Source organism: Leptonychotes weddellii, chromosome 6, assembly GCF_054177405.1.
Source record: "Leptonychotes weddellii isolate Sample4059 chromosome 6, ASM5417740v2, whole genome shotgun sequence".
NCBI classification, from domain to species: domain Eukaryota; kingdom Metazoa; phylum Chordata; class Mammalia; order Carnivora; family Phocidae; genus Leptonychotes; species Leptonychotes weddellii.
Genome location: NC_138374.1, coordinates 132,252,848 through 132,324,936, shown reverse-complemented (window position 1 = coordinate 132,324,936; position 72,089 = coordinate 132,252,848). Strand labels below are relative to the sequence as shown.

The following is a 72,089-nucleotide window of genomic DNA, read 5'->3' as shown; positions in this document are numbered from 1 at the left end:
CGTTAATCAAAGTAGAATGGAGGGGGGCGCCTGGGTGGCTCAGTCGTTAAATTTGCCTTATGCTCAGGTCATGATCCCAGGGTCCTGGGATCGAGCCCCTCATCGGGCTCCCTGCTTGGCGGGAAGCCTGCTTCTCCCTCTCTCACTCCCCCTGCTTGTGTTCCCTCTCTCGCTGTCTCTCTGTCAAATAAATAAAAATCTTAAAAAAAAAAAAAAGTAGAATGGATTATTAGCCTAGCGACATATACAATTGGTAAAATTAGAATCCAGAAATATATACATGCATCTATGGTTAATAATTTTTGACAAAGACATCAAAGAAATTTAGTGGGGAAAAGAAAGAATTTTCAACAAATGTTGCTTGAAAAATTGGGTATCTTTATGGGTAACATAATGAACCATGACTCCCTACTTTAAACTGTACCTGGACAATCTAAAATTATAAAATTTCTACTATTAAGAAAAAAGCATTTTGCTAATGAGCTTCTTTGGATTTTCAAGGCAATGTATACTATATTTGGGCATGTTATCTAAATCCTTTCGTTGAGTAACCCCAAACCTACCAGATTTGAATGGGGCCTAAAATAAGAGAAAGCTCTGCAATAGGTCTAGGCTACCATGAATTCCAGGAATGAAGGCTCAGAGTCATCCCCTCTGGTTAAGAACCACAACCAACTGAAGTGCTTGTTGAAGGCAGTGGAAATGTGGAGTGGGTAGTGGAAGAATGTAGTTATAAATGCCAGCTCTAACCATGTGACTATCTTAGCTATCTTGGGCTCCTCTTGGACCATATGACCCAGCAGATTTGATGGTACTTGAAATGTCAGCAGTAGGTAGAGATAGTCTTGGGAGCCTTTGTTGGGCCCTTTAAGTTAACCACAGAGAAGACCCTTTGGGTTTTGATGCAGTCATGCCATCCTCTGTAAATTACATTAGAGTTTGCTCCTAGGCCTTAGGAGACGCTGAATGCTTGGCCATGTGAACCAAGTTTTCCATCATGACCTGGGAGTTATCTGACCTATCAACCCATACAGTCAGACATGCTTAGCAGCACTTTATCATCAGATGGAAGTGATACATGAGATCGGACTCCAGCAGACCGCAAAGGCACAAAAAACAACATAAGGAAGTAGCCCCTCTCAAGCCCCTGAATGCTCAAGGCCCCTCTCCTACTACATTGTCTTCTCTCTCTGCCCACATCTCTTATCTCTTGGGGCTCTACCCATGACCAGTGGACTGAGGAAGGAAAACCTTGAGCCTGGCTTACAGATGGTTCTGCATCATATAAAAGTTAATACCCCCAACTGAGCAGAGGAACCCCTACAGCCCCATCTGGGACAACTGTGAAGGGCAATGGTGAAAGGCAATTTGGCTAGTGAGCAGAATTCCAAGAAATGCAATTTTTAAATTTTCTCCCCCTCTCTCATGGTCTCATCATATAGCATAAGATGTGCTAATGGTTATTAACTTGTGTCTCCATATTTAAGTTATGGGATATTAAAGGGGATACATGAATCTGCTGGGATAGGAATGAATATCACTCAAAGACAGAAAGAATTTTGTATCCTCTTCTGCAGAAAGGGTATCCATTTGGGGATGGTCCTGTAATTTTAGGCAGAAGCATGACTTTGTTACTGTCTTTGTATGGAGAGTAAATATGGTTTCAGGAAATGTGTATGGGTGTCAAGCTGACAAGGGGGTAAAATGTAGAGGTTTTGTGATGGGTCACCTTGGTTCAGGTGACCTATGTTTCCCAGAATTCCCTTCCCTGTGTGCTTGTGGTTAGAGCAGGCTACAGGAGAGATGCTGTGTGAAGGGCCGAGGTGGAGCCCTAGCCCCTGTAGCTCGTCCACACTGTCATTTATCTGCCCGCTGCTTTCTTTGGCTGAAGCAACAGCTGGGCCCGCAATTGCTATGCCAAACCCTTGTGACAGGTGAAATAAAATGGAGTCACTTATGTCAAAGTGTTTTAACATGGAGCTGAGAGGCCATTAAGGAGGTGCATGTCCTCACCAGATGGAACCATGAACTTCTGAAATGGGCCAAAAGGCAAATATTCCAAGGACGCTGTCTGAACATCTGCAAGTTGCTACGTAGCCGACTTTTGCTTAAGGAGAGCCCTAGCGATCAATGATGTTTAGCCAGGATTGGTTTTCTGCTACCAACATCAATCAAAATTCTTTGTAAACAACATATACAAGTGTTCCCCTTTGTCTTAAAAAAAACCAAAAAACAAAACAAAAAAAACCCTGGCTTTTATTCCCTAGGGGGACACAGTTTGGGTTGCTACCTGAATCTGTGTTCCCCAAATTATAATTCTTTTTTTTTTAAAGATTTTATTTATTTATTTGAGAGATAGAATGAGAGACAGAGAGCATGAGAGGGAAGAGGGTCAGAGGGAGAAGCAGACCCCCAGCTGAGCAGGGAGCCCAATGTGGGACTCGACCCCGGGACTCCAGGATCATGACCTGAGCCGAAGGCATTCGCTTAACCAACTGAGCCACCCAGGCGCCCCCCCAAATTATAATTCTGAGATCCCAAATAAATGCTTTTATTTCAATTCTCCCTCTTTGCTCGGTGGACCCTGGATCCTCCTTCTGCTAAGTCAGGTCCTGGCTTCTGCAGGACACCCACACCACCAGGATCAGAAGCACGGTTTTGGTCTCTCTCTGTGGATTTCTGCTCAAGCACGTGGGAGCAGCTTGATTTCACTCTCCTCCACCTTACACCCACATCTAATTCCCAATACAACAACAACAAAATCCACACCTCTGTTCTGCACCATATATCTAATCTCATTATAATTAAAAACAAACAAACAAAAAACCTAACAGAATCTGCCATCTGAGGTGCTAATTCCAGGAAACGACTCATATAAACTTATTCCTGAATTACAGGAGCATTTTATCTTATTTATTTATTTTTAAAGATTTTATTTATTTATTTGAGAGAGGAAGAGCAGCAGAAGCAGAGGGAGAAGCAGACTCCCCACTAAGCAGGGAGCTTGATGTGGGACTTGATCCCAGAACCCCGGGTTCATGACCTGAGCCGAAGGCAGATGCTTAACCTCCTGAGCCACCCAGATGCCCTTACAGGAGCTTTTTAATTCTCTATAGGAATTTTTGTATAATAAGATTCACCATACCCAATGAAATTTCTTTGAATTTCAAGTGCAACTGAGGGAAAATTTTGCCATAAAATTAGTAAACAGTGATAAGAAACCCTGGAGCCAGTTGTCTGGGAGTAGCAAGTTGCTGATTGTTACCTTTTCAAAGCACATAAAAAGTAGTAAAAATGTTTCTAAGCTTTCCTTTAGTTGTGACCTCTTACCTCCAACTGGGAGGCCCCACAAGTGTTTTGATCAGATGCCAGTTGGTCTGTACCAGGGAAATCCTTTTTAGCCAGGGCTGTTTCTTGACAACCCATAATTGAGAGCAGTGTGTGGCTGCTGAATGTTTGTGATTAATGGACACAAAATTCAATGTTCTAGAGGGAGGAGATCACAAATAATGAAATCCTGGAACTCAGCTTGATTTTTAGCTTTGGCATGACTAAGCATAATTCCACTCTGCATCTGGACACGTGGGAGGGTCAGGAAGGCATCTGAGGAGGTGCTGTTGTGGGGAGGGGGCATGAAAGTGTATGCGTCTTGGACTGGGAATTGTGACATGTGCATCTCTTCCTTTCTGCTTGTGAGACCCTGTGAGATGGGGATCATTGTATCTGCTTTTCCTGCCTCACAAAGTTGCAAGGAAGATCAAGTGAGCTTCACTTTTGTAACTCATTCATTCATTCGTTTATTTCACAAATATTTTTTAAGACTGTAATTGATCACAGGCGCTGTCCTGTCCTATTTCCTTGGGTTACACAACTAAATAAGACACGGGTTCATAGTCTAGATGTATGCAACACACCTTGCAACACTGAGCAAGTAACTAAGCCTCTTTTCTCATTTTCCAAAGAGGAGTGGTAACAAGCACCTCGTGTTTATTTCTTGGGGTTCTTGTGGACAGAACGTATGTGGCAAAATATATAGCATCTAGTACAAATAAGTATTTTATTATTTTTATGTTATTATTATTTTAGAGAGAAAGTACTAAGCAAAAGAATCTATCTTACTTTGGAGGGAGTATGGTTAGAACATCTCCATGAATAAATGACCCTCCAGCTAAGTCTTAAAGAAAGGTTCGCTTGAGTAAGAATGAAGCAGGTTCTGCAGGTAAGGAGAGGGGGGAGCACTTGGCAGTGAGGAGGACGGGTGTGTTGGTCTGCAGTGCAGCTTCTGCTTGATGAGCTCTTTCAGGTAGAAGATAAAGGTTAGTGTGGTTTGAGTACCCGATCGGACTCTCCCACTGTGCCATGCCACACAGAGCCGGGGATCCTTCGAAGATTCCACATTCATGATCTCTAGCATGCCACTTACCACTTTCTTTTGGAACCCTGTTTATGCAATATATCCCCCCAACTAGATCCCAAACCTTTTGGAGAACAGGGACTCGGTTTAATTCATGTTCACATTGCTAACCAGCCATAGGCACAGAGAAAACACAGTGAATATAAGTACCTTGAACAGCTGTGATGAGTGCTATAATCAAGTTCAGAACAAAGTGTTAATGTGCAGAGGAGCAGGGAGCCCCTGACTTCGCCAGAAGTGCAGCCAAAGGCTTCATAAGCAATAACGGTCATCAGGATCAGGTCAGGATCTTGGGGTTTATCCTATTAGACCACCATTTTCTAAGAGAAAACGTCTTAGGCACTATGTGACTTGTTCCAGTGATCCTCTGGGATCTAGAAAATTCAGCTGTTTGTCTTTTGACACTTAGGAATGAATGTTTCTACAGCTGCTGATTTATTAACATTACTAGGGTTATACAAAGCTGGCCTGCCTGGACTGAATTACAGCTTAGCTGGAGTACATATATTTTCCAAACCCCAAACCAGAACACGTGATATGACAAGCATACTTTTGGGAAAGACAAGATAGGGTATTTGGAATGGCAACTGTCTTAGAAAATCTCTGTAACCTCTGGTTGCTATTAGATAGCCTCTTACTTCTTGTGCTTAAACAAGTATGAATTATTCAGGCACCCTTAGGTGATTATCTGTGGTTGATAAGGGAGAATTGGGTTTGGGTAGGATTCAGTGGGATTCCACAGAGGTGTGGACTATCAGCGCAGACTGGATATGCTGGGGGAAAGGACATGGAAGATGCATTCTGTGCATGGGATTACATGCCTTTGAAGAAGTAAAAGAGAAAACCCAGGCCTTCTTTCGGGTAAAGCAACCTGGATTGAAGTTAAAACCAGAAGAATGAAAATTAGGGGAGGAAAGGAAAAGGAAAACACATAGTTCAGTATCCATAGCTACTTTATATCCTCACTTGGCCCCTTTCTAGCTGCGTGACCTTGAGCTCATCACTGACTCTCTTTGAGTGTTAGTTCCTCATAAGAACAGAATGCACTAAAAATTCTTGTATCATAAAATCATGGGTTTATCCACCAAGAGTGGGAGCAAATTAAATTTGGAGGAAGAAGGAAGCTGTATTATACAAATTAGAAAGAAGTAGAAGAGTCAAAGGAGAGAGAAAAGGAGTAATTAAAAAAAAAAGACAGGAAGGAATAAATCCAAGAATAAATGATATAACCTAATCCCAAAATAGGATAGTGCGACACCAGAGGCAGAGTAGTAGCTATAAAGATTCTGAGGGAAAAGAAACTGGAAGTGAGAAGCTAACGTAATCACATGCGTGGGAATGATTTGAAAGTTTAAAGGAAACTTGCAGATGTGAGAAGTCACTGAACACTAAAGCAATACAACCATGAGCAGAATGAGCCACTCTCAGGCTTTCAGAGTAGACATGAAAGTCTAACCTCAGACGTCAGCCAAGAATTCTAGGTTTGAGGAAAGGTACCAGATGGCCCAACTGGCTGTAATCTGAGATCAAACACATTTGAAACCAAGGAACAAGGCAGAGGCTTTGTAAATAAACCAGACCACCGACTAAAGGAAAATCTTCATGTATTCACTCCCACATCCTTCTCTTTTTCTTACCTACTTAGATAAACTGTGACTTTATTAGTATTAATGAAGAAAAAGATTTAAAAGGAAAGATCACATTTTTCTGCATATACATACACACTCATCCATGAATCTTCAATAAAGAGCACACAGACATTATTCACAGTCATTCACTCTTTTGCCAACCTTGAAAAGATGCTTCAGTGCTGAGTTAACAGCATACTGCAGTCTGGTATAAAAAAAGGAGCTCCAAAACCAGAGCCAGAAGACCCATAGTCTAGACTCAGCTCTGCTGATGTTAACTGTGTGACCTAGCAACGTCCTTTAGATTTCATGAGGCTCAGACTTAACATATGTGAAGTGAACATTTTATTTTATTTTATTTTAAATTTTATTTATTTATTTGAGAGAGAGAGTGGCAGAGAGAGAGTGACAGAAGGGAGGGAGAAGTAAGTTCCCTGCTGAGCAGGGAGCCCATTGTGGGGCTCAATCCCAGGATCCTGAGATCATGACCTGAGCCAAAGGCAGACACTTAACTGACTGAGCCACTCAGATGCCCCTGAAGTGAACATTTTAATCCTACCTACTGTAACCACCTCATGGAGTTATGATGATCTATTAAGTGAAATAAGGTAAGAAAAATCTATACAAACACTAGTTATTACTGGATCATCGAGAAGACCATGGTGCCGAAGAAACCAACATAGCTCAAGTAGATACCTGGTAGACCAGTTAATCAATCCTGATTCTGCCAGTTGGTTAAATTACATTCTAGACTCTCAGGACATAAGGACACCAAAGATTAAAAAATGGCCCCAGCTTTTCTCCATATCACAGTTGGGAATTGGCTGGGGGAAGGGGCAATAGGGTAGAATCAAGCACATATTGCTGTCTCTCCTGGTCATACCTAAAGAAGTGCTTACTTTCTCTGATTAGGCTCCTGATGACTCACATCAGCAAGATATAACATGAGGCAAATTGACCCAGAAGAGGATCTGAGATTTTACTTTATAGGTTGCACAATCATTTCATACATACTATTTCATTCACTCCTCATCACATTTCTGTGATGGAAAATCTAGGTAGCCCCATTTTTGCAGATGAGCAACCAGAGTCTCAGGGAATTACTTACACTGCTTAAGATGGAATAGAGGAAGAACCTAGCCTACAGCTCAAATTTTATGACTCTAAGCCACATATACTGAGCCAACTAGAGAGAAATGATGATTATAACTAGAAAAGACATTTTTTCCCAGCTCTAAAGCCTAATATTATCTACACACAATTTTCTGAAGTCTGCACTTACAGTTCAAAGAGACATTGATTTAGTTTTTACCAAAATATCTTAAAACCCTGTTGCCTATTGAGGAGCTAAGATCTGAATAAATGCTTTCATTGGGATTTCAAATGACTTTATCTTCATGATGCAGATACTTTATAGACAGCTGATAAATAAAATAGAAGTTGCCTCACACAGCTAAAAATATACCCTTTTTTTTCTTCTTTTATCTATTCTTAGTAATTCTGGAAGGACTTGGCTGGGAAGAATTTGTCAAGATGAGAGACATACAATACCCAAATGCCATTAAACATTTTTACAGGAATAAAGTGCAGTTTCAAAGGGATAAAATTAGACCCCAATACCTGCCCAGCTCCTAAAGTGAAGCAAAAATGGTATTAACATTAAATGGTATTAGGATGAAAAGTCACAAGAGCTACCTGCCATAAAATAATCAAGAAGAACTCATTTTTTTTTTCACTATTTTTTCATGTGCAGGGATAAAGGACTCATATGAGAGGTGTTTGACTTATCTGTACAGAAAAGGAGCAAAGCCGCAGAGCCAAGAAGTTCCGTTGATATTGTCTCCTGAGGACATAGTTACAAGCCACAAGAACTTAAACCTCCTTAAATCTGGGCCTATCCTAGGAACTTGGAAGGAAAGAGGTGTCTGGAAGTTCTCATGTCCAGACTTTTCCAGAAGTTAAAATACCAGAACTTTTTACTTTTCCAACACTCTTCAAAGAAGAGAATTCCCTGACGATTCCACACAATTACCCTAGCCAACTGGTAGGGACACGTCTTTAGTGGAAGCATTCCAGACTGGAGGAATGTCCCCCATTTTTGTTAGGTGGGATCTAATGGGTATGAAGAAAGTCTCCCCGGGGAAGATGGTATTTGTACTCTAATTCTTTAAAAATGCATCAGTGTTAGCTCAGTGAGATAGAGGGAAGATAGTAAAAAGAACTGCCTTACTGAGGCCTAGAGCATGAGACAACATGGTGCATTTGGAGTTCTGTGAGAAGTCATGGAAGGCTGGCTGGTTTAAGATTTTTCTGTATTAGGCTGAGCATCTAGGACGCTATTCTCTAGGATAATGGCATTCAAGATCTCAGAGTTAAAACAAACTTCTAAGATTAAGAGTAATTTTTGAGGGCATCCATATAAGAGTAGTGGTAATGTTATTATCTGTTAATTTAAAATATTTGAAATGACAAGCTAATAGAAAATCAGGAATCTTTTTAAGTAAAATTTATATTTTACTTTTAAAACTTGAGCATTGGAATTAATACATGGAAATTTGTGGTGTTAATCAAGGGATAGTGAAGGGAGCATATAGTCTTTACAAACTCTCCTCCTGGGTCCAGAGCCTCTGGGAGGCTGAAAAGCATGAAAAGCCATTGACAGGTTTTAAACAGAGGAATAACATGATCAGATGAATCGGAAGAGGAGTGACATGATCAGATAAGCTGTGTTGTCCCAGGTCATTTAAAGCTGTTAAAGATTTTCTGTGCTATTCTTCTTAGGAGAGTTTGCATTTAAGGGAGAACAAAGATTTTCTGTGTTATTCCTCTTAAGAGAGATTGCATTTAAGGGAGAACACTTAAATGTGGACAATGCTTACCAAAATGGGATAAATTGCAAATGGTAGTTGAGAAATTTAGCATGACTACTTTGCTTGTTCTTCAAATCCCAGTAAAGAGTAAAACAATGCACAGTAGTTGCTAGAATACCATATAGGATAAAAGACTGTTCTGTGTCCGTAAATCTTTACTTATAACCTGGTGCGTCAGGGAATGGGGTCATGTAGACCATAGAGGGATGACCAGATTTCAGAAAATAAGATTATAAAAGACCCACCTCTCTTCCTCAACCAAAACTGTCTTCCCCTCAATCAAAATACCCTTTCCCTCTGGCTGTCCTCAGGAAGATTTTGAGAAATAAGGGATATATATCATCTTATTGGATTTATTCACATTAGCGTCGAGTAACTGATAACTTTCTAACGGGATATTTTGCTTTTAAAGGAGTGCTTTGTTAACCCAAAAGGACATTTGATTGAGAAAATTCTTATAGAGATAGAGGAGAGGCATATATTTTTGAGAAGCACAGCTTTTCTGGGCTAGCCCTACCCTACCATTTCTCTGGTATCTTACAGTTCTTTAATATCAACTTTGAGAACACTCCTGGTTATAGATCTGTGAGTGCAGCATACCATGAATTTTGTTCCATAGGAAAAATACCCCAGACTGGGAATCAATTCATCTGTGAGAAGTATGCCATTTGTCCAGATGTGTAACTTTGGACAAATCATTTCACATCTATGGGTCTCAATTTCCTCATCTTTAAAATGAAGATTGGGAAGAATAATTTCTTAGGATGGCAGGGTGGTTTTTTGTGTGTGTGACAGCTGGACTGATCACCCAGGGCAATCCAGCTCATCTCCCCGGCTGGACAAAACGGTGCCCCATCTGCTCTCAAGGGTTGTCCCCCAGCTGCTGGCATCTCAACTGAAAAAAATCTTTGTGGAGAGAGGAAGACTGCACTCTCATCCTGCATGTAGGACATTTGTCATGTTTGTTCCAGGGCTGACATCCTTTATCACTTCTCTGCTCACTGTCAATAGAATTATTGGAGAAACTCAAGGAGATATAAAAGTTATGGCTTTAGTTGCTAAATGAAAAAGCAGTCAAGATAAATATTCAGTTAAAAGAAATAAAGGAACATCAATGTCCATTTACCCTTATTCACTAAGGCCTCTGGGCTCCAATTCCTCCTTAAGTCTTCTGTTTCCCAAGAACTCTGCTTGGAAGCACAGAGGCCTTGGGCATTTGGCAGGACACTCTGAGGTAGGTGTCTATGTATCGTATGTCCCAGCAGTTTCTTCCAGTGGCAGTCACAAGGTACCACTTCTTCAAGACATAACTAAGACTTCCAAATTCACCTGTAGGAAGGCATGCCCACCCTGGTCTCCTGCCTCAAGCTCAGCCTTCTCCCATGGTGAAACTCATTTGGAAATAGAACAAAGAGACCTGGCAGTCTGGCCATGAGTCATTGGCTACCAAAGATTGAGCAATGAGTACCTCCTCATAGGCTTTGCTTTCTAATAAAATTGTCATTCACTTTAATAAGTGAAAACATTGAGAGGGTAGGATTTGACCAAAAAGTAGAAAAGCATGGAAACAGGACCAAGAATTTTCCAGATGAGACTAATTTAAATGAAAAATGCACTGAGGCATTGGGAAGCCATCTGAAGAGTTAAGGTATGTGGAAAGTATTTTATGAGCAAAATGATTTTTCAAGATACTGCTGATCTAGAAAATGCAAAATTAGCAAAATGTGCGTTGGAGATCATATAGCTTGGAGAACTTGGCTTACGTCACTGATGGTTGATAGCATGGACTCCCACTTGGGCATTGTTGGTATACCCTGTTTTACTCAAGTTAGGAGTAATTGTAATGCTTTGAGGGATCGCATGTGGTTCCTTTGGTCTAGTGGAACAAACAGGAGTCTGAGAGGCACTCTGACCTCTAAATCTCTTCTGCCATTAATTCATAGTGATCTTGAGAACATCACTTCTCCATGGGGAAGACAAAAGTACCAGTGATCTTCACTCTAGTAATACTTCTTGAATGGAAACTCTCAGAAACTCATCCAAGATAGATACAGATGTAGATATAGACATATAGATTTTTTTTTTTTAGTAGGCTCCATGCCTGTCATGGAGCCCAATGTGAAGCTTGAACTCTCAACCTTGAGATCAAGACCCGAGCTGAAATCAAGAGTTGGACGCTGAACCGACTGAGCCACTCAGGTACCCCTCATCCAAGATAATTAAAGAGGAGAGTAGGTGGCATTGAAATGATTTAGGACCGCTGCATCTACATTAAATACAGTTAGGCTTCATAGGGACTTGGAATGAGATCTAAGAAACTGTCAGAGACCAGGACAGACATTCTCTCCAATTTCTCTCCCTAACCCTCTCTTTCCCCAACACACATTTCTCATTATTGTTTCTCCCTACAGATCTGCTCCCATTTATGCTTATTTCTGTACACAAACTTTCCCTATCCCCCAGTCCCAACCCTAGTTGGATAATTTCAGCCCATTACTTAAACTATCTGAGCACCAAATCTAAGGTCATAGAATTGAGCTGCTTGCAATGGCCCCAGGATTTCAGCTTTCACCAGCGCAAGCCGAGAAAGGAATGACTATACTCACTGACTATTGCAGGATCCAAATGATATAATGTGTTAATGTGTTTAGTTCTAACAGTGAACAGGGAGGTCAATAAGTTGCCATTTGAATCCAAGGGAAAGTAGTCAACAGAGTGTATGAGTCTGGGGCACTTTGTATCTCCCTTTCTGAGTTCTGCTGTCAGGCTATTTTATAACTGATGGTTATTGGATAAGGATCATCCCAACTGATCTAGGGCGCAAGTGGTGTAAGGAGCATAGTGAGCAAAAAAAGCCTATCTTAAGGCATAGTTTCATATCAAGCACGTTCGGGAGTTAAGAAGGACTCACAGAGGTTGTCATACAGATATATATTTAATACAATATACATGATCATGGTTACAGATACATGTTTGGTGCTTTATTTACCAAGAAGTATGAGTCACATAGTACACAACATATTGACTGCAAAATCAGAAGATAAACACAATTGTTTCTAAATGAAAAACTTCCGGGATAAATGCTGACAGATGGATTTTCAATCTTTCATTTCTACTCCTGTCTCTGGGACATATTTCCTGAAGATGCAGTTTCCAGCATTTAAAAAAAAATTTAATTTTCCCAAATCCTGATACCATGTGACATAAAAAGAACTTTTAGCAAAATATGATCTGGATTACTTCTCTCCATTGGAAAATCTCTCAGCATTTCCCACTGTTTTGCCTATGCCTTAGCGTATACATTTTCTTAGACAGGAAGTTAAATGCTTTTAATGTATCCATTATGACATAATTGTGATTAGACCCCTCTGTTTTAAATGTTTCCTCTTGCAGGGGGAAGAGAGGAAGGGAGGTATAGGGGTGAGGTGGGGAGGGAAAATACCTCAGGTGAGAAAACAAGTACCTTGCAAGAGGCTTCTTAAACTGGATTTGAATAAGCTTGATGTGTAGCTTCTCTACTAGAAAAATGAGATAAGAAGATTATTATTAAACTGTGAGGTGAGGATAATATTCCCAAGATATTTTTTTTTCCCTTCACTCCCTGCTTTGAGTTTCCATTCAAAGCTGCAAATGTGTCTTCAGTTGGAAGAGTTGATCTTTTCAGTTCCACGATGGTTCACTGATACTGGGGAAAGCCTTTCCTTGGATATCAATTGCTCTGGTCTGCCACATGCCCTATTTGGGCAAAAGTATATTGAACCCAAGCAGCAGTTGCTAAATTGTTACCTGAAGAGCCTCCTCCCAAGCAAGCATTACATACATACTTGTCTAATAGAATGGAGACCAGAAAACCAGAGAGGTCTAATGACAAGTCAGTCAGGATATACTGAGATGCATGAAGACCTCATGTCCAGAACCTACATAGAGTTCCCTGGCTCTTGGGTTTAGACGTTTGGATGTTGGAAACTCAGTTCTCCACTCTCTGCTCCCCCACACAGGTGAGCCAAGTGGGGAAAGCAGATCCTCTACATCTCTTCTTCCTTCTAATCAAGACTCTCTAGGATTTGAAAATGAAGTTCTTCATCTAGCTGCATTGTGAGTCAAGGAATGCCTTGTTTGCAAATCGTAGTGGTGACAGCAAGAAGTGGTTGGATTTTCAGTCAAGGGGAGCTGTTCTTAAATGTTTCCTGGTAAGTAGATTAACTTCATAGGTTTGGCACTCCCTTCTTCACCACTACCCTTCCCTCCTCTCTCCTCTTTCTTCCCCTGAGCCTTTATCTCCCAAACTTGCTAAAGTCCCAGGAAACAGGGAGAATGGGCTGCTAACATACGGATAGCCTTTTAAATAATTTTCATGATCAAATCTGTGATGGGAAAGATAATTTGACAAAGCCCTGGCAGGGGATACTTCTGAGTGTCTCCATTGATTTGGTGATGGTCAAGTTTTTACTAAAACTTCTGAACAGCTATTATTCTTTGGGAGACAATTAATAACCCCATCCTACTGCAATGGAGTCTGGAGAGAGAACCCATCAACCAAGCAAATCCATGGAATTGTATAGGGTAAAAATGAAAACAATCTCTTTCACCAAGTTTTTCTCGTTATGCACTAAAAACTGAACTCTACTGATAGTGTAATTTATATGATAGAGAATTAGAGTTTGTGAGGCAAAGGAAGCAAAACGTTTCCATATATTTGATATTACTGATGTGAAAGTAAAGGGACTGAAAAGCCTCAGTTCTCCATTTCAGAAGGTCTATCTGGGAGAAGGAGTGTGTGTGTGTGTGTGTGTGTTGTTCAAGTGAACAAGCACTGCTTTAGTAGATAAACACAGCCTTTTAATTTCCTCTAGAATCAACAGTCTAACTCTTTAATCTGGTCCAGTTTGGACCCTAAACTGACGCCAACCCCAAACTGTTTCAAACCCAGGCAGAGAATCTTAGGTTGTGGGCCATTCCCTGGCCTCATCTGGGGTTTCTTTCCAGAGTGAGAAGTGTATACTCCTCTTCCCATTGACCACAGTTTGGCTCCGCTACCTCTCTACATCCCAGATCACTTACGACTGTAGTTCCATTTCCGGGAGGGAGGGAAATGAAAGCACCAAGCACCACAGGACTCTTGCATTAAGTTTCTTGCTTTCCCAGCAATTTACTCAAGACAAAGTGGGGAGGGAGGTGGGAAGGGAGAGGGAGTGATAAAGAGATGTTATACATTTCTTTTTTTTTCCTGGAAAGACCATCCCAGTTTTTCTGATTTCCCAGAACTAAAAGAATGTTATTTTCTTTGTGTTGCCATGGAAACTTCCAGTAACGCTGTTTTTTTTTTTTTCTTTCTTTTTTCCTAAGTTTAAAAACACTTTAAAAAGATTTGAAAGAACATTTCGGGCAATTTTGATTTGTTTGCTTTCACATTTTGGGTTGTGATACTTGTATTCCTTTTAATTTTATCAGTTCATGTGTTAGAATGGTTTCTAATGTGTGTGTAAACTATAAATTTAAAGTCATATATACAGATTTATATATTACATGGCATCGTTTGACTGGAAAGCATTCATTCTTTTTTTTCCCCTTCACTGCACAGCCCTCATGGTGGTGCTTTTCCTGCCCTTTGCCTCCGGAGTTCAGCCTATGAAAAGGGGAAGGTCCTCCTTACCCTCCACTCACAAGTCCTACCCACTGACATAGGGTGTGTAGTCAGTTTGTGAATACAGTTGATCTGGGTCTGTGTAACGTCAACCATCTGGGTGAGCTCCGTAATATCTAGTACATTCTCTGGGCATTTTCAAACATTTGGCTCTTTGAAATCATGTGAATAAAAAGTTTTGAATTTTCAATTCAATTAACATTCTGCGTAAAAAAGGTTTGGCATCCAAGAACAATAACTCCCCTAGATCCTTGGGTTCTTAACATTTCTAGCTGCATGAGAAAGTAAAGGGCTGGAGATTTGTTACTGATTTGGGCAGTGTAGACATATGCTGAGCAAGGTGGTGCCAGGAAGTTCTGCTCTGAGTTGTGTGTCATTCCTACACAAATGCACACGGGGAGGACTTCTCGATGCTCGTGGTGTTGATTTGGCCTAGCTGTCGACTGCTTGGTGACCAGTGTCTCTGAAGTGAGCAATATTTCCAACTATGAATGGACTCTTAACACACTGGCAACTGTCGGCAGTGGACCCACTCACTCCAACCCACTCTCAGAATGTGAAATAGCCAAGTATTCAGAAGGGCATGCCGTCCTTCGAAAGAGCAAACCCAGAGAAGAGCCAACCAACACAGCCAGCACTCGGCTGAAGACTACAGTAACGTGGTTGCTTCGCTTTCAATATTCTTAAGAAACAACTGAATAAATGCGCCATAAACATGAAAAATTAGGAGTGTGTGGAGGAGAAAGGAATGTGAAAGAAGGAAATACAAAACTAAACAATGTGATCTTCTCCTTCAACATTCCGGAATTTTATTCATCCTTTCATAGATACTTTCTTCCAAAATTAACTCAATATCCTCATCTTGGTTAGCCTTGTACATGGTTAGCTTGCTTCTCCTTATTACTAAATTATGTAAATCACTACTTAATCAAATCTACTAAAGATAAGAAAAAGAAATCTAGCAAGACTTATAATAATGAAAGACATAATTAAAAGATTAAAGCTACTAAAATATACCACGGCCTATCAGTCAGCTGCTTGCGCGAGACATTGGGACATAAATGCGCACTTTGAGGGTAAATACGATCCATTAACACAGGGAGCAAAATAGAGAGGCAAGATGGGGTTGCTAAAGAAAAACGTCACACTATTTTGCAAAATGCGGGGTTCTTTGAAACTCTTACTTAGAGAGCCTCCACATGTAGTCAAATTAATTTTTCTAAAGATAATTTGGTATTTTGAAGATAATCATTTCCTAAACAAACAGATGGCATCATAGGGTAATTAACCATTTTAGACTTGACAGAATTTTTCCATTTTAGCTTATAGTTCTCCTGATATTGAGGTAAGGGACGTTGTGCTGGATAGCATCTGTTTTATTTGACATGATTGGAGTTGAAAATTTTGGAATTTTCTACTCAAACGGATTTAAAATAATTTGAAAATTGAAACATTGGGCCTAAACACTAGAGGCATATATACATTTATTAAATACTCCGTTGCCAGGTCATTGATTTAATACAGAATATGGTAACTGGGTAGGGGGGAGTTGAGAGAGGTATAAGGGAAGAATCAATAGGGATTGTGTTCAGATCTGTTTTGTAACATTCATGGTTATATCTCTTGTTAGTGATCTCCAGCCAACACAAAGACGCTCTAGAGGGAAAATTGATATTTTACATAATGTATTTGCTTTAAAAAATCAAATAATGGCTGCCTCATAAAATTCATTTTATCTTTTACTAACCAAAGTCGGAAATAGAGGGGTGATTGCCCCTGGATCAGAATTAAAACAACAAATGAGATCAGTTAATCTCACTTGAAATTGGTCTTTCTACATCCACATTCTTTTCAGACCAGTTTAGGTGGAGATTCATTACCCAAACCAAATGGACCCACGTTCAATGATATCATATTCTTGTCTTATATTTGCTTGCCTTCAGCAGAATTTTTCTGTGATTCTGATTGGCTTTGACAAGAACACACTGAGTAGAACTTAATTAAGAATGGGACATGAAGAAGAACCCCGGGAAAGGAAGGCATTCAGACAATATAAACATCCAAAACAAAGTGCACAAGAAGTAAGCAACACTCCCTGGGATTTGTCCCTGTTTGGGTATCTTTGAACGAAGCTGCTATGGGAAAGTATGCAGGTTGCTGGAAAATGTAGCGTTATTAAGGAAGCAGTAACTCACAGGGTGATTCTCATAGCCCGACTGAATTACTACTTGATTAATTCCTGGTAAAACTCAGAGCGCACAAAGCGGGGCAGTGAATCCTTTTCCATCAGGGCATAAATTCTCTTCTGGGCCACATCAAAGCTGCTCAGGGAAGGTTCCATCAGGTTCTTCATGGTGAGGTCCTTTGTGAAGTGATCAATATTCACCTGTGGGCCAGGAAACAGGGTCATGAGTCAGCTCAGGTTGCAGGATTTGACGACGGGTAGGGAGGGAAGTGGAAGTTGTTGCCAATAAAACACATGAGGGACAGAGGGTAATAAAAAGTGAGAAACATCATTTCTGTTTTATAGGCAATGGGGTAAGGCAAGCGACACTCCAATACATGCACGAATCAGATGAAGATCCAAGCAGTGTTCGCCACCCACCAGGTGTGAGACCCTTCACCGGCAGCTAATACACGCATATGTGCATACTGTACCTAATCCTCATGACAACCCTATGAATACATATATATGTGTGTATATATATATTATATATATATACACACATATATATATATAGCTTCAGCGGCTTTCTCAAGGTCACAGAGTTAAGACGTGTATTTGCATCCAAGACTCAGAATTTGAATCCAGTGTCCTGATGCCTAATCTCTCAACCTTCCTTCCCCAGCGTTTGGTTTCATGCCTGATGGAAAGAGTGAAGAGGAGAAAGGAATCCTGTCTGGGACCCAGGATCTTGTGCATGGCTCCAGAGAAACAAGGAAACTTGGTCTTTCCTGAAACAAACCAGGAAACTGGGCTTTTGACAGAATAGCAATAAGAATAGCAGCTAATGTTTATTGAGTGCTTCGTCTATGCAGGGTCCTTGCTGGGAATGTTACTTAACAGGCTCCATGCTGGTGAACCCATTTAACCTCATAGCTCTGACATCTATATCTTACAACCGAGGAGCAGAATGTTAAGTGATTTGCTCAAGGTTGGAAGTGGTAGAGAGAGGATTCAAAAACTTAGCAATATAGCTTTTAACCAGTAGACTGCGGTGTTGGAAGGCACTGTGGCTCTTATGTCCTGAGTGCAGTGCCGACACACTGCACAAGTCCCGGGGACACCGTTCATTTTAGGGTCTATGTGAACGGTCCCTTGGAGCTGGCCAGCGTACAGCCTGCATGGGCGTGCCTGAGTGAGATTTGAGAGAAATCACTGTTTATCATAGTGTATGCTTTAAGGGCCCTTAAGCTATCTGGCTGTAAAAGAGAAAGAAACAGAATCCAAATTGGCCTGTGGTTCTGAATTGGAACACTGGAGAATGTTCCAGTTCTCTCCTGGGCTTCTAGAGGTCCTTGGTGCTGAGAAAAACCATCTGGGCTCAGAGGATGTTGGTGTGGTTGTAGGCAGAGTCAGGGACAAAAGCCTGATGGGGGCGTGCCAGGCCAGAATGGGCTGGATAGAGGGCATGAGCTGTGCTCCAAGGTCCAGGATGGAGGAGGTCAGACTGTGGTGAGATTTTTCCATGGTGAGAGGGGCTGGAATGCTTTCTGCAGGCATGGGGGAAGACGATACAGAACATCCTCAGAGCTGACATCCAGGGCCTGCCTCTGCATGTGAAGACTCTGAGCCCAATGAGGTCAAGTTACATGCCCACTAACACTCAGGAGGGACAGGCCGTGATGTACGTGTCTCTGTTCCCATTCTGCTCTTCTTCCTGCCACACTAAAGCAATGCTTCTTCCTTCTCTTACACTGAATATATACTGAGCTAGGTAGGCAATTCTACTCGGAATGGTTGAATATCAAAGAAGTATAAAGCTCTTTCTTAATCTTAATGTTTAAAAGAAGGGATGTCTTGGGGCACCTAGGTGGCTCTGAGCAACCGACTCTTGGTTTTGGCTCAGGTCGTGATGTCAGGGTCATGAGATTGAGCCCCATGTCGGGCTCCACACTCAGTGGGGAGTCCGCTTGAGGTCCTCTCTCCCTCTCCCTCTGCCTGTCCCACCTTCTCAAATAAATAAATAAGTCTTAAAATAAAAAAGAAGAGATGTCTTTAAAACTCTAACACATTGTATCCAGCAACTAATAACTGCTATTTATCTATTACTTTTATGTGCATAGACCTCCTCTAATGAATCATTCTGATAAATATTCATCTGTTTACTGAGCCAGGAAAATATTATTGCATTACTTTTAGATATGGTCAAATGACAATTTGCAGTGTACAAATTATCTGCATATTGAACTATGCATGGCCATTTCTCTTTTCAAAATCTTAGTTCCAGTTTTTGCCACTGTGTTTCTCTACCAGTTCCTGCTGTGAAGAGGCTGAGGTGAACGTTCAGACAGAAAATTGAGATTGCTACTTGCTTGGGCAAGTGTGTCATATGGGTCCATCTGCTACACATCAACATGAACTGGTAAATTTTTTGGTCAAAATGCAAGACTTGGAGAATTTTTAAAGTAATAACAGCTGCAGTTTTAAAATGCCCTAAGTACACACACATATATGTATGTGAGATGTTTTCAGCGAAGGGGACCGAGGATGGGAGAATTTTAATTAGGGACCCGTCCGAAGCCACACGTGGAGGAAGGCCTGGGATCGGGATGTCTGCGTCCATTCACCTGACTGCTTACAATGTGCCAGGAGCCCAGTTCCTGTCCTCTCTGCTGCCCAGCTCAGAGAACGGTGGCCACACTCACCCACCTACCCATCAAGATCTACCTCTTTAGGAGCCTCTGTTTGGATGAATTCTTCATAAATTTTCTTTGCCTTCTCAGCCATCTTGGCAGGGGACTTGATCTTCTTGTAGTCCTCACAGGCAAGCCAGAACTCAAGGTTTTCCTCACTGAATTCAGACTTCAGGAAACTTTTGAAGCTGGCAAGTCCATCTAGCGAGGGGAAAGTTTGGTTGGATGGATAAATAGAAATCTAGAATTCTAGATCCTAGAAATCTAGAAACATACATACTGCATGCATACATACACATATTATGAATTTATCTAAAATATATCATACATTTATTATGCATTTGCTTGCTTGTTTGCAAAACTATACCTTGTTGTATAGCCTCAGCTCGTTTATTATGTATTTCTGTCACTTACATAAGAACCTTACAAGTGTTAGCTCATTTACTCTCATTATAGACCTGTGAGGTAGGTGCTATTAATGTCCTATTTTACAAATGAGATAAGAGAAGTCAAGTACTGTGCCCTTAGTTAACCAGCTGGTAAAAGTGGCAGGGTCGGGATTCAAATCCAGGCAGTCTGTATTTGGGGATGGAAGTGTTACCTGTATACAGCATCAAAGAATACTATGAATGTGAATACCATCTGGATACTTATCAATTACCAAAAAGAGAAAAATACACTTGAAACTTGGTTTGGCAGTGTAATACTGATGTTGATTATCATGTGCAAATGACTTACAACACTTTTCTTTTTTTTTTCTACAGATGATTTTTGAGCAGATATTATGTTCCAGGCACTATGATAGTATGGTAAGTAAAGTCATCATGGTTCCTGCCCTAATGGAGCTTATAGATTCCAGGGAAGATAGAAAGAAAACGAAGAAACACAAAAAACATTGACACAACAAAGGAAAAACCATATGAAAGATAGTCACAGTGTAACAGAAAGGTCTTAAGCTCATTTTAAGCTTAGGGAAGGCCCTGTGAGAAAGGGACATTCAGTTTGAGATGTGAGGATGGGTGGGAGAGGACCCAATGAAGCTACCAGGCAGCCGAGGAGTTTACTCTGCCCATCAATCATAGGTTAGTTTTTAAAACATACTAAATTTAATACAATTACAACTGTTGTGATTGTGTTTTCAGTGTGCTGTGGCTCATGTAGACTTCAGCTTACTTTAAAATATGTTTACATACATGTAATATATATTATACACAAGTCTATATAGAAATATGTATATTAGGGGTTCTTGGGCCTGATCCCTGTGTTTCTTTGTCTTTCTTAACCTCCACAGTGAGAGATGAGTAGAAGGCAAGGTAAAGATCTAGGAAGGCACTGGACAGGAATAAAGGAAAAATCACTCTGTATGTTCAATATTCTCTTCGTTTTTAAAACTAGGTATATATGTTTTTTAAACCCAAAGTCCAACAAATGCCTATCTGTTGAGAGAACCCATGTCCACTTACTATCTAAGGAAAGTAGATTTCTGAAGGGAGGGGAGAAGAATTCCAGTTTTGCAGACTGTCACAACCACTGGCCAGCTCTCCATGTCACTTTGTCTCCCGGGGCAGAAGCAGGACGACTGTCACCAGTAAGTACATCAGGGTCTAGGGTTGCTCTAACTTGCTCCCCATCAGGAAGCACTTGTTTGCCATTCATTCTCCTTGGGGAACACATGCATGAACTGAATTCATTTCCTTTGACCTCATTTCAGTCAACTGGCCTTTCCCTCGACTATTTCTCTGTACTTCTTTTAAAAGACTCTCAGCTTCCATTCATTCATCCTCACCAGACGCACAGATTTCATACAGCGCACATACAGCATCTAGGGTTGTCTTTTTTTTTCCAATTTACCTTCAATACATTTTTATTGTCTGCTTGCCCCTCATAGTCCCCTGCAACCACATTCAATTCTAAAGAAACAGAATGGGTAGGTGATAATTAACTTGGGTTAGAGTCACCAGCAATTTCTGGCTCCAAACAAAACACTTTGCATTTTAATCCTCTCTATTTGTACTTCACCTAAAAAAAAATTTTTTTTTATTGATCAACATCTAAAAATACATCTGGGGGCAATGGTAGGCATGATAAACAATTTGCTCTAGAAATCTAGCTAGCAGAATTACTATAAAACTGTTTGATAACGTGTGCCTGGATAAAATCAGGTGTGTTTTCCCTCTCTCCCTGCCCATATATATATATATATATATATATATTTTTTTTTTTTTTTACTAAGGATTTTACTATATTTCTAGCACCATTTGTTATAATTTAGTGACACAGGAGTCAACATATATGCTAAAAGAAGGCCTAGATCTCTGTCATGGTTAAAGTTTTCATTGTTTCTTAAACAAAAAGTGTCAGATAGTCTCTGTGGCAATGGAAAGATGCCCAGGCACTTTTTGCTGCCCGAAAATGACAGCAGGAATGAAGTCTTATGAGCACCCATGCAAGACCATGGAGGAAACTATAACTTCACAGAATAAGTCTGTGGCCAATTTACTCTCATCTGGCCCATGTCCCCACAACCCATCAGTCACTCTGAATCACCCATTCCACATCTAAAGGTACAGATAAAATCCCAGTCCTCCCAAGCATTGTTATTTATGACCTGAGGACACATGCCAGGACTCCGGAACAATGTTAACATTTACCAGGCATCTGGGGTGGGGGGTGGCGGGGGGAGCTTGGAAAATAACTTTCCAGTGAAGTAAGTCCATTTTCTGGGTACTGGCTTTATCACTCTCATTGAATTCCACAATATTATTTCAAGGTTTTTTATCAATGCACGCACTTTGAATGGAGACTCATAAAATGGCTTTATACTCTATTGGTCTAGGAGATGCTTAAAGCTATTCTCTCTCTCAACTGGCTTTTGAGAATTCTCTGGATGGCCCCTTAGTAGGACTCACAAGTCACTCTCCAGATATCTTCTCCTTCTTAGCCTCTGAGTTTCTATTGGTCCATTCCCCGATACTCTCTGTTCAATTCCCATAACCCCTGAGGAAGTCCTCTCGGGTCACAGCCAAATCGACTCTGGGAGGAATGTCTTTATTCTGCAAAGAACACACACATCTTCTCTGGCCCACACCACTGCCATCCCACGCCACTCCCCAGCTGAGCCCCCAGCACACAGCCCTGTAAATCCCCACATTCTTCCCTTCTTCCCTGCTGAGCCTGCGCAGAGCCTCAGGATACTTGTCAACACACCTCTCCAGCTGTATACCACCGAGGCAGCAGAGGAAGCCCACTGACCTCTGGTCTGGTGGCAGTAGTCTGGGTTGTGGCCCACATTATAGTCTCAGAGCTGTCTCTAATGAATGGCGTCACTTTTGACATCCAAGCAAAATAGCGTAGCAGCCCTACCAAAGAACGAAATGAAGCCAGCTCTATTTTCCTATGAAAATAAAAGGAGCGTTAGACAAAGCCAAGTCAGTTTGGTATAATAAAAATATTGGAAACGAGATTAGAATAAATCTCTTCTTCTAGAGGAAAGATAGTGAAATTTAATGAACAGACAGAGCGTACTGGTTCAGAGCATGGACTTTGGAGTCAAGGCTGCCTGGGGTGGATCCTGGCACAACACATAACTTCAGTAACTCGGGCAAGTTTCCCACCCTTTCTGAGCCTCTGTTGCCTCATTCGTTGAATGGACATAACCATGGAACCCACCTGATAAGATTGTTGTAAGGATTCAGTAATTCATGTAAAGCTCTTGTATGGTATTGAACATGATAGCTCACTCAGTAAGTACTGGCTTTCATCATTATTCTTCATGCCTAATTTAAAATTAATCTTTATCACCATCTAAAACCCAACTCAAATGTTGCCTCATATGGGAGGTATACTACCCTCCATTTGCTCTTGAAGATTTTTATTATCATGAGCGAAGAGCTCACTTTGTTCTTTTGTTACAACTCTCGCTTACATGCTGGTCTTCTCCAAGAGGCTGTGAATTCTTTGAGTTCAAGGTTTGAGTTTCATTTACTTTTGCTTCTCTTTTATATCCCACCTCCTAGTCTAAATCTGTCCTAACGTTTTGTTATTTTTTTAAGAGAGAGAGAGAGTGAGTGTGAGTGGGTGGAGGGGGGCAATGGGAGGGGGAGAGGGAGAGAGAGAGACAGAATCTCAAACAGGCTCCACGCTCAGCATGGAGCCCAACACGGGGCTCATGACCCTGAGATCATGACCTGAACTGAAATCAAGAGTCGGACGCTTAACCAGCTGAGCCACCCAGGCACCCCTGTGCTTAACATTTAATAGATTTGTGCTGAACTAAATAAGGCCCATTAAGGGAAGCATTTGCTTCCAAGTCACAGAACCGAAGAACACAAACTTAGAAGAAAAATAAATTTTCTGCTACCACTCTAATGTTTTGTTTCCTAAACAAGTTACCTAACCTCTGTTTGCTTTTCTGAAAAATGGAAATTCTTATTGTACCCACGTCCTAAAATTATTATACTCATTAAATAAACCAATACATGCAAAGTGCTTTGGACAGTGCCTGGTACATGGTGAATAATACACAGAAGCTCTTGCTTATATTATTATTATCTTTAAAGAAATTTGTGGCTGCCAGGAAGACGAGGACATAGATGAGCCAGAAAAGAGAAGGGAGAATATTGGAAACCAAAGAGTGAGAAGCAGAAGGCGAATGCAAAGATAGGAAAAAAAGAGAGAGAGAGAGAAGGCTAGATCCAGGCTCTTCCATCCTCCATGGAAGAGTCCAAATCTCAAGGGTATCTCAGGAAATATTCTGACCTTTTGGAGCTCCTGGGAAAAAAAGAATTCACATAAAATCTTTGCTGCTATTAGATTGTGTTTCATTCCTCCTCTGCTCTTAAAGACAGTCACATGGAGAAATTTAATGTCACTGTCTTATTTAAGCTCCCATGTGCAATCAGTTTTTATATTTAATGAACAACGAACTGGTTATTTGTCCCATGGACCTAATGAAAACAGATGGCCTCACCTACAGAATGGAACACAAAACATGTAAGAAATTGACGTACTTTCAAAACAGAGTCAAATACACTCGAGGATTAAAAATGATTTTTTAAATGAGGAAAGGTAAGAGAAATCTTGTTAGCTGGAAAAGAAAAGATTGAGTAGCACCTTAATTGTCTTATTTTTAAGAGGTTAGGTACCAATTGATTTCATTTCCACTCAAGAAAAATGTGGATTTAAGGAATACTTGGGAAATCTATCAATTGTGAGTCAATATCCTACATTAGTGGAACGGAATGCCAAATGTTCTTTATAAATTAACTAAGGTGCCACTCCTCAAGGTTAAATGACTTTGTTTATCCAATCAAACATGAAGAAGAGATTGTGGTGTTTCAAATGCATAGATTTCTCAAATGTATCTTTCTTCGTTACCTATTTTGCATCAATCACAGCTAATGTTAGAGATTTCTGATTATAGACCATTAGTTTTAGCAGAGTCAAATAAAAACATCTCATGAGAACCGAGTTGCTGAAGTTTGGCTTAAATTTATTCATGAGGCACAATAGGTGGTGCTTGGGAGAATAGGTCAAACATTGTTTCTGAAGGTTGACGGTGCCGGGGTAGAATTATTTGGGCGTGACAATCATTCCATTAGTCCTCTCTAGGGATAGCTAGACAGAGAGAAGCAGAGAGCAATGACAACGAGGTAAGAGAGAGACACAGAACAAGAAAGGGAGTTATAGAGAGAAGCAGAGGCAGAGGGGGAGGTGGGAAAATAAAGAGGAAAAGAGAGACAGACAGATAGTAAGAGCAGAGGACTAGACTTGGAGAAAGAGAGGCTATCTTATTTACTAATGGAGTCCCCTCTCTTAGGGCGTGGCTCTCCTTTGTTTCTGTGAGATCTCTCTATTCATACCAGAACCCCTTTTTTTCACTTGAGCTAGTTTGAATATAGAGATACCCTTTCAAAGGAAGAATTTTGACCTGAATGATTATCAAATGTTTTTCCACTTATCACTTGGGGAAATCAATTGCCCAAGTCTTAAAAATGTTAATTACTTAGGAGGATAATTATGTAGAACTTAAGATTATATGGAGACTCTCAATCTCTAAAATAAATAAATAAATCTTTAAAGAAAAGATTTTATGGACACACACACATATACACAGATACATACCATATAACACACATATCTATGCATATGTAATTTTTAAATATATATAATTAAGTGAAATGTGAATATTATATATAGATATTTACACAAACACACACATGTGAATATATATTTTCCACACTGAGAAGTAGAAAACATTACTCTGAGAATCTCAGGCCTTAAGGTTACACCATGGTAATCATTTATTTACAACCTGAAAGACTTCAGTCCCTCAACAAATGCTAAGGTGTTAACACTAACTGCCTCTGACTTAACTTCTACCCCTATCTTTCTTATACCAATAGCTCCCTGTCTCCTACAAGCCTGAAACATATAAACATGTGGCCAAAGGATTAGTGTGACTGAAAAAGATTGTATATGGGCACACAAATATATAACCTTCTCCTTAGTGGTTTTGCAAACATGAAAATAGTTCTGCTAATTCTCAGGATTTCTTGACCATAGCAAGATATACCTACACCCAGGAGACTTAGGATTCATAATGTATCAATATACCATCTGTCAGGTTGCAACTGGCCCCAAAACCATTGTGTAAGACAAGAAATAAGTCAATTGATAAACATATTTTTTTCTCTTGGTTGACCTCATGGGATTTCTGGGTCCAGCAAATGAATGAATGAATTCATTCATTCACACATTAAGTCAACATTTACTGAACACCTTCTATGTGTCAGGGCAGGGTATTCTGTTTAGCACAAACAATAAAAAGAGACTCAAAAGTGGATAAGATTAAGAAAGTTATGAAGTCGAGGTTTGGCTGTTCTGCCTCCAAATATAAAATAATGATTCTAAACAGAAGCTTCCCTACCAAAAACAAGACGAATAAAAAAACGTTCAGATACAATTCAACATATGTTCTTTGTTATCTACTCGGGGCCTATTGATCATGATTCTCCTGTGAGAAATATTTTTTAAATCCTTATTTTTGCAAAGTATCTAACAAAGTTTCATATGCCATTCTTGGGGTAAAGATGGAAATATGGGTTGAGTATCTTAAATTGAATCATATTCTTAAAATGAAGTATTCAACAAATTTATTCTCCCTATATTGTGTACTTCTTATTGGGATATTATTCAGATCAAAAGATTGAGTCCTGGCTGTCACTGAGTTTATAATCTATCATAGGAGGAAGACACCTATGAAAAAGTACATGGTAGCAGGTATTAAGCAGGAGAAAAGTTGTACGGACAAGGGCTCTGGAAGCTCAGAGGGAGATCATTCTGGATGGCCAAGGAAGACTAGGCATTTCGTATTTAGATTTGCTTTTATAGGAGAGGAAGAATTTCAGTGGATAGAGATATGAATACAAAGTATTCCAACCAAAGGGATTGCATGCAGAAATTCCCAAGGGAGGGGAGAATGCTTCAGTGTGACTGCAGACCAGCCATCTAGTTATCATGGAGCATCTTAAACACTGGAAACTTGCACTTGAAACCATAGGCCTTGGGAATTGGTAAGGATTTGCATTAGGGGAAAAGTAAGTAGTGCTCAGGTGTATTGGTATTAGCTTGGAAATGGGTTCTTTCTGGCACTTTTGTCATGTCTTGAATAAAGATATAAAGGTCAAGCACCAGAAGAGGAAACCAAGGCTGGGGGAGAGAACAACCATGTCAGGCCACAAAAACAGTTAATAGCAGCTTGGACTGGGACATACTACCCAACTGTGCTTCCTAATCCAGTGATCTGCACATGGCTCTAGCCAATCCTTGTTAAGCCATTAGGAGGTTAAGCTGGAAAAGGCAGTATCTCTCTTTTACTAATGAAAACATTAAGAAGCACCCAGGTCAAGCCACATGAGTAAGTAGGACAGATGGGAAAACAACGTGCAATCCTGAGTCCTCAGGACATTTTATTTTCACATTCTCTTCCAGTGCAGTAGACCTTCCTCTTCTTGTGAGCTGGATAACCACCCTCCCTTGGCATTCTTCCCTTGTTGAGATCACTTTGAAAAACTGAAGAAATGTCAAAATTGGAGAAGAAAGACACAGGCAATACAAAGGTGATTTTTTGCCTCTGTCCCTCCCCTGACCTTTTATAAAAGACAATTCCAACTTACAGTTGTTCTGCAGGAGCTTGTCCAGGGAGTCACGCCACTGCAGGGCCTCATCCAGTGAGGGTCTAAATCAAGAATTCAGAAAAAAAAAAAAAGGCAACAGCCATGAGAAAGGAATTAACCACATTCACTGACAATGTCTTGGACCTGCTTTTCTTAGAAATGATATACCCAATGACCCATCCTCAGGACAAGGGAGTTTGACTTATTTTCTTTCTGACAATCAGGTTTGGTGGGCTGGGTTTGTTTTCACACATCAATATTGTGTATTTTCTTTTTTTTTAAGATTTTATTTATTTATTTGAGAGAGAGAGCAAGAGAGCGAGAGCATGAGTGGAGGGGAAAGGCAGAGGGAGAGGGAGAAGCAGGCTCCCTGCTGAGCAGGGAGCCTAATGAGGGGCTCGATCCCAGGACCCTGGGATTGTGCACTGAGCCAAAGGCAGACACCTAACCAAACTGAGCCACCCAGGCGCCTCAATATTGTGTATTTTCATCTCCTCTTGAACAATCTGTTTGGGTCTCTTTTTAGCAGTAAAGTCTATTTGTCAAGAAGCTGCGTCTTGACATTCTTGTATATCTCATGACAGTATCTCCAATTGTGATCTTTTTTCCCAAATGTAACTAAGTGAAATCCAGTTGCCCCATTATAGGGATTGAACTCATGTTCTCTGCCTCACCAGTGCTCCCCTTTAGCTGCCCAATTTAATCAGCAAAGGGCATTTGATTCCACATCCTATTGCCATCATTAAGGCTGGTGGAAGATGGAATGTGGGATGCTGCCTCATGGTGGAAATGTGATCATGGTACATCTACATTTTTAAAAATCTGGGTGCATTTTTCCTGCCCAGTTAGGATAGGATACTGATTTTTAAAAGGTTTTCTCTTTCTGAGAAGAAAAGTGGTTATACATCATGAATGAGAATGTTGTACATAAATGCTCTAGATGCTGACTCAAAAGGAGAAGGTAATAGCCAACACATAATTCCCCTTAGGCTGTCTTTATTTTAACATTTATATATGCATAAACCCTGCTGTTATCTTGTTAAAACCACCAATTCTTCTCTCACAGCAGGATTGTGTCAAGGCAGGCTGCTGTTGTCTGGGAAAAATGGCTGACTGTGCTCTCCTGGGGCTCCCCTGCTCTAACTCTTGCATTGTGATGTGAGTTCTTCCTTGTCAAATCAAAAGAGACTAACAAGGCATGTATTAGAATATTAAGGCCGGGGCGCCTGGGTGGCTCAGTCGTTAAGCGTCTGCCTTCAGCTCAGGTCATGATCCCGGGATCCCGGGATCCTGGGATCGAGCCCCACATTGGGCTCCCTTCTCCGCGGGAAGCCTGTTTCTCCTTCTCCCACTCCCCCTGCTTGTGTTCCCTCTCTCACTGTCTCTCTCTGTCAAATAAATAAATAAAATCTTAAAAAAAAAAAGAATATTAAGGCCAATGAAGGTGTTTTTCCTAAATTGGAACTTCCTTAGCTCTTCACTTTTTTTTTTTTTTATCTTCTCTTCAGACAGTCCAGGAACGTTCCTGCTTCTCTCTCTCTCTCTCTCTGTGTGTGTGTGTGTGTGTTTTAAATAATATCTTGGGGTTTTAAGCATTCAGATTAGCAGCTGAGGTTGATAAGACAATTGCTAATTCCACTTTTCACTGTGCTGTCTTTTATTTTATGTAAGGAGTCCAAGATGGCAGTAGATATTTTTTGGCTTAAGTGCTGTGAATACTGCCTTCACTTCCATGTTCTTCATTGCAGAATATGTACAGATTTGGAGTCTTAATTATTTGGCTTTCCATAAAGCTTTATGTTTTTACTGTTTGAAGACTAAACATGGTGAAAAAAATCTCACATAGTTTCTGTTTTCCTGGCTAGAAACACAGGTGTCATTGATCAAGTGCTCCACACCAATTCCTTGGAAATTTATTTTTAATAAGTGAACAACCTTTGCTCCCCCCATTTTCTTCTGGTTAGTATAAAGGAGCACAGGAAAGAGAAATGACATGAGGAAGGGATTGCAAGTATGTCCCTATATTTTTCTGCCTCTTTTTATTTCTAACCAGAAAAGGACTTGTTTTCTAGAGGTTGTAACTCCTTTTGGCTCTTCTTTATTACCTCATACTGAGAACTCTTCCCATGTATATATTATTTCATATCTACATTTTTAGCACTCAGGGCTTACACATCGTAATTTCTTCACTACAGCAGGTTCAATGTTCTGCATATAATAGACACGCACCAAGGCTCTATCGATTGTTGACAGAAACAGCAAGACATTAAATAATTGGACAGAAGAAACAGAGCAAGGGGAAGGCCTGGCTCACTCACTGAATCTCTTTCTGATTTTATAAATATTCTCAGAAAATGAAATCACCTTCTTTCCCCCTCTTTTCTTCTGGTGGGTATAGAGGAGCACAGGAAGAAGAAATGACATAAGCAGGTGCACCCAACTTAAGCATTCTACCAGACCCGATTTTTCCCAAATGGTCTTGTTAGAACCAGACTAATGATCAATAGCAGCAGTACATCACAGCCAAGATTAAATTCCTGAAAAGGACATGTGCAGAGCCCGCCTGGGGGTTAAATTAGTCCAAATTGATTCAAGGACACAGTTGAGCAGGACGCATGCCCCACAGCATAAAGCCCAGTGTTCTGATTACCAGCCGAGGAGGTAGCAGAGGTTCATCCTGTCCTGATTCTCAGAATTTGCCAGCCTTCATTAAGTCTGACTTCTTTGGAAACAAGATAGATGCAGATCTAAATGGCCAATAAGTGCCCTGGTTTGCAAGGTCATCGCTGACCACAGAGAGTGGGCACAGAGACTCTGTGTGTGGGTGTGGGGGGAGGGGGAGGAAGCCAGTTCACATGAAAGGCAAAATAAACATTTATAGAGATGATTAACTGTGTGTTTTATAATGCCCGGTGTAAATGCCAACTGGTCCAGGAAGTGACCATCTCGACTGGAAGTGGTCTCTCTCTTTACTAAACTCTTACCTATGTACTTGTCGAATCTCTTACATGGCAACAATGCGCTCACTGCCTAAGGGTAGAGTTTGTTGGTCATGGAGAATTTCTCTCGTTCCACCTGTCCGATGGTGCACACCCTGCAACATTAATCTGTACTGCAATAAGCATGCGTCAAATGCAAACACTCATGATGATTCCGTGTGCGCATAGTTAGTCTGGTTGATGAAAGCCATAAATGACCCGAAACTTCCATTTCGAATATGTTAGCCCCACAAACCATTACTCCAACTGTTGGCAACTCTGACACTTCCTAAGCTGTAACCATGAGAAAGTATTTTAACCTCTCGAAACACCAGTGGTTTCCTTTCCTTGTTTTTGTTTGTTTTTTGTTTTTTTTTGTTTTAAATCCACACAGTCCCTGGCACACGTTTAAACACTTCTGGTAATGTTCTCACATGCTCTTCTTCTTGACAAGGAAAATGAGATCCCAGTTATTTATTGGCACTTAGGTGCCCGCTCTGCTCTCCCTTCCTTTCCCGCAGAGCAATATGGTCATGACTCCGCTCAAGTCCATTCATGGACATTTGTTAAGCCCTTACCCCATGGCCAACAGTGACCTGGGCACCGAGGATGGGGATGCAGATAAAAAAAACCTGGCACTTTTCGTTGTCTCTGTGTGGGCCAAACATTGTACATACAACTGTAATCCCGGCAGTCAGGCTCACTCAGCTGTTCACCCGGTGAGAGTATGGGTGTGGGAACGCTTGGTAACTGTTCTCCCCTGTGTATGGCTGGGTCCTGCTTATGTGTGGAGGTCATTCTAGAGTTAAAAAGTTAAAACACCACCAACAAAATGTGGTTAAAAATTAGTGGCATAGCAGGGGGCAAAGGAACATCTAGGATATAAAATAAACTATAAGAACTAAACTATATAAACTAAACTGTCTATATCAGCTCCTGAGCATTTCCCAATGGATTCTATGACAAGCCATGGTAACAGTTTTTGCAAACTAAATTTATGTGGTGTGCTGATTTGTTTATTACTCATTATGAGGACCTAGAGCACAGCCTTGGGGAATGCTCACACATGGAGAGGGTAGGCAAAAGTGGGAATCCTGAGAGAGAGAGGAGAAGGCAGGGTTAGAAGTGAAGGAAGAGAGTTTTCAGGAGGCCAACCGTTGAGCAGACAAACTCTGGCAACGGGTCAAAGTGAGGCTTTAGAGAGGGTCGTATGGGTAGTAGGTCTAAACTGGATAAGCAAGAGTGAAGAGAAGATCCTGGAAGCAGCAGCTTTCGTGAAAGAAGATTCAAAACCAAGCAAGCATCACTGAGAGTCACTCAGAATAGAATTGAGCAGACGTTGAGGAAGCGGGGCCCATCTCCAAACTGACTCTTGCCAGTCACACCTGGACCACTTCCTGGAGCAATCCTTCTGCTCCGGACTGAGATAGAGATAATGTAATACCTGTCAGCTGAGCAGCCAACCGTGCATTAGATAGTTAGAAGTCTGCCTGCATCAATCACAATTCTTCCAAAGCAAGTTACATAACCTTGTGGGTTTTGCCTTTATAAGCCTGCACTTCACGCTGGCTATTGGGGGCCCATTTTTTATTTTGGTCGACTCTGTGTCTCCTAGATTGCCATCCCTAAGACCCCAAATAGATGCTTTGGTTGTTTTACAGTCTTTTCTTGATTGACACGTTCTGTGTCTAGAACTCCCTGATGAAAACAAGAGAAAGGGAGAGGAGTAGGAGGGCGGGGCCGAGAGAGTTTTTTTCAGAGTGGAACATGGGCCCAGAGGGAGAAGAGCAATTAAGAATACTAAGATGGTAACAGACCCTGGCTATGGGTGGTAGGGATACGGGCAACTCTTTTCTGTTTTTTTTTTTTTTTTTTGACTTCTGTTTTTCTAATGAGAAAAATAAAACCATTTAAAAAATAGAAAATGCTTTTTTTGAGAGGGGGACTGGAGGGGTGGAGGGAGAGGGAGGGAGAGAATCTTAGGCAGGTTCCATGCCCAGCACGGAGCCTGACACAGAGCCTGACATGAGGCTTGATCTCACGACCCTGAGATCATGGCCCGAGCCAAAAATAAGAGTCAGCGACTTAACCGACTGAGCCACCCAGGCGCCTCAGAAAATGATTTTTAAAAAAAGGGATTGCTTTTTTTAAAGGATGAGAGGGTTAAAAATAACTTCAGTCTGGAGAAGGTTTATTTTCTTCTCTGAGAGAAGAACATGGGTACAAAAATACAGAGAAATTTTAAGTGGGGAGAAGAGAGATTGATTGAGCTCATGCAGAACACAGTCTTTTCCTGTTAGTTAAAAGGCATGGACATTTGCTAAACCCAAGGAGGTGGAACGGGTTTAGGGGCTTGGAAGAGGGTGGGAAAGGTTTGTAGTGGTCACTGACAAATGCAGTAGAGACACACGTTCTCTACGGATATGAAGGATTTTTTTTTTTTCCCCCGAAACAATTCAAACTAACTCCTGGAAGAAGAAAGGAGATAGAAGACAAGAGAAGAAAATCATCCAATAAATATCAACCTCAGCTTTCCTTCCAAACTGCTACTGTCCGAATCCCTTTAAGCCAAATCGCTCAAGTGTCTGTGTGGAACATTAAAGCAGAGAATCAAAGCAGGAAATGTAGTACCCTATTTTTTAAAGTGAATTCCTACAGATCCATAACCACCACATTGTTTACTTCAAAATAGATTTTTTTGATCTGTTGCTGCTATGAAATGTGGTTCTTCTTCCCCACCAATGCCTGTTGCCTGCCACTCCCTGCTGAATTAGCTTCTTCTTTCTAAATGCACCAAACTCAATTATGCCTCACTTCCAGCTGGGGATCACTTTGAAGTAATAAGAGGAGAATGGAACTACCCACTTAGGTTGATGGAAAAAGATTTAAAAAGAAGAACCCGTCTTTTTATCTCCCAACGAATCCAGCTATATTAAGCTGAAGGTCATTTGGACCAAGAGAAGATTGGCCAGTTTATTCAGATGTCAAATTTAAAAAGAAATGGAGGTTAAAAGGGATTCCTGTGTTTTTACTGCCCTTCTGTCATCTCCTCAAAGCTTTCAGATAGCAGAGTGAAGGAATTCCAGTACATTTGGCTTTTCTTCTTCCCACTCTCCTTTCTTGATTTTCATGCCCATGAAAATGTTTGAAGGGGAAGATGGAGGGTGTCTGTGGGGGGTGGGGGGGGCAAGGACTGGCCGCGTAGCTGGGGGAACAGTGGGAAGCCGTGTGCGAGCTGGGGGGTGTGTTACCAAGTCACAGCAGAGTCTGTGCAAACGGGGAGGTGCACTCCCTGCCGGAACAGCTTGACTCTGTAGAATTATAGTTTCGCTCCATGCCTAAATTGATGGAAATACATGTGCGAAGGTAGGGGAGAAGGGAGAGAGAACTACAGAAGTCCAATCAGGAATACTAATTTATGGATTGGGGTTAAAAATGCTTCATATACATTAAATAGAGTTGGCCGGGCAAGAATTCATTCCTCTGTCAAGGAACAGTCTTCTGTTCCTCTGTTGGACCCTGAAGGAATCACATTTTGGAGAAGAACCTATTAGGCTTAAATTGTCTGCCTTGGTCTTACCATCTTCCTGAGGGAAATGTTTCCATTTCTATCCTCCTGCTGAGGAAGCAGCCTTGGCTCCTTCCTTAGCAGGTGAGCATCCACTGATCTTAAGTAACCGGGTCAGGAGCGGGTTACCTTACCCCTAGGCAGCAGGTGAATAGGTATTTTTTGTCATACTTCTGTGTGGTAAATAATTGAGGAGGAGCCTGGTGCCATTTTATGAGGTATGGTCTGTCTCTCAGACAAGGTCCCAAGGCAGGGCCTTCTCTTTATTTTTTAAGTAACCTGACGGTATTCCATATTATGCTCCAGACATAGGAGAGAAAAAAAATGCTCATTTACAAACCAAGTCTCTGAGGGATCTTATGATCTTCAATGAGTAATTGAGAGTGGAGAGCTCTCCAGATGAGGGATGGTGCTATACACTTCAGAAATAGCCATCCTCTGGAGGAAAATGAGTGGAATCCATACTCATGACTCACTTCTGGGTCTTGGCTGGTTTCTCCGGCTTCTCATTGTATGGAATGACAAAGTCGACTGCTGAGTCTGGCTTCTGGAGGAGAATTCCCAACTTGATCTTAATCTCCTTGGCCCTGAAAGAAAAGATGTAAGGCAGGATGGGAACACCATATGCGCGTACAGATCTGAAACACAGACTTCTTTCTGTGTCAAAGAAACAAAAATGAACAAAACTCCATTTTTACTGTTGGGGCAGGAAGAATACTAATGTAGAAATGGGGACCCATGAGTTCTAATAATGAACATTTATCAAGCTCTTTTTATGTCCCTGGTTAATACGCATTATCTCATTTCATCTTAATTACTGTTTTGCATGTATTCTTTCACTTTATATATGACAGATACAGTAGTACTATTCCCACTTTACAGATGAAGACCCTGAAAGTCAGAGTGTTTAAATAACTTACTTAAGACAACCCAGCAAGTCTGTGGTGGAGGTGGGACTGGAGCCCACACCGTCTGACTCCAGAGTTCACAAGTGAGCTACTCACTGCGTTGCCTACCTGTCTTCTGTGAGCTTTGGTCCCAGATCTGCCTTTAATTAGATGTAGACTATTCAAAAAAAACCATCATTTTTTACCACTAGGCCTCAGTTCCCTCATCTATAAAGTGACAGAGTTAATCTAGATGTTTTCTTCAGCTCTCTCTAGCTATAAAATTAAAGTATTGTGCCTGAAGATGTATTCCTTATAATGGAATAGATGGATTTGATTTTTTTTTTCCAACTGCTTACCCATTCTTCCTTAATGGCTACTGAGGTATTTCCTATGCAGTAAGCCATCAGGAGATGAGTATCCATTGCCAACGGACCGACGATAGCAGCATTATATCACTGCTTTCTACCCTCAACATTTTAGCGAGTAGATGTCATCAGAATTCTGCACCTTCCTCTACCAAAGGATGCAACTGTTTTCATACCTCATTTCAAAACTAACCGTCTAAGTTATCCATTACTTCATGGCGAGTCTGAACTCAAAAGAACACCAGGCAAATCTTAAGCATTAATCCATAAGGCGAGCCATTGTATATGGAGAGACCCAAAAAGCTGCTTTTTCACTATTTCCTCAGTACTTTACAGAAGCTCTTCAGATAGGATTTATCATATTGCACCATGGTGGTTGATTCACGTCTGTTTTCCAAGCTGGGTATGAGGGCCCTGTGAAGGCGGGCATCGAGTCCTAAATACCTTTACATCCTGTGGCAGCCCAACCCATGGTGACGCTGTCAACACTCACAAACATTCCCCAGAGTCAACTAAAAATACCTTGAGTTTGTTCCTCACACATCTTCTAACATTTATCTCCCAGTCCATGCTAATGTGAACCCAAATCTTCAAGAGTTATGATGGGATTCATCTTGTGGCCAGATAGGGCTTTGCTGTTATAAATAGACTTTTCCCCATCCATTCACATGGAAACAGTGATGAGACAATTTAAGTAAATAAAACGTGTGAGATTAACAATCATGGATATCAGAGAGGAAAAGTTAAGGAAATGGACTGTATAGCTTACCCCCAAAACCTATAAATATTGAGTTGTATCATAGTTTCTTTTAGTATCATAAATATGATTTTCAAACTATGATCTAGATTGTCACTTCGACAATGTCTTTTCCTTTCCATTTCTTTCTGTGCCCATTCTTTCCCTAGGACCCTCTCTCTGGTTGAAGCCAGGCTGGACCCCACACCCCAGCAGATCAAGCTCACCCAAGCACGGCCCTTTGCTTGAAACTGGGCAAGTTCCGCGGGGGAGCTTATGTAACACATGAGAATAAGAATAAGTGTCATTTTGATTCCAAGCTCGGCAGGTTGCTTAAATTAACTAATGTTTGGATTTTTTGCCTAGAAAACGGGACTGATAAAATAGTACATCCTCTTTTTCGTGATGATTAAATATGCTAATGCATATGAATCACTTAGCAGAGCATTTGGCATATAATACTGCTTCTTCAAAGTTAGTTCTAAGTGCATAATCATTTTTCCAACTGAGCTCAACCCGTGTTCCCTAGCTTCAAGTACCAAATTAAAACATCCAAAAAGATTCCCATAGGTTACTAAGAATTACTACACCCACCACCTGCCATATTCTAGCTCTGGAGACAAGAATCACCAATTTCATATTTATCTGGAATAGAAGGAAAACATTATGAGAGTAGGGAAAAGGGGGGTTGGGGGAATGCATGCAATATTTGTGGCTACCGTCTGCTGGCTAGCGTCCAGGAGGATGGCCAGAAACACCAGGTCCATCTCTGCAGTCAGGTCATAATAGCCCACCCAGCTCTTGAAGACCTTCATCCATAACACTCTCCTGCTGGCCGTGGGTGCCCCTCACTCGCTGCCCTTAAGGTTAGTGCTGCATGCAGCAACTGTTTTCAGCCTCAACCTTGACTCAGTAGTTCACTCACCAATGTTTAGATAAGGATTATCTATGGAATGTGTCTCAGATGCTTGGTTTTTTGTTTGGTTGGTTCTTTAAGTTTTTGGTGTTTTTTTTTTTTTTTCTTTCAACTTGTTTCTTTTCTTTTTTTTTTTCCTCCTTATATCTTTAGCTCCATTTGAGCTATTTGCTTTTGTAAAAGGCAGAGAGATATTTGTATATGATTGCCTGGTGAAAGAATAGGGTGGACATGAAGGGGTAATTAGAATGAAGGAGTGGAGTGTTTTTAAATTTCATTTATCCGTGACTCCTTGATCGTGCTTCCTGTGTCAGCAGCAGGCAGTAAACAGACAAACACAACGTTTGGTCCTTGCCTTCAAGGTACTGATAACCCACTGGGGCCTCAAACTTGTAAGCGATCACAAGCAGCTGTTCAAGGGGAGGATGTCTGGAGAGCGCAGAGCTCTGGCCCACAAGGGCAAGTCAGGGGGGCTTCTCACAGGAGGTACAGCAGGGGCCGGGTGGACAAGAAAAGGACAGACCTTCCAGGCAAAAAGAGGGGAATGTGCCTATTGTTCAAAAGGATGTGGAAGTGGCTCTATATTGCTTGAGTGTAAAGTGTGATCAGGGAGAGCAGAAAGCCATGTTCGATGATGTGGGCTCATTTTGCCTACCCTTCCTGATGAATGGAAGGATGACAGAGGAGCCTCCATACAGCACTCAGCCTAGGGCAATTTTGGTAGGAAAACAACAAAAAAAAAGGGGCAAAATGACTGAAAAGTGCCTTCAAAGACGGTGTCTGTGTAAACAGGTGGCATCCTTTCTTACAAACTCAGTATGTTTCAAGTTTTTCTTTTGTTAACTCTTTCAGGATGTATCTTCCCCTGAAAACACTGTATCAATGGTGGTTAAATTGTTAAGACATCGGGGCGCCTGGGTGGCTCAGTCGTTAAGCGTCTGCCTTCGGCTCAGGTCATGGTCCCAGGGTCCTGGGATCGAGTCCCACATCGGGGTCCCTGCTAGGCAGGAAGCCTGCTTCTCCCTCTCCCACTCCCCCTGCTTGTGTTCCTGCTCTCGCTGTGTCTCTCTCTGTCAAATAAATAAATAAAATCTTAAAAAAAAAAAAATGGTTAAGACATCCCACAAAAGCTTTTTAAAACCAGAATGAACCAGAACCCACTAAGGTTTCATCAGTATCACTGCTTAAATAAGTTTTTCATGGGATGACCTAGAAATCAATGGCCATTTATAACATTGCCTATAGAAAATTATATTCCATTTCCTCAGGGTAGACAAACATACCAGTATATCAGATTACTCTTTTTCTCATACTTGCCCTGGGGATATAAAGGAGAAAGGAAATTCAGGGCTTTGTTAAAACTTCCTTTAATGGCTTCAACTCCTGGCTTTGTATATGTTCAAATATCAGACATTAAAGAGAGTCTATAAGGCAGAAGTCCATTTGGTTTAATTAGGAGTTTACAGGAATACAGAGAATGAATAATATGATCGCATCTCTTCTTCTAAAACACTAAAAGTTTACAGGCTGAAGAGTTGTCAGATGCTAGAGTTGAAACCACTTGAAACCTTTTATTCTTTTTGCAAGGATAAACAGTGTTACGACATTTGTTTTTCTCCTCAGGAGTTCCCGGAACAAGGGGGAAACATCCCCCCTTGCCTTCTCCTCCCCACCCCTCCCTACACACACACACACACGGGAACAAAATAAATCAAGTGGAAAAATCAAACAAAATGAAAGCTCAAACCTATCATTTTATTTTCCCCCTTAAAAATCAACGTGGATGTATCTGACATGAATTTAATGTCAAAACAACCCGGTCCAGAGAAGAAAACTTTCTGACACGTTGATGATTTCAACTCCGTCTCGGGCTCTGTTTGACCATACACGAGGCATTTTTCCTGGCTACATTACATTAAGGCTGGTGAACAAGAAACAATTTGTATCTCCTCCCATCCCATCCCCATCTTGGCATCCTTTGGTTTACAAAGAAAACCTTGTTTTGAAATAAAATCAATTGAAATGCCTGGGTGAAGTTTTAATTAAAGGCTCAGAGGAAGATAATTCCTTCTGTAGATGACTCACATTAGTGATTTCAAACTGGAAAGGGTTTGAGTAATTCTGGGGCTTGCAGTTTTAAATCTGTGCCTTCTGTGGGTATACTGGCCAGGAAATCAAATTTCAAAAGGCCCCGGGGCCACCTGGGTCCTTCCTTCTAATGGGTGAACCTGAATCCAAGTTATTACCTTAACGTGCACAAGTATGAGAAACAGTACAAGCAATCAATCAAAACAGAAATGTAGCTGAATTTTTAAAAATACAATTCTATTCAAGTAGAATATCGGATAGTCGGCTATATATAAAGTCCTGTGCTAGGTGCTTCAAGGGTTATAGATTGTTCCTTGCCTCGGAGACATTTGGAACAGCAGAATATAGGACACGTACATGCAACCTATATGCTAGGTATTTTTCTAGTCATTGACCACAGTGGATGGGATATAACAATTGCAGGATATAGGTCCTAACCTCAAGGAGCTCACGTGTGTGCCGATGTGATAACAGGCAGGCAGTGCAATGGGAGACACAGTTCCGACAGCTGCCTCTATGATATTCACAGAGTCCTCTGTATTTTTCTTTCATGGTCCTTACCAATCTGCACATTTTTCTCTGTGTATTTATTTGGGTCTTGTCTCTCTCTCCCATTAGAGTGGCAGGTCTCCAACAATATCTGTTTTGTTCACAATTCCAGTCTCAGCACATAGCTCAGGGCCTGGCACTTACGAGGTGCTCAAAAAAGATCTGCTATGTAAATCGACGGATCAAAAAAACGAGTGAGTGAATTGAATTTCTAGCTAAGTGTAAAACTACATTTTGGGTTAAGTGAAATACTGGGGTGTGGCACAGAAGAAGTCATTGAGAACTGGGCTGTTTTTAATTTGGTTCACTGGGTGGGAGAGGTAAAAATCCACTGAATGACTACGAGGACTCTAAAGAAACTGAATTTAATTGTTATCCATTAAAGAGGTGGAGAGGCAAGTAAGGCTCAAACTGAGCATGCTCATTCAGTTCCTCACGTCAGACCGGGCAATACTCTGATGGGAAGGGGCGGGGAGGGCAATGACAACCACTAACAGTCTGATCAGAAGCTATCGTGAGACCATAATTTATCAGGACTTTAACAGAAGTAGCCAAGAGGCGTAGACCAGTCCTGTGGTTGGAAGACTGTTGGTCATCACGGGCAGGTTTCATTCTAGACTCCAGACATATCTTGGGAACAGTCAAGAGGAGACAAGATAGAGGACCTTTGGGAAGTATAGAACCGGGATTTTATATTTCCAAAAGAGGTGTCGCAACCAGTTGCGTCTCAAGGACAATCCAGTTTAAAGTCAATTCAGCTTTAATCTGTGTCGCAGATGCCCCCTGCTGGTCATGGGAAAGTGTGCGCGTCAGCGGAGAATTAACCTAGAGAGTAGACCTGTGTGTTCCAGGCTGCTGCCTTCTGAAGAAATATCACAAGACAAAAAAGGACATGCCCTTTCTTGGATCCTAAAAGTGTAATAAATACCCAGAAAAGATAAACAACAGTTTCTAAAACACTTGTTAGCAACCAGTCTCCACGGCTGGAGAGTACTGCATCCACCAGAGTCCCCTGATCTGAGACACAAAGGAAAAAATTAGCTCCTCTGAGTTCCTGTGGTCAAGGTGTGAATCCTGTAGACAGAAGCCAAGCCGAGGCTGATAGAGAAAAGGGAGCCCAGAGGGTGTGTGTTCACCGGGCAGGACCCATCTGGAAAGATTCATTTGGTGGAAGACTGGAAAAGCCTTCTTGTTGGCGGCTCTTTTAGAGCTAGAGATGAATGGAGTTTGTTACTCATTGAGGGCTCATGAGAGGCAGGGGTTAGTGAGTGACCTTGAAAACCCTTAGCAGAATATAAAGAAATAGCAGTGGACAATCAGGTCAGTTCAGGAACTAAAATTCTCAACTCCCCAGGATCCTCGGAAAATGGCCTCTTAAAATCAAGATCAATTCTCAAGTGTAGGGAGAAAGCTGTGCTGGGTCCTGATGGTAGAGAGAGAATGTTATCAGTTTGGCATCTACCTTTTTCCTGAATTAACCTACTTCAATATGAACTATAGACAATTCACTCATCACTTATGTTCAAGCTCCTACCTTGACTACCCCAGATTAACTTGTTACCTTCAGGTCCCTCAAGGCAACCCACAGTAAAAACTACGGAGTTGACCAGGGCATTCATTTAAATAAACTGACTTTATTTCCTAGGATCTTAGTAGAGATAGAAAAGACTGGCCTCAGTAGAGTTCTCCTTTTGCTCACTTATTTATTCAATAAATTATTAAATGCTTGTCATGTGCCATACTCTATTATAGGTTTTGAAATCCCCAGTGGAACAAAAAACCAAGATCCTCTCATGGAGTTTATATTTTAGTTGAATAAGACAAACACAAAACAAGGAACCAAAACAATGAAATGAAAAATGTCAGCTTGTTGTAATCACTGCAGTGTGACCTTATGTATGTAGGAATTAGCTTCAGCCACATGCCCTAATAAGGAATTCACATTGCACTGGTGGTCAGCAAGCTTTTTAGAAAGATCATGCTCCAGAGGTGATTGCTGTAGGTGTCTCAGCTGTCCTTATTGATTGGGATCAATGTCAGATGCTTTGCCAGTTAGCAGAATATGTTAGAAATGAGTGTTTACATGTAGGTTTGTTCATTAGATAATGGGCTCTCTCCAGTCACGATAATGATGTTCAAGTCATGTGGACTGGTGGCTTGTTGTGGAAACCCCCACTTGTTTCATAGAAAGGTTATACAAAGGTAATTATCTCTTCATCCTTGGAGATGGAACCTGTAGCTTGATCCCTAAAACAGTCCTACATTCAAGCCTTGATTCTGAGATTCCTTGTTGCCTGATACCACCTACAAGGGTATCAGAATCCTACCTCAGGATATTATTGTCTGACTGAATCTTTCCTACAAGTTGTGGTCAGAGCACAAAGAATGAGGACTTTACTGAGATTAGAGGACGAGTTGTATAAAATATTTTGCACCAGCTTTTGATACTTATTTGCCCAAATAAGTACAGGCCAATTGGGTTTCACTATACGTACGGTGGTCCTGCTTACATAAGCCAGTACCAAAGTTGTGGAGAAAGAAGCAACCAGCATCTATACCTAGCCATTAACAGCTACATTTATCTACCAAAAAGAACTGGATAGTTGTATATGAATAAATTGACTTAGGTTAGTTTTCAACAGCCACTTATAATCTGTGTGACCTTATACAAGTTATATAATATCTCTTGGCCTTGATTCCATCATCTGTTAAAAAGAATAACGTTAGTGCCTTCGACAAAAAAATTTCTGTGAGGAGTGCGTGAGATAAAGTATGTAAAAATTAGCACATTGCCTGGAACGTAAATGGCATGCAATATACGGTGGTGGTCATCAACATCATCACCACAATTACCATCATCACCACCAGCATGACCATAATCATCCTCATCACCACCATCATCATCCTCATCACCACCATCATCATCATCATCACCACCATCGTCACCACCAGCATCACCATAATCATCCTCATCACCACCATCATCATCCTCATCACCACCATCATCATCATCATCACCACCATCGTCACCACCAGCATGACCATAATCATCCTCATCACCACCATCATCATCCTCATCACCACCATCATCATCATCATCACCACCATCATCACCACCAGCATCACCATAATCATCCTCATCACCACCATCATCATCCTCATCACCACCATCATCATCCTCATCACCACCATCATCATCCTCATCACCATCATCATCATCACTGTCATCACCATGGTCTTCATTACCCACCTATGAAACTTCATCTTATACTACCTAGCATTACAGTTTGTAGTAGTTTCCTTTAACCTTGGGGATATTCGTATTTGATCACATTAAGCTCATTTTCTTTTGGTTGGATGAATGAACTCCATGCTGTGAAAGGTGAAATGAAAAGGAGTTACTTACGTCCATGGATTTTAAAATGGAGCCAGGAAGCCATTAAAGAATTGGGCCTTACACACATTCTCATGGGACAAAATCATGAACCTTCAACTGGGCCAAACTGCAAATATTCCAAGGACTCAGCCTGAACACCTGCGACTTGCTACAGTAAGAGCTTTTGCTTCGTGATAGCCTTAGCAACCAATTATGTTCAACCAAGATTTGTTTCCTGCCACCAACACCAATAGAAATTCTTTGTAAACAACATATACAAACATTTCCTTTTGTCTTTAAAAACCCCTGACTTTTGTTCCCTGGTGGGGAGGGGCTGGGGTGGAAACAATGCAATTTGAGTTGCTACCTGAACCTGTATTTTCTGAGTGGCAATTTTGAGACCCCAAATAAAAACTTTTGTTTTATTTTAGCTCTGCCTCTTTTCTCTGTTGACAATGCCTTCAACATTACTTTCTTGGTGAAATGACAAAGATATAAAAGTGAGGGAATGAGGAAAAGTCAGAAGCAATTCCTGGTGACCCTACTCTGGGGAAGACAGGAGGAAAGCTAGGTGTGAAAAGCCAGAAAGGTCTTAGCAGTAGTGACCAAAAACAAAAGTGAAGGATTGGCTCGCCTATGGGTGGTGTGGAAAGGTCCATCTTGTGGCACCCTGTTTGCTCCCTATTGGTCAAAAGCAGACTGGATATGGGCAGGTTGATAGAGCCCAGTCCTAGTTGATGATGCATCCTCTTCCTCAGTCATCTGGGGGAGAAATACTCTGTCTCCCCAGATCCCTGGGATATCCAAGTGTGGAAAACCATGTGAGGTCACTGGCCTTTCATTTCAATCACACAATCCCTGCATCTAGGTGCAAGCTCTCCACCTGGTCAAGAGATCATGATGTGGGAAACAGAGGCAGAAGAAAAATTATTAAATTTCCTTACTACCCCACAGCCCCTTGATAAGTCCTTGAAACAGGCAGAGTGACATTTCTCTAGGAACTCAGCTGCCTTGATGGTAATACTTTGCTAAGGGCAAAGGGTGATCTTAGGTCCAACCCTCAGGATCCTGTGGGTCTACTTTAACATAAGAAAATTCCTTTGGAAACTTCCTTTATCTCTACCCCCCCACACAAGGTACATGTTGGCAATCATCCCCCAAACAAATGGCCCACTGATACACATCTGAGAATCTCATGATTGAGTTTTTACTAAACAGTAATATATGACCTTTTCCCAACAATAGCTAGCCTCCTCAGGATTCTGGAAACCTTGCTTCCAAAATACCTGGGAGGCTTCCACTGTCCCTAACCCCCTCCTAACTTGAAAGTATGTAATGCACCACTCCTCATGACCCCAGTGCAGTCCTTTCTACCCAGGGGTCCTGTCTCTGTGCTCCAATAAAATCACCTTTTTGCACCAAAGACATCTCAAGAATTCTTTCTTGGCTGTTGGCTTTGAACCCTAATGTCCTTCCTACATCAGTCACTCCTCTTCACAGCAAACAGGCAGAAAGCGGGTGATCTGCAGCAACTCTTAAAGGTAACAATATGTTTATGGAAACAATACCTTGCATACAATATTAATTTGTTGAGGTGTTAATTCATGTTTTCCTCTTCATAGAGTTTTTCCTCTTACTTTCAAGAATCTATATTCCCTGAATTGCAATTCTGAGACACGTGAGGTAACTAGGCCTTTGTTCTTTCTTACCTCTGAGGGAGCTGTGTGGTGAGGCTGAAAGCAGATGTTAATTGAAGGTAGTGTTCCATGTCTGGCCCTTGTTTTCCAAGACCCTAAACTCACTGGGGAGATACACTGGCTTGTTCCCAAAAAAGAAGACCGCTTTTCATGAGTGGTGAAGGAAGAAGCAGGAAAACAGAGAGGGACAAGAAAGCATTCCCGAGACAAAGTCAGAGGACTACAGTTCAGTGTTCTACAATTCACCAAACTGCCATCCTCATCTACCACATACTTTTGCAGGACTCCAGGGAGGTGGTAGGACCACAGAGGGGAAAAGATAGAAGGTGCCCATGAGACCCGACCTTTAGTACCAGAGCTTCCAGCTTCACCCAAAATGATCTCCAGACCCAAGCAAGGGGCTGAGGAGTGGCTTCAGGGCACGGTGAAGCTTCAAACAAGAAACATAAATAATGATGCATCCATTTAAATTATTCAAAACCAGTCACCTATACGTGTGAAAAAGCATCCCCCACACAAATACAAGATTGCTTAAATTAAAACAGTAATGTTTAGGAGAACTCAGTCACCATATGGTGATGAAATCATGGGAATAGTGAACTATATGTGGCAAAATTTCCATTGCTGAAAAAAAGTCATCAAGAAAAGACAAGCAACCAGCTGTTTTGGATAACTTAAATCATATATAACCACCTGGATCTGTCCAGATGATCTCATATGACACTTTCCAGATCTCCATTATTACAGTGACAAATAACATGTTGAGTTGTGTTCAATCTCTTCCCTGCACTTGGTAAAGAAAATGCCCAACTCCCAACTGTGGCAAAATCCTGTCCCAGGTTATATAACTGGAAGAGTTTGTAAAGCAACTAGGCTGTTCCTAGAGGGACAATAAAGTGGAGTATTGGGCTCTTACCCATAAAATCAAATTAATACCAAAACTAAAAGGCAAGAGACGGAATAGCATAGTGGTTAAGGGCACAGATGTTGGAAGCAAACCATCCAGATTTATCTTACTACATATGTGACTTTTGGCAAGTTTTTAAACCTTACCTTAAAAGGGTTTTGTTAAGGTTTAAAAACCTCTCCTCAGTTTTCTAATCTGTAAAATGGAGACAATAACAGCACCTACCTCATAAAGTTCTTATGATGATAAAAGGAGTTACTACATAAGAAGCACTTATATTGATGATGATGATGATGATGATTTACTAAAAATCCTGCGCCAATGAAGGAAAACGTCTATTTTACTTCTGCTGGTCTCCCCATTATCCCCCAAGCACACAGTCTCCCTCTACTGCCGTCTGTATGGCAATTTAAAGCTGTTCTAATACTCTGGGCCCCAAACAAATCTCGCTCTTTTCCTGAAACCTGTGTAACTACTCCAGCCTAGATGGCTTTCTGTCTTCTCTAGTATAAAATCACAAAATAGAGTCACGCTCAAGCGATCATAGAAGGCTTTTAATTTGCCCTTCCCCTTACTTTAAAAGAGGAAAACCTGAGGTTTGTAGAAATTAAAAGGTTTTTACAAGATCTCACAAGATCTTATCCCAAGATTTCTTTTTTTTTTAAGATTTTATTTATTTGAGAGAAAGAGAATGAGAGAGAGAGCACATGAGAGGGGGGAGGGTCAGAGGGAGAAGCAGACTCCCCGCCGAGCAGGAAGCCCGATGTGGGACTCGATCCAGGGACTCCAGGATCATGACCTGAGCCGAAGGCAGTCGCTTAACCGACTGAGCCACCCAGGTGCCCTTATCCCAAGATTTCTAAGAAGTTACAGAGCAAGGGATAGAACACATTTTTTTCTGCAAAGTTGTGCACAGCACATTTTCATGCAATTACTCTCATCCCTCACGAGTGTACATCTAAGAGTTCCAGATGTATGTACTTCCGGTGAGATAGCAATCTTCTTGGGGATGAGTACCATATCTTACTTCCTTGGTCTCCCAGAGCATCTTGAAATTAACTCGGTACATTAAAGTTGCTTTAACTCCTAAGAGCACAGGTCCACACTGCTTGGGCTTACATTCCAACTCTTACTTACCAACTGGGTGACTTTGGGCAAGTTACTTAAATTCTGAGGCTCCATTTTTCTATGTAAAATGGTGATAATATAGTTTCTACCTCATACATATGTTCTGAGGCTAAATAAATTAATGCAGTGAAATGTTTAGAATAGCACTTGGAGCATAGTAAATATAAGTGTTACCTATTCTTATTATCGTTTAATTATATTTGCCCTACTATCTCTAGCACAGCATCTTGCACATGGGTGTTGGTTACTAAATGTTCATTGGATGAATAGAATAGAATAGAATAGAATAGAATAGAATAGAATAGAATAGAAGACTGGAATGGAATGAAATGGAATAGAATGGAATGAAATGGAACAGAACAGAATAGAATATGTTCAACAAGGATCTATTTGACTAACATGCAAGATCAGCTCCTTTCAGAAGGCCTCCACCTTGGAATAATGCAACTAATTCTGAGGGCCTAGAGAAGGTACATTGCTGGAGAACACTCCAATGGAGAGACACAGAAAGCCAATCTGGAGATATCTGTTGCCGCCTGGTACGGCTCAGAGCTACACTGTAATATCACCGCCTTTGTGCTGCTATTTAAAAATGAAAAAAAAAAAAAAGAGTATTGTTTTTCCCAGGCACTGGCTACTCCCTACCCATGGGTTCCTGTGGAAATGGAGATATTTCCCATGCTTTCATGGCCGGTCTCTGACACATTCATCACTCAGAGTAGGTTATTGGGGGTGATGAAAGAGGCCATGGGGGAACAAGACAGACAGGATAGAAGCAGATTATTTCCCTTTGACCTTCAATTCCCTGTTTCATTCAAAATATTGTTGGCAAGATTTTTGGACTTTTGGTAATTCAGTTTGGAAGCCAGATAATGAATAGTGGGAACATCAGCCTCAAGTTAAGGAGGACAGAAATTTATGGTTTATTTTGAGTTCCCAAAGTAGAGGGGTCAGAGGCATTCCCACGAGAGCCTCTCTGAACACTGGTGCAACCCATAGCCTTTGAACATCTCCATGTCATTCTGCTTTAAATTATAAAGAGGGACTTCACAGACCAAAAATTTCTAGTTGTACGTGGCCCCTACCTTATTTAACGTATTTTATGTATTACAAAAGAAGGACATAAAGTGGGCAATAGAGTATTGAAGAAGGAAGAAAGGAAAGAGGAGCAGAATAAAATTTGCTAGGACCTTACTCAATGGTAACATGTGCTACATCACTTAATAAAAACTATGGTTCCCAGGATGCAATGTGTCCCCTCACTGTGACTTTATGTAACAGGTCCAAATTCATTATCTCAAATAATCAGAAACAGTTGGTTAACATTTATCTTTGCCAACTGACTAAAAAGGTTTGTTGAGCAAAATAACGACCTCAGTGTGAGGAAGAAGAGGATTATTTCTTGTCTGAAGCACAGAATTTGATTTCATACCATTTCTTTTCTCCCTCCGCCAAAAGTAACAACCCCTTATTAGTCTCAAGATTTATATTTTCAAGAACTATCCAGTTACTGATTCACATGTTCATTTCCATGTTTATTCACTTACCAGACTTGAATAGAGGAACCCCTGTCTTTCAGGCCCTGTACTAGAATGTAGGCGAGTGTTTGACAAAATTAAGAAGAGATTGTTCCTTACCTCAAGTAGCTTTCATTTTACAAAGAAGATATGTCTACATAGTTTTATTGGAATGCAGCTATGATACGGTGGAATACACGCTAGATTTGAAATTAGCACTTTGGAACTCATGCACATCTAGTGTACTTCCTGACCTTGGGTCAGACATTTAAATTATCTGTGCTTCTGGGGCTCCTGGGTGGCTCAGTTGGTTAATCATCTGACTCTTGAATTCAGCTCAGGTCATGATCTCAGGGTCCTGGGATTGAGCCCCCCGTCTGGCTCTGTGCTCAGCATGGAGTCTGCTTAGGATTCTCTTTCTCCCTCTCCCTCTGCTCCTCCCCCTGCTTGTACACACACTCTCAAATAAATAAATAAAATCTTAAAAAAAATTATCTGTGCTTCTTCATTAGTAAAACAGGGATGTTAATAATATCTACCTTGCAGGGTTAGGGTAAGAATTAAATCAAGTACTGTCAAATACCCAACCCAAGTTGAATCTGAGGAAAGAAGGGAAAGAAGGGAAGAAGAAAGGGAAGAAGTGGTATGAACTAGAAGGAAGATGAAAAAGTTCTGTGAGTGAGAGCTCAGAGGATGGAGGGCTAGCTTCTCCCCAAGGGAGAAACAGAGAAAATCTCCCCAAGGGGTTGAAGCTTGGGGATGGATGAGCTGGCTGGAACCCTGAGTGACAAGGGAGGACAGGGAATTAGTTTGCACTCCCACGCAGGTGTTCGCTTCCTGCGTCTCTTCCAGCTCCCCAGGGATCCTTCCCAAAGTTTAATATAGAAGTCCACATCTTCCTAAGACTTCCAAAGAAGATTTCAAAGTTCATGAGTATGTTGCAGGGTCATAATCCTGGAAACTTCTCTCCAGCATATGCTTATAGTGTTCCTTCACTTTCCTCCTGGGGAGCAATGCAGTCCTCCTTGTGGCCCTCACACAGCAGGAACTAAAGAGGGGGGATGCCCTAAATTGTGTGGTTGCTGGGATAGGATGGGAGCTGCTAAGTTAGAGATCTGGGCTCAGGATACAAACAAAGTCTAGGAACCAAGCAGATGGTCACCCAGGTGCCACTAGAAAGATACAGAGCGGGAGTTGCTGGGCTGAGCACCCTCCTCTAGACAGAAGGCACAAGGGATCTGAGACAAATGCATGTGTAATTTTATGTCTTGCAAATGCAAGTCACAGCTGCCAGGAGACCATCAGATATAAAGCACAACAAAGGAAAAAAGACCTGAGGGCCAGAGAGGTGCTAGGGACATGCCACAGAACATAGATGGGAAGAATGACATCTTCTAAATGGTATAAAGGATCTTGTTAAACCGTTGAGACATGGCCTGCCCCTGAGAAATGTTCACTCAGGATGACAGAAGAACAATCTACAAGGCATCGAAACGGGCACAGACAAGAAGGGGAGCTGGGAGGAGGACTTGTCTCATTTGATTTTGGGTGCTTTGCAGTTCCCTGTTCTAGCCCCAATCCGAGATTTGACTGCCAAGTTTTCCTCAACTGAAGATGGTTAAGAAAAGTCATGCACGAAGAGAAGTCACGCATATCCAGCTAACTAACTGGTTTACTCAGTACATCTAGTGCATAACCTTATTTAGTGCACATAACTATCCTGTGAAGGAAGTATAAATATCACCCCCACCTTGCAGATGCGAAAACTGAGTTACAGAGCAGTTTGGGGATTTGCCCAAAATCATCTGATAAATGACAATGGTAGGAGTCAAACTCAATCTCATTTCAGCCCCTGGGCTCTTAATTACTATGCAATAAACCTGTCTCATGCTGTTCAGTTACTGTAATTGGCAGCTCTATGCATCTGGTAAGTAGAAATGGGGAAAAATTTTTTTCCCTAAAGACTACAGTGTATCTGGTAACCAAAACTTTTTGAAAGATGGTGTCTATGGAAGAATAAGTATTTTAAAAGCAAAGACACACAAAATTCATAAATTAAAGTCCATCAGATAAAATAAAATAAAAGTGAAAAGTCAATCTGCAGACCTTGAATTAGCTCCAACTCTAACCAGCTATGTGATCTTGGACAAGTCACCCAAACAGGTTGGGACCTGTTTTCTCACCTACGAAAGAAGGAATTTGTCTGGGGCCCTGATCCTATTCTCAGTCTGTGATTCTGAGTTGGTGGTGCGAGAGAGGAGAGAAAAAAAATCACATCCTCTCTCAAGGAGCAGAATCCATCCATTTCAGGCATTTGACTTGACTGCGTGCATCTGGGTGATCAAGACTGTGCTAGGCACTCACTTCTAGACTGTCATAATCATCAGCTGTCTTAGCTTTTCTTGCCCTTTTCTTGCTCGCAAGCCAGGATCCATTTAGTAAAATGTGTTCCATGCGTGGCTGATGAAAGTTTCATATTCCTTCCCTCACTGCAGGCCAGCCTCTGCCACCCATTTTGGCTTAATTACAAACCTCAGGGTGCTGTGTGGACCAGGATGGGAGACAAAGGTTAAGCTATTCTTACTGAAACCGGAAGATAAAAGTTAGAGGGCAATTAAAAAAAAAAATCTAAAGGTTTTTGAAACCTCAGCTGAGAATTTTGAGAAAATCCCAACTGAAGGAGAAAGTGTAAATGCTAACCATGAAGGTAGGAGACCTATTTGTTGAAGAAGGAAAAAATCCCCATTGATCTACATTCATCTCTGTGAACAGCTTCGCTTTCAATTTGTCTGCAGGGATCCCTGATTTCAACAATCTTTTTTTCCAAGTTATAAAAATATCAGGGGTGTGTGTGCACGTGTGCGCATATGCACACATGTGCGCGTGTCCGTGTTCAAGCGACATACATGTTTTCAGATTTGGGGGATTCAGAAACAAAGTCTAAGATTCTGGAAGCTTGTCATCCAGAAAGCACCAGCACCAGACCTTAGACAATAGGCTCTTCTGAGAAAGTCTTAAGTGTGACCTGCGCTGTTGACCTTGTCCCAAAGTGCACAGGTCATTCGGTCCCATAGTCTTGAACTCAGGTATCTCTAGTAAACTATCACACAACAAACTACTTTGTCAGTGGAACATCTTGATTCTTTCTAAATTTCCCGAATCCCCATAGACAAGTGCCTCATCCAGAAACAGCTGTTCTGCACAAGAAAATGTCAAAAAGTAGTAGCTTGACCAAAACAGCTCCACACACTTCACTACCGATAATAAGCACTTACAGAGCCGAGCACTTTACATTTTTCAAGTATTTTACTGCATGCTGCATCTCCTCCTCTGACTATAAGAGGATAGTTCCAACATCTTTCTGGAATGGAGAGTTGTGAGGATCTGAGTGAGATTCTGTCCAGATGGGCTAGGTGTTGCTTGAGAACTGTCTGGGGAAGCAGTCAGATAGGAGAAGGAAGAACGTGTAGACTATAGACGCATGACCTTAGCCTCATTTGCTGTTCATGGAGCCATTGTGATGATCAGATACTCACTGCCCAAAGCATTCAAAGACTGCCTGGGCGAATCCTTTCAACCCTGCAGTATTTCCTCTTTGAAGGAGAAACAGTGTCAGGCCAAGTTATTGTATCTCAACGTGGCAACAGAATAGAATGCTTTGCAAAGAAATGCCCTGTCTGAACTTTCCAGGAGCACTCTGGTCAGAGTGAATAAACCCAGACACGTGTGCATGAGCTGTGTTGTTGACACATGCGTCCTATGATTAGGTTGGCTGCACCTTCAGATTTTCCAGGAAAGACCCAGTTTCTAACGCCTGGGGTAGAGGCAAACTCCATGTCCTCATGTAGGTGGAAATTGCAGTCACTCTGTGCTAAATGTCTGGCATGGATTCATGCAGTCCCCAAAGCAGTCGCCACGTCAATTTGAGAATTGCTGGGACTCCAGGATCTACTCAGCTGGTAGATGAAGATTGTTTAAAAATATAAAGGCCTAGAAATCCTGATTTGCCCTTCTCATTCCAGCCTCAAGGATGAAAACTCTTTCACTATTATGGCAAAGGGTGAGTCTCATTCTGGGCAGCGTTGGGAAGCGCATGAGTGGGCGACTCTTCCCATTGACTGGAGAAAACCGTGACCTAGTATGAAAGCAGTCAATGGAACCCCACCCCTAAGGCAGGCATGTCTGTGTCCTTATATCTCATTTCCCTGCCTGCCCTCCAGGAGCTTACACTCTTGAGATTAACTGTAAACAAAGTACAAAAATCATAGGTTATTAGAATCCATGATCTGTGATCCTAAATTACCCTCAAATTTTACAAGAAACTGAAACCATCTTTTCCTTTCATGGAATTCACCAAAATAAAAGAGTCCCATTCCGCTGCCCATAAATATATATTTTTCACAAACTGAAAGTTTATTCTGAATGTGTCACAAGTATTTTTTTTAAGAAATGTGGGGTTCTTAATTTAGTCCTTTGAGAATCAAAGTGGCTGGAAGAAAATTGCACATTTTTGAATGATTGCTGCTTTCAAGCTACATCCAGAAGTTAGTTCCCTGGCCTTCCTGTCAGATTGGGATGAGATGCAAAATTAGAATAAAAGTACAATCTTTCCTCAAAATACTTGGTGTCCAAATTAAGGACAATAAAGTAGTGAAGCTGGAAGGAGGGGAGAGGGTCATAGAATTGACTCATCATCATTACAAGTACAGTGATGAGGTCAGGAGAGGCACCTGACTCAGGACTCACCCTCTGCTGCTTAGCAGAGGCCAAGGTTACAGCTCAGGATACCTATATTCCCCACCCAGAACCCTTTCCACGTGTTATAGCCTTTTATGCTTGCATCTAAAAGTTCTGTGTTCTACTGGGGCGCCTGGGGGGCTCAGTCGGTTAAGCGTCCAACTATTGATTTCGGCTCAGGTCATGATTTCAGCGTCCTGAGATCGAGCCCTCTGTTGGGTTCCTAAGATTCTCTCTCTCCCTCCGTCACTCCCCCACCCCATGCATATTCATGCTTTCTCTGTCTTAAAAAAACAAAAAAGTAAAAAGTCTGTGTTCTACAAATACTTGCAAGGAAAAGAAAAATAAAAGACAGGAAGCCTATTGACTAAGGAGAAATTTAAGGGTCTCTGAACCAATCCCAACGTGTGAGCCTGGGGTTTATGTGTTATCTGCACCTGGTGGACACTTGGGGATATCCTTCAGTCCGGGGCAGGGGAGGGGGCGTGGAGGGCAGGGAGACTGCATGTGAGCTAGCTCAGCAGGGAGGAGGGCTCAGTTCCCTCACCATGAGGAGTAAAAAGGCAGAAAAAGGATCTGCACCCCAGCAAGCTTCTAGCTCCTGGCAGGGTGCTCTGCATGCAGTAGGGGCGTAGTTAACAGGATTTGATGTAGAGAGGTCTGGCAGACTCTGTGAGAGGCTTTCTGCAATCAGTGAAGGGACAGGAAGAGTGGGAGAAAGGCACTGGAGACAAACCCCTGAGGTCAGCGTTGTTTATGAACAGTGCACCCCGCTTCACCACACCTGCTCTGTCAAATCCTTCATAATAAGGTTGCTAATGTGTCCCCACCAGATAAAAGCAGTCTCTAGGTGTCCTTAAGTCCATTTGTAAGAAGTGCTTTTACATAACAGAGCCCAATTAATTGTAGAAAGAGCACTAGATCAATGGGTAGTGCTTATCTATTCAATAATAATAAAATTCAGTAATAACAATTAAAAAAGTGTGACCTTGTTTTGATCCTGATTCAAACAATCCAACTGCAAAAAGACCATTGGGGATATTTGGATCCTCACCTGATATGTACTAATATTAAAGAATTATTCATTTTTAAGTATGATCATGGTTTTTAATGTCTTTTAATGTTTTGGAAAAAGTTGGCATATTTTTAAAGGAGATACCTACCTGCTGGAAGAATTATGGATGAAATGGTAAAAATACTGTACTATCTGACACATCTATCTTTATTATTTAAAAAGATAAGGTTATGATGAGGAAAGATGAAAATAAATAAGCTTTATCAAAGGCCTTGGCACATAATTGAGCTTTAAATGATTTCCTGACTACCCACGAAGAGGGAAAGAAGGATGGAAGGAAATTAATTCTTTAATAGGGGTTATAGCGTCTCTCCCCAACAAGAAAAATATCCTCATTTACAGCTGAGGAAATGAAGCTCAGAGAGGTTTAGTGACTTTCTCCAGTTCACACAACTAGGAAGTAATCGAGATAGAGTTACAAGCACCATGTTCTTTCTGCTCCAACCCCTTGCTGATATTAAGGCAGGGGACAGACTGCGACCTTGCCCCCTTCCTTACTCTGTGTTTTCTTTAGTATTCCTAAAATGTGTAGTCTTAGGGAGTTACTTCCTCAGGCAGTCAAAAACAGGCTTTCACTGTCTTTCTCCTCTGGGTGACTCAGCCTTTAAAATATAGTGCAGGCTCAATGTTATCTGGGAACTGATTGGGGCTTTAAAGGAAGAAAGAGATAGGAACCTGCTATCTTCTGGCCTCCAGCCATAGTCTGGTTCCTGTTACTAAGGACTGATCCTGACTGAACTAATTAAAATTTAGTTCCTTGGCTTTCTGGCCAGCAGGACAGACAAAAGTCATAACCATGAGCCGCAGAAACATTAACCCTGTCCCTAGATATCAGCTATCCTGTGATAGTGGCTAGTCTCTGCTAAAGAAGGAAAAATTAGATAACCTTTCAAGGATCTTCCCAAACTTAAGATTCTGGGATCCAAAAGTATTTTGAATTGAGATCTGGTGTTTCAACATGGCCCAGACTGAATGGAAGACTAGGAAGAGGTGCCTCTTTAGAATAGGGGATGAAATCCATCAGAAAACCTGGGGCAATAACTGCAGGAGCTGAGATGATAGTTTCAGGAGCTTCACCAACAGCTCCAGGTCTACCCTCATTAGAAACAAAAAGACTCACCTCTTTAACTAGATTTTCCTAAGAAAGTGGCAGAAATGCTGGAGGCTCCTCTCCACTTTCCTCCCTCTCCTAACCCAACTCCCACTCCCCGAGGTAGGAATCCCTCTTTGTTTTGGAGCAGACACTTTCTCCTCATTGTAGCCTCTAATACACTGCTGATGTTCTCCCCATCCCTTTGTAAGCAGAAGAAGCACCAGGCCAAACTGTGAGCAACCCTGTCTTCTCCACTCGTTATAAATTTATTTGTGCATTCTCCTGACAAAATATTTATTAAGTGCCTACTGTGTGCCAAGTACAGATTGTTATTTAATAAATAAATTCTTTAGGCGAAGGGGTGGTGGGGGGCAGTATCTTTCCCCTGAGCAAATCTCTTCCATCTTCACAGACAGGAGTGGAAGGGGAATTGACAAGTCCCAAGGAAACAATATACAGGATGTGCTGCATGGGAGGTTAACTGATTAGAAATTCAAAGTTCCCTCCTTGCTTGCCTCTGAGAGATAATGCTGATAGGACAAAGATGTCCTAACAGCAGCCAAGCTCACTGGGCCCTCTCTTTTCCTTGACTCAGCACAGGCTGGCTGGGGAGCTGGCCTTGGAAACGCCTTCTTTCTCTCAGCTCTTCTCTGCTAGACCTGGCTAACTCTCCTTCCTGAGGCTTCATTCATGAGCTTGGGTTAAGTATCATTTCTTGTAACTTCTTGTAAAGTTTCCCTGACCACCAAAAGCTCTCTGAGCCCCCCACCCCTAACGACTCCCACTCTTGTGCTTCTTTGCACTCCATGCATTTATTCCCTCATAGTGGATCTCAACACTGCGGACTCATTTCTTGTTTGTTATCTCCCTAACAGGGCTGCAATTTCCTTGAGAGCAGGGTCCGGGTCTTTCATCCTTATGCCTAAGGCAAGTATGGAGGTTTAAAAGGCAATCCAGAGAAATGAACAATATTGTGTCATCAATAAGAATCAAAACAGTCTTTCTGAGTAACTCACCCCCCCTCAATTTTATTGAATAGTTCGTTTACTTTCTTAACATATAAAGTTTCATTGGAATATTGGCAATTATATCAGAAGACTGAACTACAGCAAGCTTTAAATACTTATTCCCATATTATGCAGCCATCAAAAGGAATGAAATCTTGCCATTTGCAACGACGTGGATGGAACTGGAGGGTATTATGCTGAGAGAAATAAGTCAATCAGAGAAAGACATGTATCATATGACCTCACTGATATGAAGAATTCTTAATCTCAGGAAACAAACTGAGGGTTGCTGGAGTGGGGGGTGGGGTGGGAGGGATGGGGTGGCTGGGTGATAGACATTGGGGAGGGTATGTGCTATGGTGAGCGCTGTGAATTGTGCAAGACTGTTGAATCACAGATCTGTACCTCTGAAACAAATAATACATTATATGTTAAAAAAAAAAAAGAAGATGGCATGAAGGGAAAAATGAAGGGGGGAAAATCAGAGGGGAAGATGAACCATGAGAGACGATGGACTCTGAAAAACAGGCTGGGGGTTCTAGAGGGGAGGGGGGTAGGAGGATGGGTTGGCCCGGTGATGGGTATCAAAGAGGGCACGTTCTGCATGGAGCACTGGGTGTTATGCACAAACAATGAATCATGGAACACTACATCTAAAACTAATGAAGTAATGTATGGTGATTAACATAACATTATAAAAAATAAATAAATAAATACTTATTCCCAGAAAGCATGATCCTAAAGTCAGCTAGAGGCACTGCCACCATCTCTGTAGGCTTTTTTGATGATCTTTTACCTATTCTGACTGAGCTATGAATTGTTCAAGTTCATTGCCACATTTATCTCCACTGTTGGCCCAAGGATGTGTTCATACCTTTGAAAAAGTAGTATTTACTTAATTCTGCAGACCAAGGAGCCTCGGCCCACTCAGCAAGGTGCTTCCATTTGGCTTAACGACCTTAAACAATTAGTTGATTAATGGCCCTGCTTATTAGGTGACTTTCTACTCTATATTATCCACACTTAGACACACATATAAATCAGAAGAGGAGAAAAAAATGGAATGTTCAGTAAAAATAATAATAAATTAAAAGAACCAAAACATCACCTTCCTCATTAACTTTCTACAATTCCTGAAATTCCCAGCATTGCCACAAACTTGAGATGACCAGAGGCTCCCGGGTGAACCGTGGACTGAAAACATTTCACCACCAGCAGCCTTTATAATCTTAAACAGAAATCAGAGCTACAGCAGACATTGACAGAGGTCCAGGGTTCGCAACACTTTATTAAGATCCCAGGGAAAACTCTCTGTCAGAAGCTAAGTTTTCATTACTAGCTTACTCTCCTTTTTAGGTTAGTAGAGACTGTGAACCTGGTGACAGGACTAGTCAGCACTGAAGGAGAACAATTATAATAATCACACTGACTGTCTTATATTACGCTACCAATTTTGGGGGGGAATCATCATAATAACACTTTTTATTTTGAAATATTTTTGTCTTTTTCCAAAGAGCGATGTTTACTTTAAAACTTAAGCTCATTCAGAGAAATTCAAGAGACTCTAGAAATAAAATGAATCTTCAAAATAAGCCTAAAATTCAAAGTTGAAAATCGTGGGTGAAAAATAAGAACTTGAATTGACTCGACTTTTTCATTTTTCCACTGACTGTCACATTGCCACCCACATAGCATTTCTGCCACGAGGCAGAAATTTGGGGTGGTGGCCATTTGTTGCTCATATGTTTGGATTACTGGTCTCTCTGAATATATAAAAAGGTGTGAGGTCAACTCTGGGTTTTTACAAGCAATAGTCTTAAAGATGTAAAGAAACAAAGAACAGTTTCTACGAATATGTCAGAGTTGACTCTGGCTTAATGCTTCCCTACACATTGAACAAGGAATATTTTCTACGATTAAATCTCCTGGCACGTGGAATAAATTTCATTTTCTTGAAAATCAGAATTAGAATCCCTGAGTAGGTTGCTTCTGCCACCGCCACGATTTCAGCACAGGGTTGGGTTCTGGATGAGTTTTCATTAATTGACTCTTTTCTGCTTCCAAATTTTAGAGAGAAATTCATTAGGATAAATTTCCCTTTAATTGCATCTCTTGCTAGCCACTGAGTTAAACTATGTTTTAAACATATTTAAATAATGGCAGCATGGAAAAGAATGCGAGAGGACAGTCAATCCAACTCTCATTGATTAAATGAGAACATAGAATCCTGGGGAAGTGAAAGAACTTGCTCATGGGTGCAAATTTAGATGACAAGACTGAATCTGCTTCTTACTCCTTTGCCAGTCCTCTTTCCACTACGATCAATCACAACATGTTAATCTGGTTTTTGTAAACTGAATTTTATTTCCAGTGCAACTGAAAGGTGCAATGTAACTCTTTGGTAAAGCTTTCCATTATAAACAGATTCGTTTTGTAAGCATATATGTTGTCCTAATTTATTCTATACGAGTCTTCAAACATCTTTATCTAAGCACTGAGGTCACCTACGTTCCTCTTGTAGTGTGGAGAGAAGTGGGGAGGGGAGCCTCTGGCCATGAGGGAAATGAGAGAGAGAGGAGAGCAGGGAAGGTGGGTTTGGATGCATTCATTCAAGCATCATGCTTCCCTCAAGATAGATAATCTCAGATTTTTCCATGAATGTGTGCTAACAGTTCCACAATCCCATTTCTCCAAAACACTCCTCTCAGGCAGCATTGTAACTGGAAATAGGATTCTATTTGCAATGGAAATAGAATATGAAAAAAAATTAATAGGAAACAAAAATTGCAAGATTATACCACCTGCCAGTAAATTAAAAGGTTCAGGCAATCTAGGAAAAAATGCTTGCTCCTTGGCCACCCTAAAGGATCCTAAATGATATAACTACAAATAGTTATATTGTAGAGCATAAGATTTCACTGTGCACTGAAAGATACAAGAAGAGATTCAATATTAAGTTTGATCCTGAATCAGGTATAGAACAGTAATAGGAGTTAGACCTGAGCTTGTGAAAGACAGGAGAGATCATAAATAGCCCATTGAACACAACCTTCTTAAGCAAACACTTCCAGTACCTTTAGGGATGGAGTTGGGTTGCACAAGGGTCACCTTTATTTTCTTTAAATAATGAAAACTCAAACCAAATGTAATCAAATCCATTCTTGAGAAATAAGAGGAGGATAAACACCCCTACTTCTCTGCGTCAGGTAGGGCTGTTGAGTTGTTAGCCTCGATGCTTAGGATTCCCTCCAGAATATTGTCCTGCTTAAGGATAACCAGAGGACCTCAAAAGTGTTTTCCCATGTATCCAAAAAGAGAATACTAGCCAATAAATAATCTCTGCGTCCCAGTGGCTTTCTTCTCTCCAGCAATCCAGCTACTTTTATCTAATGGGATCAAGATACAAAGAACAATGAGAAGTCCCCTCTTCCTCACTGCAAACCTGCCTCCCTCTCTCAGTCCACGTACATTAAGTAATAAAGGCTAACATTTACACAGTTCTAATATGTGCCAGACTGTGTGCTGGGAGTTTAATATCCAGTAATTCATTCAGCCCTAATAAGGAGCCCCTGAGGTAGATGCTCCTGGCATCTCCATTTCTCAGAGAAGGAAACTGAAATACAGAGAGAGTAAATAAATCGCCCAACGCCACAGAATAGTAAGTAGTGGAACCAGGATTCAAAGGCAGGCAGTTTGATGTTGGGATCCATTCTCTTAACCATGCACTTTTGACTCTGACCAAGCACCCATGGACTAGGCATCTGCTTGGAGGAAATGAAGTTCTGGATACGACGAAATGGTTCATGAGATACCCCATGTTGGATCTGCCTCCTACAACTCAGGTCCTATAAGCTCCAGTGCTGTTGGCAGAGAGGAGACAAGCCCCAGTCTACAATCACACACCTGTTTCAGCACAAACAACAATGGCTCTCTATTGCCCCTGGATACCCCTCCCCCTGAGCAAAGATTCTGCATATCTCTCTTAAGCCAAAATAACTTGGTTCTCACCTTTCTAGGCATGAATGGGGCAAAGCCGCAAGTCCTTTGCACATTTTGGCAAGTGGCTTAGCTCCTCAGTTTTGAGCACGAATTCTGCACAGCAGAGCGAGACTTTGCAAACTTCACCACTGTCTGGGACTGCCTCTCCCTCTGAGGAATATATAGAGGCTCTTTGCCAGCCCTCTGCTGCTCCCTGGACCAATCCAGACCTTAGAGGAAATCGCTGGCTGGGACGCAGCTGCAGTTGTGGGAGCTGGAGGCTGGAATCCTGTCTCCGCAGCATTAGGCTTCCGGCTGCTCCTCGGAGGACACTCATTCTGCTGGGGCAGGGCAGGGCTCTCCATCCTGCCTGGGTCATTCATGTTTTAACGTGTAAACGTGAGCCAGACACAGAGCAGAGTGCCTTGGGCTGCCCCAGATCTGTCAAAATCATAGCCTGTTAGGAGGACAAGAGCCCCAGAGGTCTGTTATCCCAATTCGGTGTCACAGGGGAGGAGGGGAGATTTAGAAAAGGCCAGGGGATGTGTACGGAGCATCTATGGGTGCCTGGCTGCCAGGCACTTGGCGGGATGCTAGGAATTCAAAGAAAGGCACTGCCTGCTCTCAAGACCCCAAAACATCCTATCAATACCATGTAAGTGAGTGATGGAGGCAGGCCCAGGATGTGTGAGCTTTCAAGGGCCACCAGAGAAGATTTGGGGAGGAAATAAGCCCTGAGCTTACTGATAAAAGAGACAAAGTACCCTACAGCATTCTATCCACTTGATATTGCCCCCAAGTTCCCTTAATTCTATAATTGGTCTTGTGATTATTTCTCTGCTTTGGTAATGACATCAGGTAATTCCTTGGACCCTGCCCCCGCCACCCATCCTTGGTCAGGCTTGTCTTGCCTGGCTCTTCAACCTTTCCCTGTCTTCGGTCACTCCAGGATTATTCCCACCAAAAGTGACCTTATTTGCGGTTCATCCTATCAGGACCCAAGGGGTTAATAAATTAATATGTAAATGCAGATGCCTGAGGAGTAGGCATGAGTCCAAACTAAAACAGCAACCACATCATCTGTAAGAAAAGCTCTAAATTTAGAATTAAAGATGATTCTCACAATGTTCCCCATTGTCTGAAATTGTTTTAAACTGTTGATTGGGCCTGTTACTGGCTTGTAAAGTCAATATACTGTGTTATGATCTGATGTTTTAAATTAAATAAATAGGTTATAATAGACACACATGGAAGTGCATTGCATGAAGAAAGTTAAATGTTGTTTTCTGAAATTTTTGCTTTCATTATCAGTATGACTGTGTGGACAAGGTCATTAGATAAACTGTATTTCTTTTTTTTTTTAGATTTTATTTATTATTTGACAGAGAGAGACACAGTGAGAGAAGGAACACAAACAGGGGGAGTGGGAGAGGGAGAAGCAGGCTTCCCGCTGAGCAGGGAGCCTGATGCGGGGCTCGATCCCAGGACCCTGGGATCATGACCTGAGCCGAAGGCAGACGCTTAACGACTGAGCCACCCAGGCACCCCAATAAACTGTATTTCTTACTATAATTTATAATCAAAAAGGTTTGAAGACCACAGCTCTCTACCATATATTTTATTCACAAGGAACCCTATCATAGTCATTCATCTTTGCAACCCCAGCACTTAGCACAAGGTCAGCACGTCGACATTTACAAATAGAGCTTGAACTAAATGCAATTGTCCAAGTTCTACTGTTTGCGGCTGCATAAACACCAGCAAATCAGCTCTTCCGAGTGATGGACACTTAATGTTCATAGAGATACAAACACTGTTGTTGGCCACTGAGTCTCAGATTGGGAATATAAAACTAGTTGAGGAGACTCCTTGGGCCTAATTACTCCAAGAGCCTAAATTACGGTTTGATATTTGAGGATCTTTGAGGAGGGAATAAAGTGAAAAAAAATTAATATAGCGCAATGGAGGGTGATGTCTTAGCCAGGGCTGAAGGTCAAAGCATCAAAGCAGGTTTCTGACTGATCCAGAAGAGTGTGCGATGCGTGGATGGACTATTCAAGAATCAAAACTATCTCAATCGTACTAAAAGGTGGGCTAGACCCCAACATGCAAAAAATGCAAAATGCAATGGAAATAAATATGAATTCAGCATCTGTTTATTTTTAAAACCTTCATAAGGATGGAATAGCCTGAGAGCATGTAAAAGAGCCTGCTCATTATATGAGGCAGTGTTATGCGGAGAAACGTAGCCGGTATCTACACGTATATAAAGAGAGATTTATTATAAAGAATTGGCTCATGTGATGGTGGAGGCTGAGCAGTCCCAAGATCTGTGGTCGGCAAGCTGAGGGCCCACAGGTTTCAGTCCGAATCCAAGGCTGAGGGCGGAAGAAGACCTATGGCCTAGTGAAGATAGTCAGAAAGAGAGAATGAACCCTCCCTTCCTTAGCCTTTTTGTCCCAGTCAGGCCTTTAGTGGATTGGATGAGACCCATCCACACTGGGGAGGGCAAGGGCTTGACTCGTCTATTGGTTCAAAGGTTAATCTCATCCAAAACCATCCTCAGAGACACACCCGGAATCATGTTTAGCCAACTACCTGGGCACAAAATGAACCATTGCACTCATGAAAAATAAATTTGAAATTCTTTTTAAAATAAATTGAACTATTTTTTTTCTCCTTGCCCTCCTGAACATCCCTCAAAATGATAGTAAATGTATGAAAAATGTAGAAAGCTATAATAACATAGAGAAAGGGAAGTAGGCCGTCATATTAGGAGTGGTTTCAATCTCTTCATAAAAGGTGGAAAGGGGTGGTGAAGAGTGGTCACTAAAGAAGCAGCGAACAGAACTCAGAGAACAACCCAAAGAGGTATCCGTGTGTTTGCAGGATGCCACAGGGGTGCAGACTAGATAGTACAGAAGCAGGAATCAGCTACGGAGCTGGCAGTCGTGGGGATAACTGAGGTTTTTGTCCGATGGAAAGGTCTCCTGCCTACCCCACAGAATTCCTGTGGTTCATTTCTAATTCATTTTCTTAGCTAAATCATGCATCAGTCTAACTATTGTTAACAACACATTTATTGAGATGCCTTTTATAACCAATGATGGCACATTGTGGGGAGAACCTCCGATCCGGGGACCTCTGGGACCGTGTGGTCGATGGTGAACAGGCATCCACCCACTGTTTAATCTCTCTTAATGCTTCAGAGTTCTGCCCCAAGGCCAGCCAAGGGCACATGCAAGAAATAAGGTGGCGTGTTCACCTTACATGGTGCTTGATTTCTTTCTTTCTGATAATTTTTTTAAATTATGTACTAGTTCAATTTATAATTCTGCCACCCAGAAGTATATACACTGTCAACGAGTTGTTATATCTGCTTCTACAGTTTTTTTAAAATAAAGAAGCAATAGATAGAACTAAAATCCTTTTAATTGCTCATTCCTATTTCCATTCTTCTCCCATCTTTCAGCACGCACAATCCCTTATTCAGATTTTGGTATGTGGTTTTCTTCCAGATCTTTTTTTTTTATTATTTAATTTAATTTTATTATGTTATGTTAGTCACCATACAATACATCATTAGTTTTTGATGTAGTGATCCACGATGTAGTCTTCCAGATCTTTTAAAAATTTCTTCATCTACACTGGATTCATTAATACTATATAAGGTAATCATTTATGTATGTTTTACTTATATATATAGTAATATAATCTCTACCTTACTTTTTTGTTCAGAATTATGAATTTTTTGTTTTTAGATTACACCAACACTTACAGAACATTTTCTTTTTTTTTTTTTAAATCTTATTTATTTATTTATTCATGAAAGTCAGAGAGAGAGGCAGAGGCAGAGGGAGAGAAGCAGGCTCCCCGCCTAGCAGGGAGCCCGATGCGGGACTCGATCCCAGGACCCTGGGATCATGACCTGAGCCGAAGGCAGACGCTTAACCGTCTGAGCCACCCAGGCGCCCCTACAGAACATTTTCTATGTTCCAGGGATTTTAAAAACACTTTTCATTCATTTCCATATTTATTTGTCACAATAAAACCATGAAATAAGTTCTCTAATGTCATTTTTTTAAAATTATATTTATTTATTCATTCATTTATTTATTCATTTATTTATTTATTCATTTGTTTATCTATTTAGAGAGAGAGAGCATGAGAGGGAGTTGGGGCAGAGGAAGAGGGAGAGATAGAATCTCAAGCAGACTCCACCAGGAGTCTGATGGGGGGCTCGATCTCACAACCCTGCGATCATGACCTGAGTTGGAACAAGAGTTGGACACTTAGCCAACTGAGCCACCCAGGCGCCCCTAATGTCATTTTTTAAACGAGGCAACATTCTGATCTTTTAAATGAAGATGAAGTTGAGACACCTGGGTGCCTAGTTAGTTAAGTGTCTGCCTTTGCTCAGGTCATGATCCCAGAGTCCTGGGATCGAGTCCTGCATCCCTGGGATCAAGTCCCATATCGGGCTCCCTGCTCAGTGGGGAGTCTGCTTATCCCTCTCCCTCTATCTGCTGCTCCCCCTGCTTGTGCTCTCTCTCTCTCTGACAAATAAAGAAAGTATTAAAAAAAATTTGTTCGTCTCGGGGGCACCTGAGTGGCTCAGTTGGTTAAGCGACTGCCTTTGGCTCAGGTCATGGTCCCAGAGTCCTGGGATAGAGTCCCACATCAGGCTCCCAGCTCAGCGGGGAGCCTGCTTCTCCCTCTGACCCTCTCCCCTCTCATGCTGTTTCTCTCTCTCTCTCTCTCTCAAATAAATAAATAAATAAAATCTTAAAAAAAATAAATCTTAAAAATAAAATAAAATGAAATAAAAATTTGTTCGTCTTGATCAGTCTTTTCAGAAGTTTATTCTGTAGTCTTTTCAAACAACTAATTTTTGTTAGTGGTGCTCTTATCTTCTGTTTCTTACTTTATTGCTTTGTGTTTGTATCTTTACTGTTTCTTGGCTTCTATTTTTTTAATGTTTATTCTTTTTTCTAAATTTATTTAAATTCAATTTAGTTAATATAGAGTGTATTATTAATTTCAGTGGTTGAATTTAGTGATTCATCAGTTGCATATAACACCCAGTGCTCATTACATCACGTGCCTTCCTTAATGCCCTTCACCCAATTACCCCATCCCCCCCTCCCCCTCCCCTCCTGCAACCCTCAGTTTGTTTCCTAGAGTTCATCGTCTCTTATGGTTTGTCTCCCTCTATGTTTTCATCTTATTTTTCCTTCCCTTCCCCTATGTTCATCTGTTTTGTTTCTTAAATTCCACATATGAATGAAGTCATAGGGTATTTGTCTTTCTCTGATTGACTTATTTCACTCAGCATAATACCCTCTAGGTCCATCCATGTTGTTGCAAAAGGCAAGACTTCATTCTTTTTGATGGCTGAGTAATATTCCATTGTGTATATATACACCACATCTTTTTTATCCATTCATCTGTCAATGGACATCTGGGCTCTTTCCATAGTTTGGCTAGTGTGGACATTGCTGCTATAAACTGTAGTGTTTATTCTATCATGTGCATTTTATTTATTTATTTATTTTTAATTTTTTTTTTAAGATTTTATTTATTTATTTGAGACAGAGAGAATGAGAGACAAGAGAGCATGAGAGGAAGGAGGGTCAGAGGGAGAAGCAGACTCCCTGCCGAGCAGGGAACCCGATGCGGGACTCGATCCCGGGACTCCAGGATCATGACCTGAGCCGAAGGCGGTCGCTTAACCAACTGAGCCACCCAGGCGCCCTCTATCATGTGCATTTTATTTTTTAAAATTTTTTTTTAAAGGTATTTATTTGACAGAGAAAAGCACAGTGAGAGAGAGAACACAAGCAGGGAGTGGGAGAGGAGAAGCAGGCCTCCCGAAGAGCAGGGAGCCCAATGCGGGGCTCCATCCCAGGACCCTGGGATCATGACCTGAGCCAAAGGCAGATGCTCAACGACTGAGCCACCGGGGCGCCCCTATCATGGGCATTTTAAAAATTGGTTTATAATTTAGACAGTTGGCTAGTGCATATTCAGTTTTTCTTCTACTTAAAGGCATAAATAGTCTTATTTTTAATACTATCTCATCTGCACTGTATGTGTTGACATATTATTTAGTCCAAGTATTTTATAATTTTTATTATAATGTACTTTTAACCTATGATTACTAACAAAAGTGTGGGTTCTTAGTTTTTATATTTTACTTTCTAAAAGTACAATTTCTAAGGTAGTTTTTATTATGGACTTTAATTGCATTGCAGTTGAGAAAATGTGGTCTTTGATTTTAAATTCTGTTGAATTTTTTTGTCTATTAGACAATTTTTGGTAAATATTCTGCAAACACTTGGAAAAATGTATGTGTTCTTTTTGCTGGGTATACGCAAGGGCTTACACATCTTTATCTATTGTAATTATCCATTTTATTCACACCTTCTCCATGCTTACTCATTACCTGGTCTCTTTACCAGGTCCTGATGGAGGTCTTTTACTACTCCCAATTTAACATGGATTTTTCAATTTCTTCTAGCACTGATGTTATATGCAACTCAGGAATCACTAAATTCTATCACTGAAATTAATAATACACTATATGTTAACTGAATTGAATTTAAATAAATTTAGAAAAAAGAATAAACATTAAAAAATAGAAGATAGGAAACAGTAAAGATATAAACACAAAGCAATAAAGTAAGAAACAGAACAAAAGATAAGATCACCATTAACAAAAACTAATTGTTTGAAAAGGCTAATAGATAGAATAAACTTCTGAAAAGACTGATCAAGATGAACAAATTTTTATTTCATTTTATTTTTAAGATTTATTTATTTATTTTAGAGAGAGGAGAGAAAGAAAGCTCAATTTCTTCTAGTAACTGAGACATTATTTGCTTTGTATATTATGAAACTATATTATTAAATGCCTACGAGGTCATGATCACTATACACACACCTCCTCATCTTAGATCCTATTAGGGATCAACATTGTGATAATACGACAGATAATATCTGTCATTGTCTCTTTCAATTAATTTTGCTCTAAAATCTATATTGTTTGCTATTAGCATTTCTACCTCATCTTTGTTTTGGCTATTACTTGCCTATGTTCACCATTTCTGGGTCTTTATTACTTTTTTAAAAATTAAATAACATATCTCTATATGTTTCAAATCTGATAATCTATGTCTCTTAATAATTGGTAAGTATAGTTTTTTTTTTCCATTTGCTGTGATCAATAATATATTTAGATGTGTTTTTACAATCCTATTTTAATCCTATGTTAACACTTTCCTTTTTTCTAACCTGTTTGAGACAAAGTTTATTTATTCCTTTCTATTATGCTTTGCTCATTTGGTAGTTACATGTTCTATTATTTTAATGGCCACCCATAGATTTTTAATATAAATTAATTAATATTAATTATAAATAAATTAATAGTAAATTAATTTTAAGTCTAAACATCATTTAATATCTCTTTCCTCCCTCCAAATAAAAACCTTAGTTTGAGTATGATATCTCCTTCTCTCTTGTTATTATATTATTTTCTAGATAAAGGGAAAAAAACATGAAATAGCAAGTCATTGGGTATTTCTTTTCCTAATTCGGTATAGTTACTGGAAGCTTATCCTCATATTACACTGATTTTTTTGGGGGGGGGCTGTGTTGCTTTTTGGCTAAGGGTAAGAATTATCTTTAAAAGGATGAATGAAATATGAGCATGTCTACAGGGTGAATAGGGTGGACAGGCTGAAGCTTAGAAAGGAGGTAGATCTATCTGAGATGGAGTGGAAGGAAAATGAAAGGATGATAATTCTAGGAAAATGTATGGTGAAGGGAACAGAAGATGAGCAGGTGTCTTTGGTAGCCCCAATCTTCTCAACTAAGGAGGAGGTGAAGGTATAGACACTTCGGAAAGATTCTCATTCACTCTTCCCATTTGGTTCACAGAACAATTGCAATTGGAAACCCCATATTTTGTTAAATTATTAAATATGTTGATGGATGGAACTGTCTATTAGGGATGGCCTCACTGTATCTGAACACCACTCAGCTGCAGAACAAGATGATTGCCATGGAAACTCCAGGAGTCTCTCACTACATATGTTAAATCAGAAGGAAGATGAAGTTGGGTCCAGACTCCATTCTTTTTTTCCCTCTAGAAGATGTTGAAAACAAGGAGTCCCACTCTGTCTCTAAAGGGCACAGACAGCCAACATAATTCTGTGAGAGCTGCTTTTCTGGTATAATTACCCTAATGTAGTATTTATCCTCAAGGTCAGTAGTGGCTGTTAAAACGGCTGTCCTTTCCCTGGAGAACAGCATCCTCCCCAGACAAATAATTTCTGCTGGGAGAACATTCTGTAAGTCCATGTTCTCACTACAGATATTATCCAACTTAGCACTGGAGGACATTTTAAAAACAAAGGGCTTTCTTGAACTTTCTGAGTCAAAATGTCTTGGACTTCATTCCCTTTCCATGAAATAAGCAGGATCTTTTGGATGAAGGATAAGTCTTCTAATCTTTCATCTCCATTTTCCTTGCAAGCGTTTTTTTTTTTTTTTTATTTCCCTCTTAATTTTGTTTTGTTTTGTTTTAGTTTTGGTTCCCACATCTGAAAAAGGAATTTTGATAGATGGCCTCCAAGTTCTCTTCTGTTCCTAACATGCTGGGGCTCTGAATCTGGAAGTTTACAGCCATTTGTGCCATTGGTCCACAGCAGGGGGTCAGCACCTTGAGGCTAAATAGGGAACATGTGTTGTTTTTGGCTTCCCCAAAGCATGTAGAATAGACTGCTTATATCAGTAAGTATCTGTGACTGAAAATATACAATGATTTAATTAAATAAATGGTAATACCTCCAAATATTATAGCATTGCCTGGGACTAGCACCATCATGAGGACTAGAAAAGAGAGGCCATTCCAGATGGCAGAAATACCTAACTGCATGGCTTCATTAGTGAGGCTCTGGCTGAGTTTCACCCCCAACCTCCTTTCTTGGTCATGTGCTCTTGTGCAGTGTACAACACCAGCAGCTGTACTAGGCGGTCCTTCTGCTGCTGTGCATCATCTGACGTCCTGTGAAGTCTGAATAGCGGGTCCTCATAGTTCATCCAAAGGTCTGCATGTGACCCGAGGGGACAGCTGTCCTGGGAACCAGTACACCACCAACCTAAGCACCCGGAACACAGCCACAAAACCCACACCTCCTCATCTTAGATCCTATTAGGGATCAACATCGTGATGTTTCACATCCTTCTTGACCTCAGGCACCTCGAGAAGTAAAGCCTCCCTTGTTCACCAACTATTAACCCTCTACTACTAGGACTCTTTTTCTCTCAGTTTCATATGGCTGGCCCTTCCATCACACTTTTTGAATTAGCTTACTTTCTTTATCTTTAGCTTCCTCTCTTATCATTCCCACCACTTCCTGCACTTAACTGAAATTAGGAGGTAATTAGGAGCTAATTTCGTTTTCTCTCTTGCTATACATCATCACTTCACAGATCTCCTTGCCCTCACAAGATCCGGTTATCCTCTAAGATTGGCACCCCCGAATAGAACGCACAGCAGACCCATGAGCAGACCCATGAGTTCGTTTGGAGCAGCAATATTCCCAGCTTTTTAAACAATGAAAATTAAAATTCCCTTGCAGTTAAGATTAGCCAAGTCACAGGGTTTTATCTAAGGGGGTGAAACAGAAATCACTGGATAGAATTTGTAGGAACTCATTGAAAAGCAGGCCCACTGAGCTAGCTGGCTCTCTGCTTTTGTCCCCTCCCCTTCTTTCTGACTGTAATGACAACTTGCTGCCATGTGTAGCACTAAGTTGGTATGACATCTTGGCAATCACGAGGCAACAAGCCTGAGGGAAAAGCCACGAGCTAAAGATGGTTTAGAGGAGAGAAAGAAGAAACCTCTTAATATTAGCCTAGAGAGCCTCCATCCTGACTTCTTGTGATGCAAGAAAAATAGAATTCATTTATTTAACCCATGTTTGAAGCTAAATAAGACAATTAACTCCTCTCTCCAGGTTTCTCCTCCTTATTCTCCAAGGACTGTCACTGTGGAGACAGGACCTTCTTCTAGAGCATTGTACCTTGATTCTTGCCATCCTTCACTGTGATATCAGTATCCAGGTGGGGGCCAATCAGCATTTACACATAAAGGTTTTTTTTTCCAACTCATTTCTAATTAGCTTTGTCTCACTCCACCAAGGACTCACTCAGGATTTTGTCATAACCAGAAACTGCACCTCCAAAATCTCAAATCCAAACCTTTCATTTTCTGACACCACTTCCTGTTCTGTAAGATTAACGGGCAACCCCATTAAAACAATCTTTTGACCTCTTCCGATCACCCATCTAATGGACACTCTACTTCATCACTAGCCCTGAAATCCCTCCTCTACTTTCCTCTCCTCCCAGGTAAGAACTCATGAAACTATAGTATAGATGCAAACTAAATCTATCATAATGATTTTCTTGGTAATGGAAGGGAATGTGTCTAAGGAAGAAAACAAAGGGGATTTCAAGTTTACCTGTGATGATTTATTTGTTTAAAACAACAAAACATTAAAGAATCTGAAAAAATTAGACAAAATATTAGCAAGTTTTGATTCTAGGTCATGAGTAGTTGAGTGTTCGCTAAGTTATCCATCACACTAAAACAAACATTTATAAAAGCCTAAGCAAACAGCAGCAATAAAAATATTTATAGGAATACAACATGAATAGAAAATAGGAGGTGAAGGTATGGAGATTGAATGTGGAAAAAATTCTTTAAAGAATTTTGATCACAAGGGGAGGAGAGATAGAGGTGGCTCTGGGCAGGGAGTTGAGATCAAGAGTAGGTTCTTGAAGATGAGAGACGCTAGAGCAGGTAGAATGGTAATGGAGAGTGAGTCATAGAAAGTAAGAGATGGATGATGGAGAAGACAATGGGGGGATCATCCAAGGGAGAAAGGCCCCTGGTAGCTTCAAGGGAGGAGGTAATTATTTGGTGATGGAAATATGAAGGAGTTCATTTATGAAGGTTTCAAGTTCTATTTTTTTCTCCAATAAAATATGATGCAAGACTTTGAGGAGGTGGTGTCAGACAGGACTACAGTTATTTCAGCAAGTGGGAAATGAGCTTACTAGAACAACCTAGAATTTCTGGGGAGATCTGAGTACCATTAGAAGATGGGGGATCACGAAATGAACATGAAACCTGTCTCCCATGAGAAAACTTGTATAATTCTCAAGAATGTTTGAATGCTTCTTGAAACTGGACTTGGGCTTTTCCATATGAATAAAATAGAGGGAGCAGCTGTCAAAGGTGTGAATAATTCTGAAACTTTCTTTTTTCTTCAACTTTAGACTTTTGAGATCTCTCATGATGATTCACATTTATCTATGGCATTCATTGTAAATGCTGTATTGTATCCCATCACGTGTATTCAAAATCATTTACTCGAGAGGTGGCATTGTATGGTGACTAAGGGCAGGGTGTCTGGAGTTAGGCTGCTTGGGTTTAATGCAAACACCTGTCACTTACCGGCTGTGTGACTTCAGGCAAGTTATTTAAACTCTCTGACATCAGTTACTTCATCTATGAGATGTAGTTAATAAATGTAGCTAGTTGTTGGATTAAGTGAGGATTAAAGAAGTCTACCTACGTGAAGCACCTAAGAGCTTCCTGGCCTATAATAAGCACACAATACTAGTGTGTCAGTAGGAAAGCAGATGGCACATTCAAATTAGGATAACTGGAAGAGGGTTTACTTATAAAAGGATTAACTACAAAAGTGTAGGTAGAGTATAGGTAAAACCATAAGGAATAGGACAGTTACCCATGCAGCAGGGGATAGAGGACGGTGTTATCACTCCTAGGCCAGAACAAAAATAGATGTGTCATTAGGAAA

General features: G+C 41.0%; 1 protein-coding gene across 2 annotated transcripts; it reads right to left on the bottom strand.

The window, feature by feature from the left end:
- Positions 1-11,828: 11,828 nt before the first annotated feature.
- RGS5 (regulator of G protein signaling 5) lies at positions 11,829-60,363 on the bottom strand. 2 transcript variants are annotated; one of them, XM_031029414.2, is made up of 6 exons: positions 60,226-60,363; positions 34,613-34,723; positions 27,591-27,652; positions 19,448-19,614; positions 16,752-16,942; positions 11,829-12,430 (listed from the first exon to the last, which is right to left on the bottom strand). In XM_031029414.2, the coding sequence occupies exons 1-5, from the start codon at positions 60,267-60,269 to the stop codon at positions 16,781-16,783; spliced, it is 546 nt and encodes a 181-aa protein (XP_030885274.1). In that variant the 5' UTR covers positions 60,270-60,363; the 3' UTR covers positions 11,829-12,430; positions 16,752-16,780. The 2 variants fall into 2 exon arrangements, with proteins under 2 accessions (XP_030885274.1, XP_006734574.1); XM_006734511.3 differs by having other exon boundaries at positions 11,829-16,942.
- Positions 60,364-72,089: the final 11,726 nt, after the last annotated feature.

What these genes read in the sequence shown, in the direction of transcription:
- RGS5 (XM_006734511.3), bottom strand. Translation starts at nt 60,269, where the DNA reads ATGTGCAAAGGACTTGCGGCTTTGCCCCATTCATGCCTAGAAAG. An exon ending in CCCCATTCATGCCTAGAAAG is followed by an intron (nt 34,724 to 60,225) that starts GTGAGAACCAAG and finishes CTTTTCTTTCAG; the next exon opens with GGCCAAGGAGATTAAGATCA. An exon ending in AAACAGAGGCTCCTAAAGAG is followed by an intron (nt 16,943 to 19,447) that starts GTAGATCTTGAT and finishes CCTGGCCCACAG; the next exon opens with GTGAATATTGATCACTTCAC.